Source organism: Pygocentrus nattereri, chromosome 16 (genome assembly GCF_015220715.1).
Source record: "Pygocentrus nattereri isolate fPygNat1 chromosome 16, fPygNat1.pri, whole genome shotgun sequence".
Classification (NCBI taxonomy): domain Eukaryota; kingdom Metazoa; phylum Chordata; class Actinopteri; order Characiformes; family Serrasalmidae; genus Pygocentrus; species Pygocentrus nattereri.
Genome location: NC_051226.1, coordinates 21,144,269 through 21,216,357, shown reverse-complemented (window position 1 = coordinate 21,216,357; position 72,089 = coordinate 21,144,269). Strand labels below are relative to the sequence as shown.

General features: G+C 38.7%; 1 protein-coding gene across 1 annotated transcript; it reads right to left on the bottom strand.

Moving 5' to 3' along the window:
• Positions 1-48,385: 48,385 nt before the first annotated feature.
• On the bottom strand, positions 48,386-54,879 carry nipal4 (NIPA like domain containing 4). Its single transcript, XM_017718375.2, has 6 exons — positions 54,665-54,879; positions 52,750-53,007; positions 51,967-52,023; positions 51,788-51,878; positions 50,767-50,927; positions 48,386-49,506 (listed from the first exon to the last, which is right to left on the bottom strand). Exons 1-6 carry the CDS (start codon positions 54,702-54,704, stop codon positions 48,896-48,898), a joined length of 1,218 nt encoding a protein of 405 aa, XP_017573864.1. The 5' UTR covers positions 54,705-54,879; the 3' UTR covers positions 48,386-48,895.
• Between the last annotated feature and the right edge of the window lie 17,210 nt (positions 54,880-72,089).

Genomic DNA, 72,089 nt, shown 5'->3' with positions numbered 1-72,089 from the left:
GCTTTACTGTATACTCTCTCGCTCTCGTACACACACACACACACACACACACACACACACACACACTCTCTTTACCATTCCAAATCCTACTTTCACATAGCAACACATTTCAGCTAATCACACACATTTAAAAACACAAATACATTTTAGCCAAGTGCTATTTTTGTGCCTAAAATGGCTGCCCAACAGAAACAAGGCATCTAGGCTCATCAAATCTCCTGCCTACCCATCACCGCCATGTTCAATCTTTATCCATTTGCCATTTTGTGGTGTTCTTAAAGTGCAACAGTTCAGCCATTATGCTAATGCTGGTATGCTCGCTGGAACCCGGAGCTAAATTGAGTTGCGGAGACTGGCAGATGGGAGACCAGGGCCGCTAATTAAATGCGAAACAGTGTGATGCAAAACTGTGCTTATTAAAATATTCCACTAAAAGCTGAGGCCTGAAACACCAGTGCAATTATCAGGTTTGCACTCCAATTCAATGGTGGTAAATTGATGTTATGCCATACACTCAACCCCATTTAAATTTGCTACAGTCTACAACAATGACAGCAGGAAAACAGCACGTTAGATTCTCATTGCGTTATCCATTCATGAACAAATTGCTCAACAACTGTGGATGCGTCACATTTCAGGTTAAGCACACCATGCAAGTAGCAGCTTTCGCATGCCTGGAGTCTGTGTTTGTGGCAAGTGAAGGCTTTAAGAAATCTATTACAGGATGAAAGGACATCTGTTTATTATTTATCAAAGTTTACAGTATGTCAGATAAATTCAAATAAGGTGCACAGTTTAATAAAAAAAAAAAATCTTTCACACAATATAAGCCCAAACTGCTATAGGCACAACATATACCAAGTTTTCCTATTGTGTACTGATCAGCTAAATTAGCCCATACATTTCTCTGTAAGGCAGTGTGCCAAATATTCATGTGCTGATAACCTGCCTACATGACAGTTGAGGTGAACGTTGAGAAACGGGCCTTTTTTACCTTGTGATCATGTCCTAGTGATGTTAAGCACAATTCATCAGAGCATATGATTAAAAAGAAAAAGAAATCTTATTTTCTAATAATCTTTGATTGAAAAGTAATTGACTTTTCCTTGCATTCTGTTTTTTTTTTTAAATGAGATGTTGTGCATAACAGGGAAAATGATATTAACCAATAAAGTCATGTTTCACCTACTCCTATCATTGAGCAAAAATGCTCAGAGACCCTCCCTGAAATTACCCCTGAGACCCTCACTCAGAAATATGCCATAGTACATCAAAGTTTACTAATTTGACTAATTTGACTCACAAAGTACGATTTGTTCATTTTCTAAGCCAAAATAAGCTACCCTTTTCAGAAAACACCCTTAAATATGTACATACATGCACATTTTAGAGCACAATTTCTATCAATTTGCTGAGTTCAACATTTTGGAAAATACAGAACATAAAATATAATATGTGCCATAACTTTTGCACAGGCCACAATTTATTTTTTTAATATGAAATTCTGCAAATAAACGGTAGTTGTATGTTAAAATGTGCAAAAATGTGTTCTCTGTAGAGGATGTGTTAACTTACTTTCAATCAACACAACATAGCATTTGACTGGGGCGCTCAAACTTTTACATATAACTGTATTTTGTCATTTTTTATATATTTATATAACTGATATAATATTAATATTTAGGGCAGCTAGTTATTGATGTTTTCAGTTCTTCCACATCCCAGTCAGTGTAATACTGATCAAGGCTGGATTTTTAAATTAGCTGTTAAGTCTTATCATTTTAGTCTTTAATGTGTGTAATGGAGAGTTAAGTTGCTCTGCTACAATTGATTTCAGGGTTTTTAATGCTAATGAGTGTTACCTGACCAAGCAGGCGCTCAACCTACATCAGCACTTTTGTTCTAAGCTTGATACAGTCTGCTTTTTCTGGGACAGTATCTGATGTCCAGGCCATCATTCGCGCTCAGTCTGAGGCTGCCCTTCTAATGTCTTTGTGTATTAGTTGCTATTTAAAGAAAAAAAGGCAACCTAAATGGTTTAAGGAGGTAAAATGGATTATGTGATTCACATGAGGCACAGTTATTTTAACTGTAAAGGATGAAAAGGATTGGGAAAATTGTCATTATTATTATTATTATTATTATTATTACTTACAAAATACAAGAAAAAATGTAGGATATGCCCTAAATAGCAAATTTGCCAACAGAATTTTTTTTGTCCACTTTTAATTCAGCACAATACATGTTGTGTACTACTGAGTGCATAAAAATGATCTCTGGAGTTTGAATATTGTTACACTGCCCCCTCGCCACCTTTTTGGCATTACACTACATTTGACATTCAAGAGTTGTTCATAATTATGCAAACCACTGGCATAACACTTATATGGCAAAATGACAGACAAAGAAACAGAAAGAATAAACACTTATTTTAATGTCTTTAGGGGTAAATTTTCCAAGGTCACTGACTTGCAATTGCATTGCATTGCACTTCCCAGAAATCTTAATTTCATACAAAAATTAAAAAAGCAACTGTGCTGAGCCCTAAAGTGGGTTATGAAAGGCCCATTACACACTTACCAAAAATGTATCAAATGTCGACTCTAGTGGTCTTTATTGTCATTCTTCAATATAACTTGTATACTTTGGAAGGAAATGTCGTTCTCCAGGCCACATAACAACATCACATTAATCAGGGCTATATATGCAGAGACAAGTGCAGAATATACAACAAATGCACCACACAATACATGTTCAGAACACTAAAGAATACATGATAATACATATTATACTGGACAACCAATGTATACAAATAGGCATTATATATATACACACATATATATATATATATATATATATATATATATATATATATATATATATATGTGTGTGTTATGTAGGCATAAAGGGCAAAAAACAGACATTGCTTTCCACTGTTTTCCACCAGACTGTACTTCATTCTCAAAGCATGCAGTAAACTTCCTTTCACCACACCTACGACAACACCCAACCGCTCTGCTACCACCAGCCCCTTGAGGCTTCACAGTAAGCGGCTTTCAGACTGTATTCATAATTAAGTCCCGCAGAGAGCTGTAGGACACTGTCTACATAAATGTGGGCTTCCAGATTTAGTGGCCACCCTGTCCGAGCCGCAGTGACACTGCAGGTTTTAGTCATTAGTGCAAACTGTGCAGTGAACTAACTGCTCCTGTCCTGTCGACATCAGCCCGGTCATCAGTGACCCAGACAGTGCCGCAGGGCTCCGACTCGCACAGCCAGCCGCCTTACACGCTCACACACACCTACTACAGCTTCATTAGCCCTGCCTTACACACGCACGCGCACATGCGCACACACACACACACACACTGACACTTGTTATCTTGATTGATTAACTGATCTAAGAATACATGGATGATGAGTTAATTCCATTTTATATAGGTATGCCATGAAGTGTATTTTCATGTGTGTCAAGCAGCCAACATGATATTTACTGCTGTTAGGAAGTCTGCAGATTATTCAACGTGCATAATTAAATCTTAAGATGTTAACAAAGTCATTCAGAGAGGTTTATTATTAAACGTGGTGTTCTAGAGAAACATAATGAGTCAGAGTTATTCACAGTGGTAGTGATGGGAGCCAGGTGTCTGAAGCCTTTTAATGTTTCTAAAAGGTACATCACAGAAATCATTAAGGCATGAAATGGTCACAAATACACTCCTTTTTTAATGATAGTTTTGAGAAGAAGTTTTGACCTAAATTCCATTCATGGTGGAGAGGTACATGTAGGGTGTTGTGAGGCAAAAGACTTCCTAAAAACTAATTTTATCAGATTTACCACTATTTTACTATCATTAACATCACATATTAAACTCAGAAGATACATGTAAGCTCACTGGTCATTACGGATAGTAAATTAAATGGCTGTGTTTGTGGTATAGGCTGCGTGACCTCTGGTTCCTGTCACCACCACTGTGAAGCAGTTGGTAAGCATTTCCTGTGAGTTTATTTCTCAATGACTGAATTATTAAAGTTTAAAACGTCAATTGTCACTATAGTGTAAGAAATGCAAAACATAAAAACTTTGTATTTGCAAAATTATAACTTTATTGGAGAATTTTAATGTATAGTAATTTAATTTTATGTCATATTTAGGTAATGTCAAAGCATTTTGCGTTCATCACTAAATGTCCACACAATGTAAAGACAGCTTGCTGGTGTAAGAATAAAGAAAAAGGCTTAAAAAAGTTTTTTTTATGACACTATGATCAAAAATGTTGGTGCTTTAACTTAATAAGTAAGCTAACCTGGCTGACTTGTAATTTTAATGCCAGGCTTACTATTAGCTGTTCACTGAACTCAGATTTTTACTGTGGTCAGGTTGATTACTGTTTAAAGTTAAAACAACTAATCTGTCGCACAGTGTAGTGACAGTATAGACTAAAGTTAATCTTTCATCTACCCATCTATGTTACATTGGCAAAAATCAATCATTTTCAATTAAATACTCCTTATAGATTTATCTATCACAGTGAGTGTGAGACAGCCTGTGTACATATGTGCGCATGCATATGCATGTGTGTGTATGTTTAGTATCTAAGTGCTGCCTCATCACTCACCCCTCTAATTTTTCTGAAATAAATGAACCATCAACGCAAATTCAACAAAGATAATTAAATTGCCAGAGGAACTCGGAGGCCAAGAAGAAATATGAAATAACACGATTCGGCTTGTTGTCGTGGGGCAAATTACTAAATGATGCTCTATACAAATGAACCATCTCGCTCATTTGTCAACTCACTCAAATGACGGCCCTCTCATGGCATCAGGCTCTAGAGAAAATGCATTTTCCCTCCAACCCATTAACAATTCAATAACTTATGCAAAGCACAGACACTTTGTTTATTCCTTTCTGCTTTTTGATAGGTTACATAAATCTCTGATATTGCAATATTGATAAACCATTTTTATCCATTCCTGCGTCTGTGCTGTGATGCGGTCCCATGAATTTTAAGCCAAAGAGAGGAAATGGAAAAGCTTCAAACACACTTTCTGTGTTTGTGGCCTTGTCATCCTTGGTCGATTTCTATGGGAATTATTTGGAGATGTAAATGCAGGGTTACCCATGAGTGCCTGTGATCACAGCAGCATGGAGAGCACTGCTGGATCCATTCACGCTCCTGTGTCTGGGCCCCGAGTTCAGCCGGGTTAATGCCTTTGGATTAGGAAGTTTGCTTAAGGGAAAAAGACTCTCGTTACTCTTTTTTTTTTCAGGATTCTGCATGGATCAACCAAACCATCTGAAGAGGTTTCCTGAATTTCAATTTCTGGTAAGTACCAAGACTAAAAATGTAAAATATGTTAAGTGGATCTTCTCACTTGTATGGCCTGATGGAGCATGAGCTTCACAATGGAGGTTAAGGAATTGTTCGAAAACTTCAGTACGGAAGTAAATCCCATTAAATCACAGAGCTTTTCATATGAAATTTATAAAGAGCTGACAATTAGCTGCAATATATGCCTCGAAATGTCTCTTCTTACATGTTGTTTAATCACTTCTCACTCATAGCTCAATGAAAATGGAATTCTGTTGAAGTGTGGATTTTAATCATTCAATGAACAGAACATTTGTGTTTGAAAGTAGAAGAATTATTGATTAAATTGTGATTTAAATTTGATGAAAAGTTACTGTCTTTACATTTTTACTATGTTTTTGTCACTAGATGACACTGAAGTACAACTGAGGTGATAACACTGTAATTACTTATGTATAATAATACATAAAATAGCAAACCAGCAGTAATTACTCAAAACTTCAGTTAAGGGAAATATGGAATATTGTTTTATAAAGGAAAACCTTTTTTTTTTTAATTTGCAGATAAACAATGTCAGAGTTGAACAGGGTACCTCAGAATGCTTTGATATGTAATATCACACTGTAGAGAAAGTTCAGATATAGATTTATTTCAAATTCTAAAAACTATTAACACACAAACTATTATTATACAATGCATCAGGCCTCATACAGTGTCTTCCTAATCATTTCATGCATTCGTTGTATGCTATGTAGCATTTAGAGGCCTTAGAAGTTTCTACAGAATGACATTTCACATCAAAACTTTCTGAGTAACATAATTTATATTTAATTGTTCAGAAATTTTGAAAGTCCTCAAAACATGTTCGAAGCATTTGGAAGGTAGTGGTGGTAGAAATGAATGACATTTGACCTATCCACAGGAGGAACTACATTCAAGTCATCCAATACTATGTTCATCTTCTCTTATTCAAATTCTGCATTTTCTATAGTGTTTGAGTGAGGCCTGGCTTCTCTCCCTGCTCTGAATTCAGCCCTACAGATATGGCCTCCATTATTCATAGGCCCATGCAGGTGAGGGCTGAGGTCTGCATAGCTGTACACTGAGCTTAACATGACAGTGGACCGTCCTGAGGGTCAAAGTTATGGCAGGACATCAGTAGTTAACTGACAGCGAATGGTAAGCTAGATCTGCGCAGTGCTTGATGTGAATAATTAACCAAATCAATATAAAATACATTGCTGAAAATGGAATACAGAATAGCTTCATACCAAGGCCTCAAGCCCCAAGAGAAAACAGATATGAGGGCCTGCTATATTTTCTTGGCCCACTATAATCATCCATTCTTGTAACAGGAGGACAGGGTGTCATTTAAAAAAGCAAAAAAAAAAACAAAAAAAACAAGCATTCAGCTAACTATTCTGGGACTGGTAACAAGCAGAGCTTTTAACAAGCTGCAGGAATGGCGGCATGTTAAAAATTACTGCTAAATGTGAGCATAGCCTCATTCCCCTCTGCCCGCTATCTGACAGCATTTCAGCACATACCATTTTGGGCCCTGATCTTTGTCTGACAGTGGTTTAAAAAAAAGCCTTGTGGCCTGCAGAAATAAGTGCTTCAGCATTTTTTTCTTCCTTGAAACTACAGCTAATTAGGTCAAGACCCGAGCCATCAGCCAACATGAGTGCAATGAAAATTGAATGTCCAAGCAAATGGACTGCTGTGTCTATTTACCATTTGAAATATTAATGGAAACATCAGCCTACCCTATCAAGTCAACACTGGATGAGCAGATTTGGGTAATTGTGGTGAGATTCTCACGTCGAGCAGAAGCTAATAGGTGGCATGCATGGAAATCTATGGGCAAAATTGGTGTGGTGTTCAAAAAAGCTATTTTGATATTATGCTGATGTATGACAAGCAAATAGGATAATGAATGTGCTAAAGCTGAAGGAAAATGGCTATTCTAAAACGGATAATTCCAGCCCTAGGATTCACTAGCCATGGTTGACATCGTACACATTTAATAAAATAGCATAAATGCACATGTTGACTGAATTCTGTATTAATATTTAAGAACATGATGTTGCTCAGCAATCAAAGGCTACAGTTAACAAACCACAATTGTTTATGTTGAACAGTGGTTTATTTTGATCATATTGTATTTTCTAGTGCTGTTGAATATTTTTTTGAATTATATTCTATTAGGATAACAAAAACTCTTGATTTTTTAATTGTATTTGATTTCTGCTTAATTTAATATTATTTTCATTTTTCAAAGATTTTATACATTAAACTTACTTGAAATACAACAGGGTACTATATAAACATAACTTGTAAACAATGATTTCCATAGAAAGTGAACATAAAATGCTATTCTGGGGAATTGCACCCAATCTGGCAACCCTGGACAGGTTGCTGCACAGCTTTAACATGATTAGTGTTACAGCAGAGCTGAGGAAACAATGTCTTTTTATTCAGCACCTTAAAAATAAAGACAACATTCTTTGTTAACTCTTGTAAATGAGCAATGACCATATTTGTATAAGATGAAGGTTTTTAAGCTGTGCAGATGCCACTTTCTAGTGAAGCACACACTGAACTCTTTACCCAGTGTAGTCTTAATAAACTTCCTACGGCTCCTGACAGTTTGCTAGTATTCATGCATGCAAACTAAATAGCAAACTTATTTGCAGTGAACTGGGCGATTAATCCTCATATTGTTGCTTCAAATTGAGCTCTAATACAGGAATTAAGGCCCGATTGTGCGTTTTGTCGCAACTACAGATCATTGTTTTTGCATGAAAGGATCATTAGCTGCTTTCCAAAAACTCGGCTGCAGGTGAGTGAGGTGACTGGTCACTTTATTAAATACATCTTAACTTGTATCTATAATCAATGACCATTTTATGGTTCACTTACCATAAAGCAGGATTTTTGTAGTTCCACAATTACAGACTCTAGTCCATCTGTTGCTCTGCATACTTTATTACCCCCTTTCACCCTGTTCTACAATGGTCCCCCACAAGATGACTACAGAGTAGGTATTGTTTGGGTGATGGATTATTTTCATTGCTGCAGTGACACTGATATGCTGGTGGTGTGTTAATGTGTGTTGCACTAGTACAAGTGGATGAGACACAGCAGTGCTGCTGAAGTTTTTAAACCTTGTAGATGTAAAGTCAGAGACAGTAGTTCATCTGCTGCTGCACAGTTTGTGTTGGTCAAACTGTAGTCCTTCATCAGTGATCACACGATGTTGTCCACCGATGCTGTTGGCTGGAGGTTTTTTGTTGGTGGACTGTTCTCAGTCCAGCAGTGACAGTGATGTGTTTAAAAATTGCAGCAGCACTGCTGTATGTGATCCACTCATACCAGCACAACGTACACTCACAGCGAGAATGATCCACCACCCAAATTATACCTGTCCTGTGGCGGTCCTGTGGGGATCCTGATCATCGAAGAACAGGGTAAAAAGCAGGTAACAAGTACGTTGAGAAATAGATGTACTACAGTCTGTAATTGTAGAAATACAAAGTGCTCCTACATGGTATGAGGAGCTGTTAAAATGGGCAATGAGCGTAGAAACAAGGAGGTAGACTTAATGAAGCAGCCAGTCGGTGTATATTCCTATATTTCAACTCACCAAGTGTTGAAATTGGTTTTTGATTGGCTTTACAAAAATAATTATCCAATTTAATCTACCATTCATTGTAGCGCTAATGCCACCGTTTTATAGAACTAATAAGCCACTTGAGGCTATGCACTGATTTCACCATAGTTCAGGATGTTTTATGTACAAAGCAAAACAAACACTAATGACTGCCAATAAGTCATTAACATTAGTCAGATAATATCATCATCATTTTAGTAGGGCTATACCGATTGTACTGTATCCTCTGCATTTCCACTCTGATTCAAAGACAGCAAGGCTTTCTTTCTTTTTCATAGGCATTGCATCAAGTCACGGAGGAAGTTCTGTAAAATGGTCCACACTTCAGTCATCTCACTCCTGAGGCTGTAAAGAGGACACATCACTTTTGGAGAGTCTCTTACCTAAGGGTTAGCGTCTAATCCTGGACATGATGAGTGGACCTGCTGGACCCCGAGGACTGCATAGACTGAAACCTGGAGAATAAGAGTCATTGTGTCAAATGCACGGCCATGTCAAACTCTGACCGGTGAAAGCTCCTCTATGGTGTGGGGTGCTGTGTCTTTGGTCATGGATTTTCTTAGCATCATGAAAAAAAGGGGCCTCGGTTGCTCTGTCAGACTGCGGCAGTCCGTGACAGCTACTCACACACCAGCGTCGAAAGGTCTTTCAATTAGTCGGCGCCAGTAAACGAGAGAAGGTGACATTTCCTGATTGGAGAGTGACCCGCGGACTACACCTACAGCTGTCTAGACAATCGTGGACATGCTTGCGTGCCCCCTAAAATTGCCCAGAAATTCGTGCCTTCAGTAAACACACCTATGGATTTTCCCTGGAACAGAGCCCAGAGAGTTACATATGGATTATAGTGGTTATCTGCAGTGAAGCCTATTCAGTCGAGAACGACAAAAACTTTTGACAAGCAGTCTGTGCAAGGTGCAACAGAGAGATAAAGGCTGCGAATAATAAGCAATTACTTCATTAGTTTAACTGTACAAGGTTATATTAGTCTCAGGTGAATAAAATTAACTGGGGAGAACACGTACAGACTGCTTTTAGCTAATATTCTCCTCCAATGTACAGCACTAACAATTCACACAATAACAAGCATGCACTTTTTTGTGTTTTCTTAATCCCTTTCATGTCTTTGAAGTGGAATTCATGGACTGAGATAACAAAGGAGTAGCGCCCTTTTGGATTGGTACCACAAACGCTGGCATTTGCAATGAATGAAAAAAAAAACATCAGGGGAAATAACCTCTGGATGAAGTGGATGAATAAATTCAAAATGTTAAAGTAATAGTGATGATAATTAAAGTGCAGACCACCAACTGTTAAGTGCAAACAAGCAATTAGCAGAGGCAAATATGTAAAAAATTAAGAGAGGCGATGCAGGTCCCGCTCCTGGGTGACCTTGAAAATTGCTTTGGGATGCTTCGGTGCTTCTTGGGTTTCTGCTAGCCAGGCTGCATCTCCAGGCATGCTCATGTCATGTTAGTGCCTGCTGGCTGGATAGGCACAGCCAGCGAGCCACATGGTTCTGTTAAATATTTAAACTGGTGAAGCCCACTAGAGAGGGATTGGGAGGGGGCTGGCTTGAAATTCAGCATCTGCCAGAACCATCTCTGAGCACACCTCGAGCTTACTTCTTGGCGTAGATGAAAAAGCGATGGGACGTTATTCGAGGAGCTGAAATTGAAACACAAAGCCAGGAGAAGAAGTAATGACGCGCCACTGGGAAGGTCAATGCTTGGCTGAGCCGAGAGATGGGGAAGGGCAAAGAGCGGAAGAAAAAAGCGGGTGGCCGAAGGAGGGGGGTCGGCAAGCTCTCACCTTCATCTCCGCAGGGGTGGGGATGAGTGTCCTCAGGAGGATATGGACAAAGCACGGGGGGAATGTTAAACATAAAAAGCCCCACAGAGAGCACACACTATTCAGTACGGCACGACACCATGCACTCTGTGTAATGCACCATGTCCAATCTCGTCCTGATGAGATGACACGGAGGCACGGCATTTACAGCCAACAAACCGCCTATTCCTATTAGGTTCGTCATACCTGAAATAGCTATTAATTCTGATTTAAAGGAGCCACACCTGACCACATTACTGTCCACTTATTTCAAAATGGCATTAACACACAGGCAGCTGGGAACACTAACGTTATTGTGAGCTTTTGTCCCTAAACTACTATAGCTGCATTTATATCCAAAAGATACTTAAAAAAAGTTTCCTCATATTCCTCTTACATGCAACACAAACAAACACAACGTGGTGGAAAGGTTTTCTTGTTCTACATTCTCATTACAAGCCTCACTGCTTTATTCAGATTTTTTGCTCAGATCTGATCTTTAACTTGATGGTTCACATTGGTGTAGGTATGCGACTCAAATCTGTCACTGATGTGAGCAAATTTTAAAAAGACCTGCATGCGCACATCCTAATCAACAATGTCACTTGAACAACCTTGTATGTCATGAACAACAATGAACTGTCCAGCAGAGCAAGGCTTCATCATGAAGAGAATTTGTTCTGAACAGCTCTCAGTTATTCATTATTAGGACAAATGCAAAAAAGGTCAGATGTGTTATTTTTGCACAGTTTATTGACACTAACCTCAGGTTAGATGAGGCTTTTTCAAGAAGTTACGGGGAAGTCAGGGAAGGGAAAGGAAATGTACATGTGTTGCAATATACACAGTTAATCAGAAACATGTCAAATATATATTTTTTTAATCAGTAAACTAAAATTGACAAGAGTTTTTAGATTCGAAGCACCTCATGGGCCTGGCTTGTAACTCACTCACTCACTCACTCACTCACTCACTCACTCACTCACTCACTCACATTTAGAAAAATTGTCCACAAGGGGGAGCTACTGCCACTCTAATTAACCAGAGTGAAAAAGCATCTGGTTTATGCTGAAATGGCTGAGTCATTTCAAAATTTTGGATATGTGAGAAGTGCATGCTTTCTAGTGCCTTAGAGTACTACATGCTGGTGCTTTGCATAAGTAATGTTTTGTGTCCTGGATAGCAGGAAATGACATTATTACTTAAAGGGTTATCATCACTAAAAGTGAGTCTGATGGAGACAAATTTTTATTTTAATCACTTGTGGTTGAGGCCAGGACTCTGTGCTTCCAGTCAAGTTCTTCCACACCAAACTCACTCATCCACGTCTTTATGGACCTTGCTTTGTGCACTGGTGTGCAGTCATGTTGGAACAGGAAGGAGCCATCCCCAAACTGTTCCCACAAAGTTGGGAGCATGAAATTGTCCAAAATCTCTTGGTTTGCTGAAGCATTAAGAGTTCCTTTCACTGGACCTAAGGGGCTGAGCCCAACACCTGAAAAACAACCCCACACCATAATCCCCCCTCCACCAAACTTTACACTTGGCACAATGCAGCCAGACAATTATTGTTCTCCTGGCAACCACCAAACCCAGACTCGTCGATCGGATTGCTAGATGGAGAAGCGTATTTTGTGCCTCAGTATCCGCTGACCCTGCACTGTCACTTTACGTGGCCTTCCACTTCGTGGCTGAGTTGCAGAGAAAAAGATTAATGTAATGTATGTAATATGAAACAGCAGCCTGAGGTTGTCAAATTATTTAGAAAGGCAAATTTCATGAAACTAAAGTGCTGTGCGCCTGAAATGGTTCAGTGAAAGGATGTTAAAAGCATTTGCTGCCAGTTGTCCATATGAGGCCTCCATTTCTGTGGACTGAGTTTTAAAGCACTTGTTGAAGTGGCAGAGGATGCGAGCTGAGCACTAGGACTTGATTTTCATTACGGGTGGAACCACACAGTTCTTCAGTGCAGTCCTCCACAGCTTCGTCAGCGCAGCTACACGGCATCATCAAAGCCTCACCGCTTTGATCAACTCTTCAAAAGCCTTTTCTGGCCTCTTATCAATGCCTGTTTGCCTGCGTTCTGACAGTGCAGGCTTTCTGCCACCACTGATAAAATCCGTTAATTCACTTTCATCACATTGTGCTTATTTTATGGGCCTCATTTTGGCATTTTGATTATTTTGTTTTTTGGTCATTCAATTTTAAAAAGTAACAAAAGCTTACAGTGTGGAAACAGTCTAAAGGCACAAAGGGCAGTAGTTACATACTTCTTAGGGCTGTTCAAAAGGATACTTCATGAATAAAGCATGAAAACAGTGTGCTTGATATTGTCTGATGAAATGCAGTCGCGAGGTTTCATTCTTTGCCAGCTGTTTAGCCTTGTGATGTGCATTGTAACTAGGCAAAGGGACACGTGGAACTCTCAGTAAGAGTGCTGATTTTAGATCAGATTTCTCAGCAGAATACAGTGATTCTAATGCCAAAAATGATACCAGTTCATTGCTCTGACCCCGAGGTCCATATAATATAAAATCTAATTATTCTTGCTCATTATTCTTGCAAAACATACCATCTAATCATCAGTCCATATGATGCTTGTATGAAAATGAAGTTGCAAAAACAGCTTTTTTTTGAAGTCACCGTTTTTATTGTGTCAAAAAACAACTAATTTACATATATCCAACTATTCAGCCTACATCAGTTTAGGCCCTCAGATTCATACTGAGGAAATAAAGAGGTGTTTCAGGCAGGACTGCTTTTCAAATGAGGCACAATACAGGATGGCCAACAATAACAGAGCTTAGTTACATGTATCTTTCAGTGACTAAAGTAGCTTGTTTAAATCTAAGGGTCAAAGGAGAAAAACGGTCAGGTAAAAATGAATCTGGACTGTATTTGGTACATACCACACATCAGGGTGACACATATTCAACCCTTTTAAAATAAAAATATTCAACCCTTGTACAGTTTCAGACAGTAATTTTATTGCAAAACAAAATGCTCATAAAGTCAAAATGTATTATTTGTCACTAAATCATTTTTAAAAAGTAAAAACTGTAAAATGCTGCTTTCAAAAGTATTAGACCTTTCAGACTAGTACTTGAAAGAACCACCTTTTGCAATTAGAGCTTTAGGTGCAATGGCAGCTTAAAAGTCTCTACCAGCTTTGCACACTGTTTTAAAGAGATTCCTCCTGGAAGATTTGCTCCAGGTTGTTCAGGTTGGTTGGATGACATGTTTTAAACAGTGACACAAATTCTCGGCTGGATTGAGATCTGACCGCTGTAGATCATTCACCTTTTTGTTCATCCACTCCTGTATTGTTTTGGTCTTTTGTTTAGGTCTTTTTGATTACAGTCCCAGCTGAGGACAAGCATCCTCACAACATGATGCTGCCTATATTTCTATATTTCACTCTATATTTTCTATATTCTGCCTATACACCTATATTTCACTGTTGAGATGGTGTTTCCTGAGGAATGGGTAGTGTTAGGTTTGCACCACACACAGCATTTTGAATCTTGGCCAAAAAGCACCATTTTCATCTCATCTGACCACAAATCCACATACTACATTTTAGCTGGGACACTCCGAGGCTTTCTGGCAAACTTCAGATGTGCTTTGATGTATTTTTTCTTCAGTAATGCCTCCTTTCTAGCCACTCTCCCTTACAAGCCGCGCTCTTGGTATTGTTGCCTAGTGTATCTTCACTCAAGTTTCAGCCACTTAACTCTGCAGCTTGTTCAAAGTGATTGTTGGCCTCTCTGAGGCTTCCCTCACAAGTCCAGTATTTACTGCTGAGTTTTGAGGGACGCGTTTGTCTAGGCAGTGCCTGGGAATATGATGCAGTTTTAATTTCCTCACAATTGATCCAACTGCACTTACTGGGATATCCAAGGATCTGGATATTATTTTGTAGCATTTCTTCATCAGCTTCATATTAGAGTGATTAGATGCTTTAACAGACTACTGATCTGATCTCACAATGAAAGTTGCTCAGTCAACTGTTGGTCAACTTGTGTGCGCAAATCAAACAAAAGGATAGGTGAAAGGATGTATGCAAAGGTTTGGGCACTTTGGTCAAATTCCATGTTTTGTTTTTGTTTTCATCTTTGAGAAAACACACTTCTGCACATTTTAATGTACAATTACTTTGTATTTGCTGAATTTAACATTTCAGGGAAAAAAATCATAAAATATGGTCTGTGCAAAATTTATGGCATGTATTTTTTTCAATATATTGAACTCAGTAAACCAAAAAAAACTGAATTGTTATTAAGCACTGTATTAATAACTGTACCGTTATTACAAGAACTTTAACTGTAAAGCACTGCTCTCAATACGGCCTCTAAACCAGTGACAAAGTGAATGCAGTGGGGCAATCAGAATCAGAGTAGATTTAGGCTAGTAGCCAGTACTGTTCCATTTAAACATGCATAGATTATCATCAATGTCAATCTTTCAGACTGGATCAGGACATCGCTGCTTTTACCCATTCTTCTTATCCATCCTTTAATTAGTTCTACTGTCCAACATTGTACAAAAAACCACAGACAAAAAGTCTACATGAATTCAGCAAATCTACAGTGTTCATGTGCCAGTCCGCTCATATGTCTTACTAGTGGTGAAATTCTATGAATGAGGTGGCAGCCCCCACACGCTAATAGAACTGAGGCTGAATACTTGACTACAAGGCGAGTTTACCTGTATAGGGACAATTTAGTACTGTCTGAAACTGACCTAACGTAATTTGGAAAGAGAGCAGACCGACGGGTGACACGGAAAGGCTCTTTAGTTTGCCAGGGGAGCTGCCTCTCAGTGTGCATGGCTGGACATGCTGAAAAGGCTCAGACTGACAGCAATCCATTAGGGAGCCTGGCCTTTCCTTTAGTGCCGGATACCTGGAAGAGCTCGGGAAAAGACTCAGCTGCCTCTGTTTCTCTTTTAATCTTTTTCTTCTGCTGCCTCGTTTTCCTCCTCTGTCCCTCTTGGGCCTGCAGGGCGACTATTCAAGGACACGCAGAGACGCCGGATGTCCACAGGGCTACGTTGCAAAAATGAAGGTGACTGCAGCAATGTGTTGAAGTCCCACATACTTTTACACACCACTGCCCCCACCCCCTATTACCCATCATTCTTGTAAAGAAATGCTCCAGCGTTTTACAACTGAATCTCTATTTGCAACTGTAGAAAAACCCACTGACATGACACTTCACATCACAGAAAACAACAGCTAAGTGCTTCAGCAACTGCCCACTGGTTTCTACCATAAGCATATTTTAAGTTCTTTTATAAGTACTGAGAAATGTGTTGACAGATTTGCCCATGGCAATCACCTGTATGATACAAATGTTCCAAATCAAGATAAAGTTGAAAACCATTAGAGTTTTACACATCCCTTTACACAGCATTACTTTTGCTTGTTCTCAAATCATATTTTTTGATATACAGTTTTGTGCAAAAGTAATTTATTTCATTTCTGGTTGAGTTAATAATTTGAGGAGATTAGACATAAAACAGTCCCCTTGCAGAAAGTTAAGAATTTAAAACTACAGTTGAAAAAAATCATTAAAAGATGTAGAAAGATGTAGACTCAACATCCACATAAGACCTATTAGAAAACCAAAACTGTCCCAGTCAGATAAACAGCACTTAAAGCTTTCATCTTTGAGAGACAGAAAATTAAGCTCCACTCTTGCTTCAGATCTAAAAGAATTGCAAGTGTTTTTGTCCATATTCAACTGTGAGAGGACACCTTGCTGGAAGTCTGGAAGGATGTAGCTGTCAAGAAAAGGAAAAAGAAGAAAATAACAAAACTGGACATTTGACATTTGGTTTTATGAACTCATGATTCTAAATTTGTAATTGGGATTATTTGGATCAGGAGAAGCAGAAAATGTAACCAACTTCTAAAATTGATTTTTGGGGCTGTGGAAAAATTTTCCTGCAAAGTCCTCTCCTCTCCTAAACTGTAATAAAACCACAAAATAAAAACTGTGGACACATTAAATATTGAAAAATAGCATTTAGTTATTCAGGCTTCAGTGTAAATTGCTGTTTATTGTTTTCTGCTTCTTTTTAATGGCTGTTTTGAGCAGAAAAGGGTGGTCGCTAACTTTTGCACAGTACTGTAAGTGAAAGTCCTCTCAGGCATTTAGTATAAATAAACAAAAAGAAAAAAATCTTCCTTCAAATGTTTCTCTGAAAATGGGTATGTAGTCCATGGCTTTATCATCTTTCATCTCCATTGAACCCAGAAACACTTTTAAAATGCTTAATCATGCTAGCTCTCTAGATCAGGAGTAATAGGATGGGGTGGCAGAGGGTGAGACAGGGACAGTGAAGAAAAAGTGTTTTTAAAATTTGGGATAACTTCACACACACATACACAAATGCACATGCATGCCTACACACACACACACACATGCCTCAGGTATAAACACCTTCCCATTCCTTTTTCCTTCGCATGGCAAATGTGGACAAATTAAAACTCCTCCTGGACAGCAGTCCTAGGCTAACTTGGGGAGCCGTGTCTGAAAAAGCAAGACGTGACGCACATGGTGCTGTCCACTGCCCACAGAGAAGCAGAGGTGCTCACATAGATCACTTTTAATGAGGCTGTCTGCTTGCGCACTGCTCCGCATTCTAGCCCAGCGACTTTAAACAGCCTTCTAAAGGCTTTGCTTAAAGGCATACAGTGCTATACTTCTTAATTAAATACACAGGCTTCTACAGAGCTCAACATTTTCCCCTGTATCGAGTGGCATGCTGCCTGCTTACTCACTGATCTAATCATAATTTGCTGTAATTACATGCAAGAGCCATATTTGATAGGCAAATGTACCACGGCCGTGAATCTGTGTGACTAATAGTTTTCACTTGAAGTGTCCGCGCCATTCTCGCATGGCCATAATGAATTTAGAAAGCATATAATGCAAGTGGTGGAGAAACAACTACAGCTGAAGAATGAGCAGCAAACGACCTCATCTGCATAAAATTAAAGTTGGAGCATTTTGGATTCGGTAATAAATTGCATGCTTTTAGACAGCTGTCGACAAGTTTACATAATGCTGCGTTTAAAATGCCTTGTGCAGTTAATGCAATGAGCAAATCATTTAGGGCCAGCAGCATAGCTGAGACAGATGTTGATTTTATATCACACATGGCACTTCCAATCAGTCTGTACGAGTGCAGTAAACAGTGGTTTAGTGATGTCTGTGGAAATACAACCCCATTTCCAAAAAAGTTGGGAAGCTGTGAAAAATGTAAATAAAAGCAAAATGCAAAAATGTGCAAATCATTTAAACCTTATATTTCATTGATGCTTCAAAGACAGCATATCAAATGTTGAAATTGTATAGTTTTTTGAAAAATATATGCCCATTTTGAATTATATGCCAGCAACATGTTCCAAAAAAGTTGAGATGGGAGCAACAAAAGGCTGGTAAAATTGTGTAATGCCTAAAAAGCACCTGGTGGTTCATTGGCAACAGGCCAGTAACATGATTGGGTATAAAAAGAGCATCCCCGAGAGGCTGAGTCTTTCAGAAGTAAAGATGGAGAGGGGTGAACGACTGCACAATCAAAATTAAGAATAATGTTTCTCAACATAAAATAGCAAAGAACTTTTGCTTTTCATCATGTACAGTACATAAAATCATTAGAAGATTCCGAGAATCTGGAGAAATCTATGTACGCAAGGCACAAGGCCAAAAACCAGTAATTGTTGGCCATGATCTTTGGGCCCACAGGTGGCACTGCATTAAAATCAGACATGATCACTGCATGGGCTCAGAAATACATCTGAAAAACACTGTCTGGGAAAATAGCTTGTTGCTGCATCCACAAATGCTGTTAAAACTCTAAAATGCAAAGAAAAAAGCAATATAAACAGGATCCAGGAATGCCCGAGCTCATTTAAAATGGACTACGGAAGTGGACAAGTGTCCTGTTGTCCGACAAATTAACATTTTAATTTATTTTTGGAAATCACGGACATTGTGTCTTCCAGGATAAAAACCACTCAGCTTGTTATCAGTGCACAATTCAAAAGTTAGTATTCATGATGGTGTATGTTGTACATTAGTGCACATGGCATAGGTGACTGGCACATATGTGAAGGCACCATTAATGCTGAATGATATATATATCACTGCTCAAAAAAAATAAAAGGAACACTTAAACAACACAATATAACTCCAAGTAAATCAAACTTCTGTGAAATCAAACTGTCCACTTAGGAAGCAACACTGATTGACAATCAATTTCACAGCTGTTGTGCAAATGGAATAGACAACAGGTGGAAATTATTGGCAATTAGCAAGACACACTCAATAAAGGAGTGGTTCTGCAGGTGGGGACCACAGACCACTTCTCAGTACTGATGCTTTCTGGCTGATGTTTTGGTCACTTTTGAATGTTGGTGGTGCTTTCACACTCGTGGTAGCAGGAGACGGACTCTACAACCCACACAAGTGGCTCAGATAGTGCAACTCATCCAGGATGGCACATCAATGCGAGCTGTGGCAAGAAGGTTTGCTGTGTCTGTCAGCGTAGTGTCCAGAGGCTGGAGGCGCTACCAGGAGACAGTCCAGCACACCAGGAGATGTGGAGGAGGCAGTAGGAGGGCAGCAGGACCGCTACATCTGCCTTTGTGCAAGGAGGAACAGGAGGAGCACTGCCAGAGCCCTGCAAAATGACCTCCAGCAGGTCACATATGTGCATGTGTCTGCACAAACGGTTAGAAACCGACTCCATGAGGATGGTATGAGGGCCCGACGTCCACAGATGGGGGTTGTGCTCACAGCCCAACACCGTGCAGGACGCTTGGCATTTGCCAGAGAACACCAGGATTGGCAAATTCGCCCCTGGCGCCCTGTGCTCTTCACAGATGAAAGCAGGTTCACACTGAGCCCATGTGACAGACGTGACAGAGTCTGGAGACGCTGTGGAGAGCGATCTGCTGCCTGCAACATCCTTCAGCATGACCGGTTTGGCAGTGGGTCAGTAATGGTGTGGGGTGGCATTTCTTTGGAGGGCCGTGCAGCCCTCCATGTGCTCGCCAGAGGTAGCCTGACTGCCATTAGGTACCGAGATGAGATCCTCTGACCCCTTGTGAGACCATATGCTGGTGCGGTTGGCCCTGGGTTCCTCCTAATGCAGGACCATGCTAGACCTCATGTGGCTGGAGTGTGTCAGCAGTTCCTGCAAGATGAAGGCATTGAAGCTATGGACTGGCCCGCCCGTTCCCCAGACCTGAATCCGATTGAGCACATCTGGGACATCATGTCTCGCTCCATCCACCAACGCCATGTTGCACCACAGACTGTCCAGGAGTTGGTGGATGCTTTAGTCAAGTATGGGAGGAGATCCTTAAGGAGACCATCATCCACCTCATCAGGAGCATGCCCAGGCATTGTAGGGAGGTCATACAGGCACGTGGAGGCCATACACAATACTGAGCCTCATTTTGACTTGTTTTAAGGACATCACATCAAAGTTGGATCAGCTTGTAGTGTTTTTCCACTTTAATTTTGTGTGCGACTCCAAATCCAGGCCTCCATTGGTTAATAAATTTGATTTCCATTGATGATTTTTGTGTGATTTTGTTGTCAGCACATTCAACTTTGTACAGAACAAAGTATTCAATGAGAATATTTCATTCATTCAGATCTAGGATGTGTTATTTGAGTGTTCCCTTTATGTATATATATATATATATATATATATATAAGTTTCATATATATATATATATATATATATATATATATATATATATATATATATATATATATATATATATATGTATGTATGTATGTATATATATATATATATATATATATATATATATATATATATATATATATATATATATATATCCAAATTGGTAACTTTACAGGAGAAGGAAAAAACTTACATTACTTTCAATGTAAGTCAATGGAACCAGACATTTTTCCAAGTCATTTTTGGCCATTTATTTTGGTCCATCCTTCTTGAAATTTACAGACAATGTAAAGGCCAACATGCATTTTCAAATGATGTCAAAAATTGAAAATAGACAAAAATGGAGATATGAGGTTTTGTTCTGACAACAGTGATATATATATATATATATGATTTGGCAACATATGCTGCCATCCAGAGGACTTTTTCAGGGAAAGCCTTGGTTGTTTCAGCAAGACAATGTAAAACCATATTCTGCACGTGCTACAAGAGCATTGCTCCAAATTAAAAGAGTCTGGGTGCTAAACTGGCCTGCCTGCAGTCCAGACCTGTCACCCACTGAAAACATAAAAGGACATATAAGATAAAGGAGACCCAGAACTGTGGAGCAGCTGAAATCCTGTGCTAAACAAAAATGGCAAAACATTTCACTTTCAAAACTACTGCAGTGTCTCCTCAGTTTCCAAATGCTTATGGAGTGTTGTTAAAAGAAAAGGTGATGAAACACAGCAGTAAACCAATTTCTTTTCCCAACTTTTTTGGAACGTGTTGTTGCCAACACATTCAAAATGGGCATATATTTAAAAAAAAAACAATAAAACCTCTCAGTTTCAACATTTAATTTCATTTGTATTTACATTTTGTACAGCGTCCCAACTTGTAATATTTAGTATTATATTTAGTGTATCCAAAAGTTTGTAGACATCTGCTTACCCAGTGGAAAGGCTTTACACTAGATGCTGTGAGGTTTTCACTGCATTCAGCCACAAGAGCATTAGAGAGGTCACAAACTTGTGTTGGACAATTCGTTCTGGATCAACTCATCCTAAAGACATTAGATGATGCTCCATCACTCCAGAGAAGTTTCAGATTTTCAAAGAAATTTGCAGGGATACTTCTCCACATCTTCAAAGTTCAGTCTTAGCAGTTGATTGCATTTTCTGCTTCTCACAATCCAACAACTCCCAATTACAACTAGCTTGCAAAAGTAGGTTTCGCATATTATGCACATTAGCTAAAAGTCTAAGTAGGCAGAACTAACTTGGTCCAAATGGCAAAGTTGTTTGTTTTGATCCAAGAAATCAGGAAAAAATTAATTGTCTCTCTAAAAAATTAGCTTTAGGAATTATAAGAAGAAGAAGAAAAAAAACTCTTAACAAAAACAGTAGTCACATCAGTCCATAAAACTCACTCCACAGCACAAGTATTGTCCAGTATTGGTTTTCTAATGAAAATGTTCTTCTTTCTCAGTAAAGCTTCATGGCAGCTATACTTCCTGTTAGACACAGAGTGTTTTCTCCTTTCTCAAAGATGAAAGTGTTAAGTACTGTTTATCTGATGGTGGTCTACCACTGTTGTTAGGAGTCCCATTTTCTTTTTATCTTCTTTTTATCTTTTCATCATTTTTAGAATTTCAGTTTTGGAAACACTTTTATATTTTCACTTTGACTTTCCCCTTCATTGCCCAAGTGGATCATTTCATATGAAATCTTATCAGAAACATCTCCTGAATATGAATAACTTACTGCCGGTTTTCACTGGAAGTTAAATAAGTGAAGGATGACTATTGCACAGCACTGTAGAGTAAGTGCATTCATTTATGTATTAAGAGTGAAGGTTAACAATTCTCCAAAAGAATAAAGGGATAAGATAATACAATAAGACTTTAATGAACTAATTTGTTGAATTGCAATGTGGCTGTTGGTATTTTTACAGATAGGAAAAAGACTGATACATCACAACGTATAAGAAAGCACGCTTCTTTATGTGCCTTCTGACCGGACAAGCATAACATCTTTTCTCTCAGCAGTCATGGTCAATCAAACTCAAGCACAAAATCAGATACAAACATTTCTTGCTATTTTATGTGTGGATAAACAGTAAATCATTCTTATCAGAGGCAGGTATACACTGAATACCTGAATATATGTACCCCTACAGCAGTGGTAGTAAGCATTGTACACAGTGCATGCAGTGAAGGCTCCATGTATTACAGTCTTCATGCAACATTTAATCACAGAGACTCTTATGAGTCAGTTTTTAACCAGAGATCTAAACATTGTAGTATTCATTGCTTTAACAGTGACATGCCTAAGCCTCTCCTCATAAATGATGACACACTATTATCTCTCACTGGTGGCTGACCTTTCTAATGTCACCTCTTTATCCACTCCATAAAAGATTCTAATTGGCAGCAAGTCCAAATAGGCCTAATGGAAAGGAGATGAGTTCTTCTAGTTCCTAAGGACCATGTGTAATGTTTTGAAAGAAATAATGAAGGGAGCTTTTTCCCTACTTGTTTATTCTGACTGAGAGGCCTTTCACCTAGATACAGAATATGATCTGACAACAAGCACAAATAATGAGGTGTAATAATATCCTACCTAGATTTTATGTAAAGGTTTCTGACAAAGCAGAATTTCTAGTCAGATGCATGTATTAAGCCTGAAGTCAGGGCCTTTCAACAGCAATGCACCTTACTGCTCTTCTTTAACAAGAAAGTCTTTACTTTTGGGGAACTTTGAAATTTGTCTGCTAAATAGCGCATGCTGTTCAGTGACCTCCCTACTTACATTTTTGTTAACTTCCCATCACCAATTACTGGGTTGATTGTTACTGAGGCTGAGTCCCGCTGCAACTGCAACCTCTCCATTTTATCAAAGCCTTCATTAAGAAGCGCTGGCTAATTCACCCCTGACTTCACTTAACGCAACTCTTTCATTTATTTCCAATCAGCTCCTGATCTCAGACCCGTCTGGCATTTATTTAAAACTCAGCCAACGCCTCACAATGAGCACAGCTTCCATTACAGCCTGACCTCTCTGGATCACAAGAGCCATTAATTACATCCATGGACACGTGGGCTGTCCTTTATACCAACGTATTGACTGCTCAGCCTCTCCGGATGGTAAACATCCGCAAATCTATGAGATTGAGGTCACCTTTTCTTTAGAGTTCCAATCTTTGCTGTTGTCATGTCCAGTTGTCTCTCAAACACCTGCATTTCTGGACTTTAATCTATCACAGAGAACTGACCATGAGAGCTTTGACTGAACCCATTTCTATACAAGCAAGCATGCATATATGTACCCAGGTGGATGGGAAATTTATCTTATATTGACTGAAGCTCAAGCAAGTCTCCAAAGTTGGGGAAAGAGTTCTGTTGTCTGCGTTTGTGTCCCTGACCTCCTATCTCTGTACTGCCCTCATCAGCTGCAGTACACAACCGCTGACTGCATCTGCCAAGTCGGCAAGCAATCTCAGCCCAGACAAGGGCGGGAAGAGGAAAAGCTGACCTTTGACCCAGGACAGAATTCAATTTTGGTAAAGGACCTTCATGCCATCTACTTGCTGCGCTGTCTCGGCACTGCCGGATATAAAAACAGACCGAGGAACCAGGAGTCACTGACCATTTTCCAGGCAGGATATTGTTAAGATGAAGGATACATGTTTCAACTGGTTGAAGTGTCAGAGTGGCAAATAATCATACCACAGCAGTACCTTTACTGCAGCGCTGGCCCGAACATGAGAAGGATATTACACAGTGCACCTAAAGGTTGCTTCGATGATTCAACAATGGTAATGCCTCAGAATCTCTGTAATTGCTAGGAGGAAAACGCACAGTAGTAATTTACCTGTGAAAGTTAATCATTACAGAGCACTTAAAAAATAATAATTGAAGCTTGCAAAGCTATTTAGTGTCACTGAAGCTGATCACTCAATAAAAAGGACTCGGAGCCATAGAAAACAAGTTTGCTTACAGGAAATTTAGAGCTTATATAAGAAATAAAGATTCCTAAATGGTTCATGGCTTAGACATTTGGTTCTAGGAAAAGCCTTAAAGGGTTTTATTTTTTTTAAATAAGAGTTATTATATAGTCTTAGTATGAATAAACGGTAACACTTTATTTGAAGGCTACCTACATAAGGACTTCATGACACATTCATAAGCACTGAGTAATGTGTTTATGAAGCACTACTTGGACATTTATTAAGTGCTTATGTAGGTTCTCGCAACCTGACATAAGATGTTTTATGAAATAAATGACATTGTACTGACATAATAATAAACATTGAACATATTTACAGCACTAAACATATTTAAAACACTATACATAACTATTTATGTCAGCATTCTTAAGACGACGTTGTACTGATATCAGGTTAAATATGCCTGGAAACCACCCCCTCTTCCCTCAATGGCATAGATAAGATGATTGATGCAATTATGTATAGGGTTTAAATGTGTTTAGTGCTGTAAATATGTTCAACGTTTATTCATATTATGTCAGTACAATGTAATTTATTTCATAAAGCATCTTATGTCAGGTTGCGAGAACCGACATAAGCACTTAATAAATGTTCAAGTAGTGCTTCATAAACACATTATTCAGTGCTTATGAATGTGTCATAAAGCCCTTATGTAGGTAGCCTTCAAATAAAGTGTTACCGAATAAACATTATTTCAAAACATGCCATTCACTGTCGGGTTCGTACAGTCTATGTGAACACAGTTGTTGTGATGTCACAAAAAACAATGCATTTACATATGAAATATAGCATATTTATATATTCATGCCATACTGCTTTTTGAATGATTCACAGCCAATCAGAGCAGAGTTAATTTGCATATATCAGTCTTATTGACACAGTAACAAAATTTATCAAATTTATAGGATACATAAGAAAGGTTGGACTGCAAATGTTTTTTGCTAGTTAAAAGTTATAAGTGAACCTCAGGAAAAAAAGAAAAGAAACACAGGATATGAGCCCTTTAAATTTGTATAGTACTGTTTCATTATGTAAAAGCTCTTTAAACTTTATAGGGTTCTTTAAACTCGCAGATCTTTTTAATACCATTAATTGAAAGAGTCTTTAGGAAACCTAAAATGGAAATTCTATGGCAGTGGTTCTCAGTCCTGGTTTTTGAATAGAACTGCCCGGCATACTTGAGAGCTTTCGCTTCTTCCAACAGACCTGATGCAACTAATGAAGTCCTCAGCCATTTAAAATTAACCATCCTTTGCTCCTCAAATATGATGTGGGACGTGAGGCTCCTGAGCCAGTGCAACATGCCTCCTCACGTTCATCTGCTCCAAGCCTCCCCCACGGGGTGATCGAGCTGAGATCTAGCACTCAGTGACAGCACACTTAATCAGCACGCTGAAATGGAGGATCACCAGAGACAGGGCTCCGTGTCACGCGACTCCCACAACCACCGAAGAGCCACGCAGGATCGCAGCATCCACTGCCTTTAAATCATCCTCTCAAACCCCCGGCACATGTTTTTGTCACAGACTGCTAGGCAGTAAAAGTGATATTAAGAATATTGATTGTTGTGTATGGCGCACTATTAATAATAGTGAACATGAGGCGGGAGCGATATGTGGGCCTATACATCTGTCCCTGCAGGATGGCGAGATGCATGATGGGAAAGGTGTTCTCCACCCTGAATGATGGATTGCGGGGTGCCAGTCATGCTTTGAGACTGGTAAAGGCCGCAAAGACGAGAATTAATGTTAGCAATTTTTCGTCTAGGAGCCATTAAACAGATAACAAAATGGATTTTCAGCGATGGGTACATACAGTAAAACTCAAACTTGCCGCATCAATGAATGACATTTTCAGACAAAGCAAAATGGGAACGTTTTCACAGAATGACATCTGAAAAACATGGATTAGTCAGCGACTTTGTAGAGAAGAAAGTGTCCATTAAAAGTAGAACATGAAAAATTAATTGAAAGTTTCAGATGCTCAGTATCTAATTCTAAAGATTGGAACACTGATATAACACTTAAAGCAACAGACAGCATCGCTTGCTGATATCAACCCCTGTGGGCTTTCTGGCTGATATTAATTGCACTGATATAAATCTGAAAAGTTGATGTCATATTCTGAAATGTGGTATTAAAGGAGAATTCCAAATACTATATACTTAAATTGTTATAATTTAAACAAAGCCATTCAGAGTGATTTAATATGAATTGCACTGCTCTTTTCAAGTCAGACTTGTGCAGAGTGGTGGTGACAAGAAATGGTTATGAATATGCTGCCTGAGCCATTGTTTTATTTTGCAATAAGATTCTGGCCTAAGACTTTTTTAAACACACCCATATGGGAATTGTTGGGTGATATCTGACATTCTTAATGTATATATCTACCGACACCAATACAAAACATTTATAAGATGTAGAAACTGGGAATATATCTATTTGTATTAGCAATACAGAGAAATTTAACATGTATTTCAAAAGGGTTACAAATGCAGTAAAGTAAATGAACACATTTTAGTACTGTAGCCCAGCATCACCTACATTTTCTGTTCATCCAGCATACAGTAAATATATATGCAAATATCCGTTTCAAATACATAGTTTCCAATATATTTTTCAGGCAAATATCCGCCGATAAAAGTATGATTAGAATATTATCATCCATCTCTATTTAGCACTATTTTACCATCATTAACATTTATAGTTGTGTGCAACAGTTTGAACATCCCTGGTCAAATGATACCGTATTTTAACATTTCTACATCAACATAACATAAGTTAACACATCTTCTATAGAGAACACACTTAAATCTGGTATTTGTCTGCAAATTTCAGTGTACAGTTTGTTTTTACTTTGCTATTATTGGAACAAAACCTCATATCTCCAAAATGACAGCTTTACAGGAGAAGAAAAACACATACCTTATTTTTAATGTAAGTCAATGTGACCACGCTTTCCCCCCCCAAAAATTTTTGGCTGATTCTTTTGGTCCATTCATCATGAAATTCACACACAATGTAAACGACAATGGGTTCTTTCAAATTATGTCAATGCCAATCTACTGAATTCAACATATTGGGAAAAATGAAACATTACATATTAAATATGCTGTTATCTTTGCACAAGTCACATTTTATGCTTCTTCAATTTAATGATTTTTTTCCAATATATTCAATTCATCAAATAAAAGGTAATGGTGCATTAAAATGTGCAGAAGTGTGTTCGTTGTTTGGGACATGATAACTTATGTTCACAGAATATGACCAAAACATGTCATTTGACCAGAGGTGCCCAAACCTTTGCATATAGATGCATGTAGGTTCACATGTAGGTTCACTGTTCATTTTGGGTAGTAAATAAAATGGATAGATTTCTGTTGTAGTCATTACAACACCTGGTTCCTATCACTGCCACTGTAAAAAACAGAGAAACACCTCAAATCTAATCACTCTGAATGACTTTGTTTAAATTTCAGTGACTGAATCATGTAGAAATGTTGAACAATCTGTGGAACTCCCCTTTAAGCAAGTTAGTAATGATGTGACAGAATACTAACTTGGCTTACAACACAAAACTCTGCTGCTTTATCCTGTAATATTTACACATCAAACTGTCTGGTCACACCACAGCCCCTCTCCCAGCTCAGCGCCATAGACAGCGGTCATTAATAAATTCAGGCATGTTAAAAATGGAGCTCCCTCCATTATGCTGCAAAGGGGTAACTTGGCTGTCCATAAATGTGAAAGCTCCCCAGCCCCAGACATAGCCGAGACGGAGCTAGAGGGAGAAAGCGGCGTTGAAACATTAATATTTTCGTCTATGTTTTATTTAACTACCTCACAGCAGCACTAGGGGGATGGAAAACATTTACCCATTGGAAATGATATTACAGCCCTGGCATGGGCTGCGTGATGTCTTGTTTATTTTGCCCAGAGTGGTTCCAGGGAGCCATTATGGCAGGCGGCATGTGGACTCTCCATTGGGTCCAGAGAGCAGAAAGAATACCACTCCAGCATTACGTCGCTCCTAACACAGCTCCCTTTCATCTTAAAGCAACAGCCAGCCACTACGTGCCATCAAGGCACCTGAGGCCATTGACTTGATGTGCGGTTGCATACAGACTACCATGGAGTATTACACCAGAAGCCTGTGGATATGAGCTGAGGCAAGCTCTAAGCTCTGTAATAGACTTCTCGGAGAAGTAGCTTGCGCATTGTGTGTACTTGAACACGTTCACTTGTTTACCAGCTATGCTTGTATGCCTACTGCAGGCTGTGGCAGCTTATTCAGTGATTAGTGAGCTGCCACAATGACCGTTTCCACAAATATCCTCACTCGAGACACGGAGGAAGACCTCTGCTGATTTGGAAGAACTTCAGCTGTTCTCGTTCGTCCGCCAATCTCCCAATTGGCTCAAAACAGATTAAAACATCAAAGGCGGCAATCAAACCCTCCGACGCTAAAACAGAACAGGTATAACCCAACTGCTGCCAATGAAGTGTAACCAATAACCGTTCTATTTGCAGCGTGCAGCTGAGCCTGAAATTAATACAAATCCCCTTTATTTCGAATACAGGCGCCAGGAACTTCCAGCAGCGCTTGCAGGTGATCTGACTGTATGCTAATTAAACGATGGCGCTGAGTAGCTGGGCTTTTGATTGATGTCTGACCTCTTGGGATCACTGAAAAGCACTCGCTCGGCATTCTATCAGCCTCCCAGGAGATTGCGATGAATGGCGAGCCAAACAAATGAAAATGTTTATCGTCCCCTTATCAAATTAACCACTCTATTGCACCCTTAATTGTTTATTAAAGGTCTTAAGATGAAATCACATAATGAACCTGTTACCCGTTTTAAGCTTTTTTCCAATTAGGAAGCGCATTGACTCATGTCGTCTGAACAGTGTCATTCCTATGAAACTGAAGCTTTGAGAAAGTTCCTTTTTCGAGTAAAGACCTGCTCCTGTTCCTCTCCTTTCTTTTCCTCTGTAAAGATAACCACAGTACCCCCTAGTGTTTGCTACAGGATGAGCCAGTTACTAAGGGCAGGACCAGAGAGGGCATCGGGCCATGGGACTGATACAGAACCGAAACATAGACTGAAGACTGAACTTATTCCTGATGCACTCTCCAACTATATCCATGTTGCAATAAAGACACATTAGGTCCTCAGCTACTCATCTGAGGTTTGGATTTTTCTAGATTAAGCATGCGCGACAAACACCCTCTGAGCAGGATCTGCTAATTCTTTGAGCGCACCAACATTAAGAATATGTCTAGACTCAGAACCTGATCCTATAACACATTTGGAATGCAGATGTGGCGCTGGGCCAATTAGCCGAGGAAAAGCTAAGAGAGCAGGGCATTCGAATGAAAGCTGCACAAGCACACATAAAGCAACCTTCCCACGAGGCCCCTGATAATAAAACGACTCTACCATCTGCAGTCTAATTAAAAAGGTAATCTTGGAGCCCAGTCCATGCTAAATAAGAGCTGAAATAACTCATCAAGATGCTTATGTCTTTAACAACCCTGCTGCTCATTAGGGCCTTGCTTCATCACCGGGCAAGCTCCACTGTCGAGTGGCATCTTTCATTAAAATGGAACCCACCAAAAACAGCACATTTACTAAACTCACCTGCGACCAAATTATGATCAAAACATTAACAGTTTCTTAGATGTTGAAACATAAACAGAATGTACATATTCTATATTTTTCTCATATGTTATGTTTATTCTTGAGGGCCAGGCAAGTTGTGGCTGTATATACCAAAATAGTCATAATTTATTTGTACATGACTATTTCCAACTTTATCTATTAAGGCCACTGCACACCTGTGCCGCCCCACTCAGTGCCGCTTAGCATCACGTAGCATGTACCATACATAGCACTGCTATGCTATTGAATATGTTGCAGTGAGAGAGCTCTGATAAATGTCTAGTTCGTAAGAATGTGATTGTTTTTTATTTAAAAAAAGAAAAAAATAGGAAAATTATGAGGAACATTTCCATGATATGTGCCACTTCAAATATATTTTTTTAAAAATCAACCCGACTTGTTCTCTGCTCTACACAAATGAATCATTTCTGTCTTTGTGCTTTGCATGCCTTAACATGCAAACAAAATGCTGCTCCACTGAAGCTACATCAACTGCATCTCCTTAACATGTCCTTTCCAGCCAATTCGCTGCTGTCCTTTTGTTACCAACTGTTTTCCCTTCCTATTCGTTCAGCATGTAATTACAGGTCCATGCTTCAAATGGTGTCCATAAAATGGAGCCCTTCCATCTTGGCCAGCTAAAGCCCAACGGGGCAGACCTTCATGCTGAGCTGGCTTTAATGACTTTTTAATGGGTCTTTTATGCTTTTGGTTTTAACGATGTACTTACAACAGCTCTAATCATTTTATTGGAAATGATGAATGATTGAGAAAAAGCTAACATTAATTTAATTTACCGCTCAGTCTTCCAGTGTTAAAAGCCCAAGAAAGCATTATGGAGGGAGGAGAGAGGAAGAGGGGAGCGAAAGACAGTGTGCGTGCTGCATTGGAGAGCGGCAGGGGTAATTTATGATAGCAGCATTGTTGTTTTCCCTTATCTCTAATTAGGGCCTTTTGTTGAGCCTACTGATTTCAGTGTCAAAGCAACAAGGCCCGGTTAACAAGACAGGCAGTCGGCGCAAACACGCTGCCTTCACGGCTACCACATCATTCATCATTCACAAAAGAAGCTCTTCGGAGACCAGCACATGGCTGATTCACAACACTTTCCGAATGTCCAAGCACTTACAGGCCAAGATGCTCAATTAGTGTCTCTTTATTTATGGGAGAACTTTCTTCAATGCACACAATAACCTATAGCTATTAGCCTGACAACAAGGATTAGGCCACATTGTGCAGAGAATTATGTAAAAGTGAAATAGAAATGCATTACAAATGCTGCTCTGACTTTGAGGGAAATGAAAAAATGCCAAAGAGTTCTTCAAACAAAAATGAACTTAATTCACTTGGCTCTACTGAAAGCTCATTTTATAGCAAAATAATACATTGCATTAATATTTAGCTGAAACTAATAGCCTCAAGATCAAGACAATGTAACACTGATGAGCACTGGAACTAGTCCTTCTACTCTGTGTCTGAGTGCTCCTGTTTCTGAAAGACATCTGCTCTCAGGGCCAAAATAACCTGCTACTGTGAAATGTCTTCTTAGATGTCTGAACGATGACCCTTTATCATTCAAGCACACCAGAGTTAAGTGCTACAGAGCAGGGCTTTTCAATCCAGTCCTCTGGGATCCCCAGCTAGCCTCCGTATTTGCTGTGCTCCATTTCCTGGCACATCTGACCCTGATAATCAGCATTGTACGGCCCTCGATTACATTTACATTTACAGCATTTAGCAGACGCTCTTATCCAGGGCGACTTACAAGAAGTGCTTTGTCTATCTACAGAAAGTATCTTTGCTAGTTACCAATAGGTTAGAGAGAAAGACAGTCCTGAGCTCAGATACTGCTAGAAACAAAACGTCACTGTTGACACGCAGAGAAAAGGAACAGAGTTGCACACAGAACTCAATACTGCAATACAATACACTACAATACAGAGTGCAATACAATAAAATGCAATGTATAAATGCAGCACAAAATACTGCAATCAATATTTAATTCAATGCTCATTTAAGCACTGTGTAAAGAGTCTGCGTTTGAAGACAGCCAGAGACTCTGCTGTACGGACAGCCAGTGGGAGTTTGTTCCACCACTTGGGTGCCAGTACAGAGAACATTCTCGACACATGTCTTCCACATGCTTTGAAGGATGGCAGGTCAAGCCGAGCTGTACTCGAAGCTCGAAGGGCTCGTGGTACAGTTTGAGATTTCATCATTGCCATTAAGTAGTTAGGGGCTGATCTATTTTTGCCTTTGTAGGCAAGCATTAGGGTTTTGAATCTGATGCGTGCAGCTACAGGAAGCCAGTGAAGGGAGCGCAGCAGTGGGGTGACGTGGCTGAACTTGGGCAGATTGAAGACGAGCCGTGCTGCTGCATTCTGGATGAGTTGCAGAGGCTTGATGGCCTACATGGGAAGACCAGCCAAGAGCAAGTTGCTGTAGTCAAGCCTTGAGATGACAAGACACTGCACTAGCACCTGGGTAACCTCTCGGGTGAGGAAGGGTCAGATCCGATGAGATGGATGTTGTACAGGAGATATCAGCATGACCGAGCTAGGCTCGCGATGTGAGTCGAGAACGATATCTGGTCATCCAGAATTACCTGACGCAGGTAATCACGTCAGATTACCTGAAAAAGTGTCAATGTATGATCACATGCTCTTCTCAAGTACTACTCATGATGCAAAGATATATCAGCTATTAATGGTGCAGTAGTTATTATATTTGCTGTCTTCCTATTGCAAATCAGTTGGAAATGTAGAATATGAATCCGCAATAAGAGGAAGTGCTGTGACATATTGGCACTAGTGTGCATAGATCAGCACAGTGCGGTCAGTATATCAAGTTATAGCACAACCAACAGTTTATTATTGTGATTGTATCACAGCTTTATATTATCAAATTCTGGCTTTCCAGCACATCTAAATATGCATCTGTAAGCACGACAAACCACTTTTGTTGAAGTGCAGGCTGGTAATTAACAGTTTAATCATTCAACATTAAATCAAAACTGATTTCTTCAAATCCAGTACATTTTCTAAACTTGTTGTACTTATTTTACTTATTTCTAATTTCTAAATTATTACTTAGTTGCAGCTGTTATTTCTGCAACTGCTTGTTGTTGCTAGGTTACAGATGGATAAGGTGGAATGATACAGTCAGAGATTCAGTCAGAGTGCCACTATTCAGAGATACTGGCACTCATAGAATGCTTCTCACTCAATCACACTGTGAGGTCAGAACCAAGTGTGGTATAATGAGAAATAGTTGTTATAGTAAGTAATGTTATCAATGTTAGTATATCACATGTAAGGGCTACTTAATTATGGCAAAAATCATAATCACAATTATTTTGGTCAATAAAAGCATGTCTTTTTAACAGTGGATTCCCTTTAAATATAATAAAACTAAAAACCAAAAAAAACTGTGAAAAAAGGATAAATGTATAAAATAAACACACACACACACACACACACACACACATATATATATATATATATATATATATATATATATATAGAGAGAGAGAGAGAGAGAGAAATAAATGACATAAAAATAATAAACAAACAAATAAATAAGATCAAGTGCACCTCCACTGAAAATCTGAAAATCACTTAACCCATCTAAAAATAATAAATACAAATAAGTTAGATCAAAATAATTAAGATGAGCTTGAGCTTTTCAGGAGGGACAAAAGCACACCTCTGTAAAAGAAAGTGGTGTATTGCATTTATAACAGAGCATCATTGTGTAATGGAATGCGGCACATTAATTGTTTTATCTCGATTCGTGTGTTTTCATAATCTTTGGAAGCCAAAATCATAACTGAAAATAAAATTCAATTAATTGTCCAGCCCTACCACATGACTAGGAAAAATTCTTTGGAAAGCTGTATACTAGGATGGACCTCTTGTTTCTGTTCACATGGGCCTCCTGCCAATCAGTTAAAGACACACCCCCAATGGTCTTTTACTCCAGCCAATCATTATCCGCAAAAAGGTAAACATGGCAGAATCCAGTGCTAAGTACCCAGCACCACTAGATACTTTTGCTTTGCAGCAAATCTCCCAAAAAACTACCAAATGAACATAATGACCCAAAATTGACCAAAAACATTTCACCATATGTTTTTATTTTAATGATGCCATGAAACAAGCCCTTTTGGAATCAAGTTTGTAATCTTTCTCTGTGGTAAAGCTGTGCATTTTGGATGAACTTCCTTCATTAACTGTCTGTAATGACTAATAACCAGACAGCCATGAACTATCCTTGTAAGCTAGATAACTCTAGTGAATATACTGTAGTTAGCCAACTCTGCAGTAAACCATGAAGCAGAGCGAGTCAACACTTGTAAAATTGTTGTTCCAGCTTTGAAAAATGACCATATCTTGTAAATGAAGTAAAATGAGTAAAATGATAGGAAACTGACATTTGATATGATCTGCAGATAAGCATACTAGAGTCACTCAACAAGAAACATCAGCAGCATAACCTCAGCATGGTCATTTGCTATTGAGTTAGTTATATAATGCTAACATCATGTGTGAAAAGGGCAGCATGTCAGGGGTGGGAAAGTGGATTTTGGCCCCATCTGTGTTTCACAGATTCTGCTGAGTGTGTTTCATAGGTGTGCAGAAAAGACTAAAACCAGCAACACTTGATGACCTGAGAATTCCATTGTGTTTCGGCACATAGGCCTTTGTCAGGGTTGAAGTACGTTAGCTACAAATAAAGTGTGGAATTCTCAGGTCATCAACTGTTGCTGCTTACTACAGTTTTTGCTTTTGCCAAGTGGCTTATTGTGGACAGTAAAGTTGCGCTAGACCACTCTTTCCAAAGTACTATTTTTCATATAGATAGACAAAACGTGGGACATATGATCAAGGGGTAAATACATCCTTCCAATGCTGATGTACTTCACTTTGTAACTGAGTTGCAATTTTACCTATTGCTCCTATAAAATTAATCACATCAACATAGTGGACATGATATATCTGAGATGGAGTACACAGTCTTTTTCTCTGCAGACATTTACCTAGTCTCCATACCAGACACCTTGACCCTGTTTACACCTGGTTACACAATGTGACTAGTTATCTGGACTGTATCCTAATCATTTTAGCCACATACATTTACACTTGGTAGTAAAATGTGTCTCTGATTAGTCAGACAGAAATGCGTTCAGCCTCTGTCTGCTGTCTGTTTTACGCAGTACTGTCTGTCCATATTGCTATTAAGCATTTAATTTCACTGATCCCCCACCACATTCATCCTCTATGATTATCTTCCTCACAGACACAGATCATGTGCCCAGTGTCATACTGCATGGGGAGGAGATACAGTTTACTGGGAGTGGTTTTGGTTCAAATTTGTCGTGGGCAGAGAGATGTGTTTACAGTGCTATAACATGGCTCAAATGTGTCCCAGAGCACCTCCTGAAGTGCTTTAAATGATAAGCTTTGTGTGCATTTTGGTGCATATACACTTGCATTTTTATGTGGCTTGACCTTATCCAGATCCTGGTACTCAACACGCATGAAGTGACCAGGTGTGAACAAGTTCATTGAGCTCTGCACAGAAAATTTTATTTTGGAACTGCATAGTGGGATCTGACGGGGTGGAACTGCTTGTCTGTCAGCAGAAAGTTTAGATAATCTTGCAGAGACTCCCATCATCAAACAAGTCCTCATTGTGAGTGGCACTGGCTTTAGCTAAGGTAAATACCTTGTTTCCTTCCCAAGTTTCATGGATACAAAAGTTATTAAAGAGAATGAATTTGAAGTTGTCCTTTCAGAGGTATTTCCCAGAATCATTCCTTTTATTCATTCCATTGAACAAACAGCATAAATTCCGTTTGAATTCCAGCCTTGTTTTTGACTTGTTTTCCTGCCTTTTGTGACAGTGAATAACACACATCCCTCAAGAAGAAAGGGCTGATTTTATATTATTTGATAGTATATTATTATATAGCCTGGAATTCAAGACCTTTTTGGGTAATTCCCACAACACCACGAAAATAAGTTTCAGTGGAGATTCCCTAGTGATTGATTGTATTATTTAGACAGTAAATATAATATGTATTGTTATTATATGGCAGATAATTACTTTAAATATATATTACCTGTATCAGACAGATGCTTAGGTTTAACCAATATTTTAAACTGATATATGACGCTGTATTAACCAGGTGACACTGGGCTGCTGTGCTAAAATCTCTGCATTTATTCACTTTACTGCATTCAATTTAATCTCCTCAAACAAATGTTGTGTCCAATCCATGTTATATCTAATCCAGGTGGACGTAGTCCCAATTTTTGTGTATTTTATGTATAGGCAACAGCAGATATGTACATTGTCAATATATGTAAATTGGCATAAATACTGGTGCATGGCTGAAACAAATGCTGCACATAATCTTTTTAAATATTTAATCAGTAATCATGATTGTGATTAGTGAAATACAGGCTAAAAAGATGCAGTATAGTGTACTCTTTGGGGTATTGACAGGGCTGTATGCAGTGTCTACAGGTGATCACCCCAACACCCCCACCCCCATATCAAAGTGGTAAATAATAATTCAAGGGGGGAAAAGATAAGTGAGAAGACCTATTCATTAAAGCCCTATGACACACCTGATGCATTTTGCACTTCAGAGCTTGAGGAGAAGTCCATTACGTTCCTCCTCCTAGATATTGCACACTGGATAGGAGAGAAATTCATTATTCTGCAAGATGACTACATTAACTCCATAGTAACCACCCGCACAATCTTCCTCTCCAATAATGGTGGGATAGCTCCTTCACTTTCTCATCCCTCTTATCTAAGAGCCCTTCACTTTTCCCCTCCCTTTAGCTTCTCCCTGCTTTCCCCTACTCTATTTTCCCACTCCATCACTCCCTCTCTCTCTCCCCCTCTCTGATGTGGAGTTTTAATAACTGGACAAAGGGTCTCGTGATTGAAACAAACACTTGACATTTATTCCAAATGCCATGGTTGTTAATTAGGAGACCGGGAGCACTCCTTAAAAATCTAATCATTAGATGATGATATGCATAGACCACTGCGCTGACTGCTTGCCACATATAGAGATGGGCAAGAGACAAACATCTGAGACTTAGCCAGTCTCACAGCTCACATCACACCAAAGGGTTATCTTTACCCAAGATGCAAAAATGCCAGAGCCTACCAGTCAGAAGTGTCTGACATCTTTTGAAAAATTAATCATACTCGGACAGTCAAAAAGATTAATCAGTCGGGCCTGACCAAAGGCTTATCTGTAACGAAGGTGGGCAAAGACATCACTCATCAGCAGCCTGTTTAAAGTAGCTGGCCTGGTTAATCCTTCAAACGATGAGTCCTATTGCAAATGAATGCAATTTTCAAGAGAGCGTTTTGTTTTTGTTTGAGAAATCAAAAACAAAAACATCTTTCTGCACTGAAGTTCATCAATGAATATTTCATGACTTAACCTTTGCAGTTCAAAGCACTGCTGGTTGGACTTTAACAAAACACAATTAAAGCACAATGTGTTATTTTAAAGCAAAGATGTGTGTCGATCGTGAGGGATGAAAGAGGAGACTTCAATGGAGAATTGATCTCTAATTGATTATGTATGGTGCTGCATTCTGGGAAAATAAATAAATAAATAAATAAAAACATTGATGGCTGATGAGGTCTGCAATCCGCACCCCATGCAGGCTTTCCCTCGCTCATGACAACATAACAATGCTAAATCAACTTTCTAATTCATAAACTCTTTAAAACCACCAACTGTCTCTTGCTGGTTTCCAGTAAGGCTGTTCAGCCAGACAAATGCAGTTAGCATATGGTCTTACTACTTTTAAGCGCAATACAACTGATAGTGTAACAGCAGGCTCCCATAGGTAGTATTTGTGTGTAGAGGATGACACCTACTGGTGAGAATCATAATTGCAGTTATAATCATAAGATTCACTATCCTGTGTTCTGTGTTTACTTCATATAAACACTTCCAGCTAGCAGATGAAAATCTCATTGCAAAACACAGAGATCTTGAATACACTATGCTGAGAAGAGGGCTTTATTTCCCAACTAAAGGAAATATTTTTCAAAAAAATATATGCACTATATATATATATATATAGTGTGTGTGTACACAAATTTCCACTTAAGTTTGGTAAATAAATCTAAATTTTGTTTCTTTAGTTTATTACTATAGCTGTGAAGAAAACACTGCTAACACACACAAAAAAGTCAGTCATTCAAATCTTTATCATAAATACATACACACCAACAGGCCAGCTGTAGCCATCTGGGGGCCCTAAGCATGATTTTACTGGGGCCCCTTTTTGTTACTAGCTGATGTTATGTAAAATTAGAGGCTTACTGACAATGCCAAATTTACCACATTTATAACTGGCTAATTTGCATAATGGTGATTATTGGATTTCTTTTTCCTTCTTCGGTGGTGACCCCTTATGCTTGGCTGTTTGTCATAAACGTCATACTTTCATGTGCACGTGCACAAAGATTAATCATAGCCTGAGTATCTAAAGTGCAAGAAAATGTTACTGCTGTTGTAAAATGAGGTATCCATGTCTGCTGAACCAGAAAACAGATCTATTTCATTAGACAGACCGCAGATCCACTACTTCTTGTTGTCCATCTAACACCACAAAAAATAAAACAACTTTGATCTTTTAGCTTTTGCTCCTCATCATCTCTTTTTCTTTATTTGGGACAATTGCTTTCTCTTCTCCCTCACTTGAGCAACATAGACAACTTAATGGAATATATCCCTTTATTAAGTTGTCTGTGGGCCCCTGGCAGCTACAGGACTCTCAAAAGCTGCTTATGTCACTTTTTAGATGCACAAAACTTCTCTCAACCCACTCAAACCACATCCAGGTCTGCATTAAGATTGCTTAGAGCACAGTATGACTTACTGTGAGATATAAAAAAATTAAAAACACCACCGTGTGGCTAAACAGTACATGACAGCCATTTTAGACAAGAGAATTACCATGTCTTGGCTGATCTGGGGTAAGTTAAAAAAATTGTTAAAATTGGATTTTTCACTAAACTATTCCTTTAAACTTTGCAAAGGAAATGAAAAAGAAATCTAAAATGCAAAATGAGAAAAAATAGCTAAAATATATTCTCTCTAAAAACAGGTGTGTTAGATTTAATAAAAAGGAAGCAAAGCAAGGTGAACTTTAGAGAAGTTGAACCTGTGAATCATGTTTACTTTGTAAATACAACAGCTTTGACTTTTGGACTACATGTTCCTTTGTTTGCAGTGCACAAACACTGAGACCCAACAATCTTTTTACAACAAGCTATAAAATGTTCTGTTGCTCTTCACTCTACCTAATAATGTTGAGGCACAACCTACAAAAAGATATTTTAAAATAGCAAATACATGATACTGAACACTCTCTCTCTCTCTCTCTCTCTCCTTGCAACACTACATGCTTTCTGTTTTTAATTGCACATTTCTAAATTCTGACTGAGTGATCTATAATCTGTAATCTGTAAGATCCAGGATTGAAATACACAAACCAGCCACTTTACTGAGTACACCCTCCTTATATCTACACATTTTGTCCATTTTATTAGGTCAACGTACTATATAGGTGCACTTTGTAGTTCTACAATTACAGACTGTAGTTCATCTGTTTCTCTGCATACTTTATTAGCCCATTTTACCCTATTCTACTATGGTCAGGACCCCACAGGACCACCACAGCAGGTATTATTTCGGTGGTGGATCATTCTCAACACTGCAGTAACACAGATGTCATGGTGGTGTGTTAGTATGTGTTGCGCTGGTCTGAGTGGATCAGACACAGCAGTGCTGCTGGAGTTTTTAAAAACCTCAGTGTCACTGCTGGACTGAGAGTAGTCCACCAACCAAAATGTAGGCAGCATCCTGTGACCACTGATGAAGGACTAGAGGATGAATAACACAAACTATGCAACAGATGAACTGCTGTCTCTGACCTTACATCTAACAGGTGGACCAACAAGGTATGTCTGTCTAATAGAGTGGACAGTGAGTGGAATGATCCACCACCCAAATAATACCTGCTGTGTTGTAGTCCTATGAGGGTCCTGGCTGCACGCCTAAATCATCAAACACTTCGAAAGACATTTTTTGGCTTGCCTGTAAACAAACATGCTGTGACTGGCTGATAGGGCTCCCGTGATTCAGTCTGCTAGGACTAGTTACTGTGATCAGAGATGTTGATGAATGATGAAACCAGTCACTGGTTGGAATACGAATGGAAACGTTTGTGACACTCAACATGGCGATCATTTATGGAAAAAATGGAAAAAGGGCCAGTCTTCTTGCAGGTTATGCCACAAATGCATAGAAGGGTTGATTATATTGCGGCACTACTGGGGAAAGCCCCATTTATTGTGTGCAGTAGCCAGAACAACTCAAAAAGTCACATTTTTGTATGTTATTTGAGCCAGATACTACAAAGTTTTTATGAGGTTATTGTCAGATTTGATCAGTGATGTCAAATCTGTTTCTGAAAACAATAAGTTGGACCTACAGTTTTGAGTATTTTGGTCTGCCCCATTCAGAGAGTTAGAACCCTGGTCTTGTAAGGTCAGAAATAACTGCCTGCAGCGTGGCCAAAGGTGGCCACCCAACGTGAACACACTAAAAGGTGTTGTCATAGCAAAAATAGCCAACTTTTTCCAAATTCAAACTAAATCTCAAACACCAGAATTTGCAGGAAAAAGGCAAAGACTCTTGAGATTAAGGCTTCAGAACAGACAAATGTTAATCTGAGGCCCAGGCTGCAGCTGCAGCTGCAACCCATAAAACCCATAACTTTTATACTTTTCCCTCGGCAAGGATGAGTCATCACCTGACTTCTCCTTGCCCCCAGCCCCCGGCCCCCAAATATTTCATATCTCAGATTTTGACACCATTTCCAAATCACCTGGTTCTATTGAACTGCCATTATTTCCAAACTTTTCATTAGGATTATTGTTTCTTTAATATTCTTCAAGTCACTATTTATAAATAGTGACACCACATATTTTAAAATTCATTACTTCCAACTGAAAAGTAAACATATTTAAAAAAAAAACATCAGAGACCAAGATACAAACAGGCATGGCCTTTGAACTGTATTTACTTTATTATTACCTTAATTCTTCAAAGATATTCTTAATAATATAAGGTTACCACTGAGTCTCTCTATGTATTTGCCTTTGAAGAGGCCCACTTGGCACATGACAGTACAATTTGTAACATTCTCTGGGTCACACAGAGAGAACTGCATAGAAATGAGAGAGTCTGAATCTGGAGAACAATCTTTCATATTATCAAGAAAATCTCCCACAGTATGATCCAGTTTCTTGCATTACCACTAATGTATACACGTTACACAAAGCATTCATCTCTCCACTGATCCTTCACTCATGGCGCTGTCAGCTTGCATCTCTATTTGCATCATATTTATCATTCTTGTAGTTAAAGTTATGGTTTTTTCAGCTGTCATTGCTGTTCTTTTGGGTGGCACGGTGGCCGTTGGTGGGTAGCACTGTCACTTCACAGCGAGGAGGGGCCTGGGTTCAGTTCCCCAGCCAAGCGACTGGGGTCCTCTCTGCGTGGAGTTTGTATGTTCTCCCCAGTATCTCTGTGGGTTTTCCTCTTGTTTCCTCCACAGTCCAAAGACATGCAGTTAGCCCAATTGGACATGCTACATTGTGTGTGTGTGTGTTGTCCCCCCCCCCCCCCCCCCCCCCCCCCCCCCCATATCTATTTAAGTCTTTTACTTTATCTATGGTTTTTAATGTGTTCAACTGTGTATAGTAGGCCTTTGACATGTTTACCATGGTTACTATGTAGGTAGTCATTACAATTTTAACTTACGTCTTATGTGGGCCACATCTTATCTCTTTTTTGTGTAATAATCTTCACTGTCTGAATTCCAAATGAATCTGAGCTTTGTGTAATATAATGGGGCATCTACAGAGACCAGAACATTAATCTAACTGTAAATCAAAATAACAACAGGCCTAAAGATGGATAAACCAGTGGCATAAGCACCATTTAAACAGCTGTTAGCATTAGTTGGCTAGTTAATGCAGCTGGCTATTTCACTTATTTATTTCACTTGGCAGACACTCTACCCAGAGTGCCTCAAAATCTGATCATTTTATACAGGTAGGTAGTGTTAGGAGTCTTGCCCAAGGACTCTTATTGGTATAGTGTTGGGTGCTTACCCAGGGATTAAAAACCCAGTCTAGAGTATATAAGGCCACAGGTGTTACCACTACACTACACCAAGCTCTACCTGAAAGCTTCGAGAACTCACGTTGTCATGGCTCAGGAAGCTGACAAAACAAAACACTACAGACCTCGAGTCAGTTGTGCCCAGAGCAGGAATGGGATTTTTCTCCTTTTCAGTGTCTGATAAATCATTTGCACCTTTATTGTCATGTTCAATGATCCAGTGAAATCAATAATTAAAAAGTTATTGTCTCCATGTGATCACATGATGTGTTATTGGAGTTGTGACTGGCGGTTTTCATGGAACTTGTTCACCAAGTTGAGATGTTTGCAACTGTTGCAGGACAGCTGACATTATGCAGTTAAGTGCAATTTAGCTTCATGTAGGTTCGTGCAAGAAAAACTGCATTAAAATTTCACTATGTAAAACCACTTGGAGGGGCAACATGGAAAATGTAGCATCACAATACTTTTTTTCCATAATTTTTCACAAAACTGAATATTGTCTTGGGCAAAAGTTTGAGCACCCTGGTCAAATTTTATTATGTTTATTTTCTAAGTGAAAACAATGAACACATTCCTGTACAGGGAACACACTTCTGCACATTTTAATGCACAATTACTGTTTATTTGCTGAATGTATTATATTGGGGGGAAAACCAAATGTGGCCTGTAAAACGGTTTATAGCGTGTTATATTGTATGTTTTCATTTTTCTAATGTATTAAACTCAGCAAATAAATAGGAACTGTGCATTAAAAATTTGACTTTTAAGTGTGCTCTATTCAAAGGGTGTGTTAACTTATTTTTACTTTAGAAAATCCACAAAACACAATTTGACCAGAAGTTTTCAAACCTTTGCACACAACTGAATATATTTCGAGTTTTTTTGTGTGTGATAGTGCAGGGAAATCACAGACAGAATGTTTGATAGACCACTCCGTTTGTAAGAAATCTGTGATCTTGGTGGGATGTTTTTTACATTTGAATTCAATACAAAGTCTCTCATCTAAAAGCCCACTTTAGCTCATTAAAGACTAAGGCTGGAATGCTCACACACAAATTTCTATTAATTCCCCCTTTTTCATTTTAAGAGATTTTCAATATTATGTTAGTGCCATGGTAACAATGGTGCATATTCACTTTCCCACATCAGGTTTAATACTTCTTATTGCAGCTGTTATTTAAACACATGGACAAATTAAGTTTGTAAGACATTCAAGTAACACATTTCTTCAATGTATGTTGCAGTATTACAGTGATATTCCACAGTACAGCCTCACTAAATATTACTGGAAACATCTCCTCCAAGAGTTTTCTGCTATTCTTTTTTAATTTATGAATTTGGTGCTGATTTCTGGTATGGCGAGTTATTTATTTTCGCTCAGGTGCAGAAGTTATGTGTGTGCTAGCTGCAATCATTGCTGTGTGTTCAAGTGCAACTTTTCTCAGAGGATGTGAGGCCACAGTGACCTGCCAGAGGACGATCATCATTCGGCCTGGGTTAGCTCAAATTCTTATCTGCTTGGTGTGCCATGCTCAGTCAGCTGCACTGGTCACTAGTGTGTTCACTTCACGTATTAGGCCCATAATTCTGTTTACTACTTTCAAAGTCCTTCATGGTCTGGCCTCTACTTATCTCCCAGAGCGCCTTCATTCCTTTAGCTCCATTCGTGCCCTCAGGTCTTCTGAGGAACTGCTTGAAGTCCTGCACACCACACTCTCCTCAGTGTGTGGCAGGTCATTCTAGGCTACAGCTCTCCAAACTCTGCAATCTGGTTTAGACTCTCAGTGACTGAACACCTTTTCTAACTGTAATATAATAAGACTTTTCTTTCCTCATCATTACTATTTTCCTCTACTATATGTTAGTAATTAGTATTAGTAATCTACATCAAATTATTTTTAGAGTGAAACTACCAATTTTTCAAAATTTTTACATCTGATTTGATGTGAAACAGGTAGTTTCTAACCTAACCAACTCATGAGGACAACACAAATATAGCCATTTTACTTACCATACAAATCTACGAGTGAACCTTCATGTTTTTTTTTTTTATATAATGTTGATTGTGGAGTACAAAAAAATAATGGGAAATCATAAAAATCTCATTTTTTTGCCTCACAATCCTCTGCCATGAATGGACATTTTTTAGGTCAAAACATTCTCAGAACTATCGTAAAACAATGACATCTCAGACATCAGGCAGCATATTTGTGATCATTCCATATAATAACTTTCTGTGAGGGAGCTTTTAAATTTGGATGTCTGGTTCCTATCACCACCACAGTGAACAATTCTGATTCATTTCTCTAGAACACAGCATTTCACATCAAACCACACTGAAAAATGTTGTACACATCTTAACCGCTTAATTCTACAGAAAAAATTGGTGGAATTCCACTTAAACTGAGTAATCTGGATTTTAAGAAAGGACCAATCAATAAAAATTAACTTAAATGAATAACAACAAAACAGTAAATGCAGCCAGGGCTGTGTCTTGATATAAGTGGTATTAGCAGGGCCCCGGAATCACCAGAGGGACCTGTGAGTATGTAGTCAAGGGTTTCATGAAATTATATTTTGGTTGAACTATCAGTGTTATAGTAGCAAATATAAGCAAATAAACAGTAATTGTGCTTTAAAATGCGTAGAAGTGTTTTCACTGGGAAAAATGTGTTTTAAAGGGGAATTCCACAATTTTTTTACATTTCTTAATAATTGCTTGACTTGTAAACAGAGTTATTATGAGTGGTCATTTTATGTACTGTCCCAAACCACCAATGAATCTACATGTCTTTTGAATTTTTAAATACAATGCTGATGATGGTAAAATAAGTCAATCTGAAAAACTACGATTTGACCACAGGTGCATATGACTGTATTTTTTGGAGTCAGAAGTTTGCTTCTTCTTGAACAGGAGCAGGAAGGTTTGTAAAAAGAATTAGTTCATAATTGTCATGAATGCAGGATAACAGCTCTGTTAAACTAGCATCCCTGTTTGTATTTTACAGCCTGGACTGGAATATCTTTATAGCTCCACCTCACTCTTCTAAAAGATGTACTAAATGAATTGCTTCATAGATCAGATCTAGTGGCCATGACAAATTATGCACCTACCGCTATTACTTTGCTGTAGATACTTAGTGGAGGCTGTGTTTGTTGCACTGAGCAGAGAGAATTATATCTGTCTTTCAAAAATGAAATGCAACAAAATCTGGAACACAGGCCATGTCATGCCAGTCTGACAGTCATTGTCCTGTTGACCTTTCTGAACCTTATTCCACTGGTCTGCCTGCCTCTACATACAGCCAGTATGGAACTGCTCTCATAGAAGACACCTTCAAGGATATCCAGAAACTTTTTTCAGTTGAAACACGAGCATGTCTAAAAGTAGGCTCGTCTCGTCTAAATCACTCCATCAGGAACCAATTAGAATGATCTGAATGTGTTCAGATTCCAGAAGACCTCAGAGAGCGCTTCTGAGGCACATCAAAGAAAACCTGCTACCGCGCTGAGTGATGCAGGATGGGTTGCCAGGCTGTGAAGTCATTGCTGATGTCTATGTCTGTACATGCTGCAAGTTTTCCCAAAGAATCCTCAAAGATTATTACATGATGGTAAAACACACTGGAGAAGCATTCAAACATTCTTGAGGCCCTTCCACAGCAAACAAACAAACAAGAGCAAATGCCAGCATCATAACTGTATCAGCAGGCTTTAGAAAGCCCAGAAAATAAAGCTTCCAATCAAAATAAACCAATGTGAACTGAGTACATTCTTAATATTTCTCCAATCACAAGCATGCTTTTCACACCAACCCAGTTTGTGTTTAATCAGTGATTGATTGGTGTGGATGGGCTTTTAAATCAATGTGCAACTAGACCTATAACTCAAATTGTGTGGCTCTACATGTAGCTATGCCACTACTGCTATTGATACTGATATCATGACTTGTAGCTTGTAGATATGACATGCAATCCCTTGGAATATAAAGTCACAGTATATTGCTTTCCACTGTGCAGTACTTTAAATGGAGTGGCCTCACTGAAATGCAATCACAACAGTGAAAACACTGAATACATATTTTGGATATATTCAAATGTGAAACACACATTTTGGACATATTCAAATGTACTTGTCTGCCTCACTGAAGTGCAACCAAAACAGTGAAATGCAATGCACACACTGTTTTAACAGTGACATGTAGAAAATGTGCCAAAGTGTAAAGTAAGGTTCTTTGCATTGTTTTAACATTAAAGTACTGCACAGAGGAAAGTAAACGCTGTGCCTTCATTACATTTCAAAATGGACTGTATTCAATTCTGACATGAATCCAACATTTCCTCATGTATTATTTTTCAGTACAGAGGTCGGGTGAAGTGAAAACAATGTAATACAGATTTTGCTGTTTATTTTGTCATGTGTTCTGCATGTCACTCCGGAAGAGTATCATGCATGCATGCATTGCTTTTCAAGATTTTTTTCAGTCTAGTAGTTGCCTGTCAATTTGGCACCAATTCCTCTCCACATTAATTAGCCTCAGTTGTTCTGAAGTATAACTGGTTAATCAGGTTGCTATGTGTAATCAGTCAAGGTGTCATGCTCAATCTTTGATATCCAAACTGCTGTACAAACATGATACAAATATTGTGTGTCTACAAATTATCACTGTTTAATAACAAATGTGTTTTGCATTTATGATGTACTGACATTTTCTTGCATCATGGACACTCCTCAGCATCAGCAATCTCAGCAGCTGTTGCCTCATGTCTTCAGCAACTTTACAGTACACATCTTTTACAACATATTTATCTCCAAAATGTCATCAACCACTTTAAACTCTCTTTACATGTTTCAAAAGCACAGAGTAAAGTCAACTGGAACATTGATAAAACAACAATGTATTTTTTTTTCATATATGTCAATATAAGCATGTTCCAGTTTTCTATATTTGTCTCAATTAAATAACATTAACATTTTAAATGATGAGCATCTGCAAAATGTTGGCTTTCAGTATTGACCTAAAGGATATAAATGAAAACAGGGGTGGCCTACATGACTACAGTTATGATTTACATGATAAATTTGATCACATCGTTACAATGGGGATCGGCAATATAATCATTATATGGAGTGCACAACATGCATTCCTGAGCATATCATGTTTAGTACTTATGTTAATACTAACATTAGTACTAAAGATAACTAACAAACTATCTGGCAAAGACAGCAAAATTAGTCCTGTTTGATTTTGTGCAATACAGTATTTGAAATGTTGAACGACAATAAATACACTCATAGTTTTTGATAGCAGTTTTTAAATGACACTACTAACACAGTTTGTGTTTCAAATTTCTTGAAGTACTGGGATATTTTTTTTCCTCTATATCTCCCACCCCTCGGCCACAATGTTTTTTTCTGATTATAATCATTGACAGCACAGAACACTGACCGACTGCACGTTTCATTAAAGGAAGCATACTTAGTCTTGTTCAAATGGAATTAGTGCAGTTTAGTATATGGACCGTTAAATAAAAATATCTGTATAAAATATTTCTATTCATAACGTTTCAGTTTTTAAAAATGTGGCACTATTGGTTCCTTTTTTGTCTATTCCAACTTAACAAATCTCAAAAAAAAAAAAAAAAAATACTGTGATTCATATCATGCATTGAGACAATGAGTGCGACTGCATGCACTCATAAGATGATCACCATGGATTTCAGCAGATATCTGATTATTCAAGCGGTCATGTAAATAACGATTTCTTATCTGATAAAGAGCTGGATTTTATCTCAGTAATCAAGATTCTCAGTGCATGCATACACTGATTTCTTTTGTTTGTCCTTAGTCTGTGCATGTGCCGAAAAAAAACAAAAACGTTAGATGAAATGAAGCATTTAAATAATGTTTATCTCTGAATGTTTACATTCATATTTTCCATTTTTATTTCATTTATGTCAAGTCTTTCTCTATAAGTTTATTGGCTGGTTGTAAAGCCGAAACCTGATTACTGCCTGACTCATGTAGACCATGTGTTTCCCATAGACCATGAGTCTGACAACATGCATGTAAACGCATTGAACTAATTACTGATAAAATGTGATTTTCTGCAGTTATTTGATTAAGTGCATGTAAACACACCCACTGTCTTGAAATATCTTGACATTATTGCACACAGCGACAAAAAAAAAAAAAAAGTTTTGAGTAAAAGCAAAATAGTAAAAACACTTTAATTAAGGCTTAAAAACTCATGCCTTTAAATCATGTAAATTTAAAATGGACTGCACTATAAAATGCAAATATTAAGCTCAGAAGCTTTGTCTAATCACAGCTGATCCTCAGAAGCAACAAAAGCTTCGTCATGTACAGTCTTTACACCCCTAACAAAAGCACAACATGAAGTATTTAAATAATCCAATCTGCACTACCGATGTACAGTGTACATGATGTGCCGCTCAGCTGATAATGAAGACTCTTGGGCCTTCCTCCCTCATTGGTGGAAGGCTGTCTACATTTTCGATGAGGATATGCTTGTCCTCCCGCTTGGCTAGGCTGTGCTGCCCCTGAGGCTGGCACAAGTTATTCCTAAGGTCCTCCAGAGACACATGAAGGTCCTTGAAAAGATGTAACATGCTTACTCCCAGCACAATGACAAAGAAGCCCCCAACAGTGCCCACAACATCCACGCCTGACATAGATCCCCACTCTTTGAACAGAATGATGGAGGTAGTCAGGACCACAGTGGTGAAGAAGACATAGTAGATAGGATAAACCAGCAAGGTGTTGAAGGTATCCAGTGACTTGTTCAGGTAGTTGATTTGGATGACAATGGAGCACACTAAGGCCAGCAGAAGGACCCAGGTGAGGGGGTGGCGGAAAACGGAAGGATCGGAGAAGGCACTACGGATGGCGATGCCCAGGCCCTTCACAGAAGACACAGTGAAAGCTCCAAGCAATGAGCAGATACTTATGTAGACTAATATGTTGGTTTGGCCAATGCGAGGAGAGAAGTAGAAGATAAGAACCAAACACGCCGCAAGAAGGATGCTGGCAAACACAAGGAAACCTTGAGGAGTAGAACAGAGAAAAATCAGGATTTATTTTTAATTAGTTTGAAGGACTAGTTTCTTTATGTGATGTTAAAAAAAAAACTGATTGCAGCCTCGTTCTTAACCTTGAACTAAAATTCATTTCTGATGGGGATGCACTTTAAAAGAACAGACTTTAAGTTTTTCTTGACTGGTTATAAAGCTAAAAGAAGGCATACGGCTACTAAAGATGTAATACTTTCAGCATTTCAGTTCCATCTGATCTCTCACATACCATCTTCTGAGCCAAAAAAAAAAAGAACATTTTCAAACAGTAACTTAGTCACAGCTTAGGTTTGGAGTCAGATTTTGCACATATTTCAGCTTTTGTTAAATGTTGATGTTACAGGTTACATGTTTTATATGGATCAGCTCAGCTGCACTTTTTTAAGATCACGTTTGCACAAGGACACGCTGCTTTATAGTTTTCTGTTTTGAAATAAAATATTCATTCTTTTGAGCTGAGGCAATCTGTGTAGCTTACAATTATAGCTCTGTGGAATTATGCACCATGTAGTGCAAACAAAGCTCAATTTACTATGAGTACTATTAAAAAGTGACAAAAATCACCCCCCTTGTAAAACTGCTATCCTCCTTTTGATCCTTTTTGGATTAATGTCATTATGAGATATCTCTTAATGTGTCTATTACACCTGTTTTAAATCCATCTATGTTTGAAATTTATACATCAAGTGGCCTTGGATGTATAAATTTCAAACATACATGGATTTAAAACATGTGTAATAGTTTGTTTGGCCAGACACACAGACATACACATTCACACACACAGACACACAGACATACACACACACAGACACACACACAGACACACACACACATCTAGGTCCTATTCAGTATCTCCAATTCACCTGACTGCATGTCTTTGGATTGTGGGAGGAAACAGGAGCACCCATGCAGAGGAAAGCCAGACAAGGGGAGACTCAATATAAAATACCAACCTTTTATAAACTTTATAAAACTTCTAAAAAATTCTATCACACAAACAGGTGCTTTTGTAGAGCACTGAAACAGAATCAGCACTCAGCATCAGCCGACACCCACAAGACTAACATTAACCTAATTAGCAGGCAATCATGGAATTGGATTCCATGGGGCGTTAATAAAAGCCAAACATTGCAATGTAAAACAAATACTATCTTAATACCTGAAGAGACAAAAAAAATGAAGTTGCTGATTATTCTGATAATCTAAACAGAAAGAATTCTACACAAGCTCACCTGGGTCAAGCAATTTATCTGCCATTTCTCTCAGAGTTGTCACTGCTTCCTCCTCTGGTGCATGTATGACCATTATGGTGCTTCCCAGAAGACTGAGCATACAGCCTAACTTCCCCAACAGGTTCATTGTCTCCCCAAAGAGGTGGGAGGACAGCACTGCACTGGGGAGGAAAACACAAAAATACCAGTATATGTATTGCGCAATCTAGAAAGCAATATTTTCCACTATCTGACTGGCATGATGGCCTCATTATAACAGAAAATTCTGACAATCCTACATGTTTATTCTGACACACAGACAAGTTCTGCCAAACTGTTTCAATACAGCCTGAGTGTCTGCTTGTCACAGCGTTTAACGAAATAATTAACATGCAACACAGATATCGACATATTGCGATTGTGATATCTTGCAATACACTAAACACATGTCAATGTGACACAGTTAAAGAGCAGCTAAAGAGCAGCAGTTAAAGAGCAGCTCACTTTATTTTGGCCAGAACCACATAAATCCCTTGACTTATCCATGCATTCATAGAACATCTGAGGATGTGCACAGCACAAAATAAAATGTGCTGTGATTTTCTAGAGGGCTCATTTGCATGTTGCTTCCACAATATCAGTATTCTGCAATATCAAAGAACAATATATTGTGTAGCTGCAGGGTAGGACAGTGTTAAAATTTCCATGCCTAACATGGTCTCAGTACTACTACTGCTACTTTTCATACACACAGAAGTTCAAAGTGCTTTACAAATAGCAAAATTAAGAAATGAATTTAGAACGCACATGAATGCAAACAATAAGTAGAATTTAAAAACATAAGAAAAATAAAATGAATACGACAAAAAAAAAAAGACAACATCAAAATGTAAATAATGTTAATGATAGTAGTATTTCAAATAAAAGAGTAAAAAGATACATTTTTTATTTCTTTTTAAAATCATTTATACATTATTTGGAATGCCTTCACGCATGAAAACCTGCAATTAATCCTAAGTCTGAAAATGTTAGGCATCATTACCTGAAGAGAACACTAAGGGCTCCCAGAGGGGTGACCACAGTGGCTGGAGCAAACATGTATGCTGCGAAGTTTGCTCCCTCCCCTCCTCCCACTGGGCAAAAGAAACAGACACACAAACCTTATAATACAACTCTCTTATAAGGTTATAACACAGCAGGGTATATTTCCAACAAACTTACTGGTCAAAAGTCCACCCCACCACAGCCAGTCCTTCAGGTACCCATGGCCTCCTTCTCCTAAATAATATACAGAAAAATAGTTTCATAAACTGCAGCTTCTGCAATTTAAGTACATTTAATTATAACAGATGGCACTGATCTGACACCCAGCATCTGTATCGGGTTTACATCAACAGAAAACGCTGGATCAGATATCAGATGGAAAAAAGAAGAAATCTGATCCGATTCATAACAAATCTATCCTGAAATAGCACAGTCATATTGAATGATGTGATGTTGTTAGCTGCGTTTTGTTTCCTATATCAGAGAAGTTTGAATGTAATAGCCTACTTTTAGATGCTCAGCTTAAGTGAAATAGTTCAGTTAAAACAGCTAATTTTAAAGTTTGTTCTATAGTTTTTATATAAGAAATACTAGAACAGTATTTATACCAATTACACCAAATCTCATTGTTTAAATATCAAGTATAGGGAAGGGAAAAGTAGTTTCCTTGTTACTTACTTTTTATTAACATTTCACTTAATTATTAAAGCATGAAACTATTTATGATGACTCTACAGTCAATCAGATGACAGCCATATTAACTGATCTACTTGTTCAAGCTATGCTATTTAGCTAATGTCTGCAACCAAGACAGTTTATACACAAATAAGCTGCTTTCTCCTTAGCATGCAGTATTTGCTTATGAGGCTGCTGCCATCATTTTTTTAGGAAAATCCTTATACCTGAGCTGAACTGCAGCTTGCTCAACTGATGTCAGTCATTAAGTACACATGCACTAACCTGCCCTAGTGTGACCAGTTGTTGCCAAACGTAGCAGTGCTTTCTTTTTCAGGATCACACTTCCTCCAATCAGAAAAGCTGAGAGCACGGCTAAGGTCAGACCTATCCAGAAATTGGACTTGCTCCATTTGTCTGTAGCAAGAGCTGGCCCAGCTAGAGTGGAATTATTTTCAGGGTTGAAAGTCCAGTTGATGGCTTTTCCTGAGTCCATCATGCATGTAGCACTGGATGTTGGGCAAAGCAATCTGATCACTGTCCCTAAGGCAGATGGAGAAATGCAAGTCATTTTGTGAGACATGTAAAGCAATTAATCTGTCAAAATGATCAAATGCAATCTGGTTAAATACACTGTTAATGGTGTATTAATGCTTTTCTACAGCCCTATTTAGGGAAGATGCTAGACCCTGTTCCTTCTTGTGAAAGGCAATATACTAATGGGTGGCTCTATTTAAAAAATGATGTAGTCTGAGCTTCCTCAACAGTGCTGTGCCCACAGGCTTGATTCTTTAAAAACAAAAATGCCAGCTTGAGTCCTGGAGATGAGATCACCCTGCAGAGTTCATCTCAAAAAAAAAAACTAGCTCTAATATTTAGGTGCTCCTGAGAGCCCTGATTGTCTGGATTAGTTGTGCTGGATTAGAGCTGGAACTGAACTGTGCAGGGCGGTAGATCTCCAGAAGCATGGTCAAAAACATGAATAACTGGTTTTAGGGATCTGAGGGTACTTTGAAAGCTTAATGTGTGTTTTCTTTTTCATGGATTCAGCTGTACTAACAATCTGAACTGTTTCAGAAATCGCAATCAGTAAAGCTACCATACGGAAATCTCGATTCTAATATAGTAATATTGCCTTCTTAAACCTAACAGGCCTTTTCTATGAGACACTTATATTTGTGACAAATGTAAATTATGTATAAATTCAGACATTTAAAAAAAAAAAAAAAAAAGATAGATAAACATCTTAACCACCATGTAAATAGGATAATCAGTAGAAAACAATGAGCTGAACAGAATTTGTATTTCTGGGTAAGTGAACTGGATGGTTAGGTCAAACGAAGTAAACGTTTATATTAGGAACGCACTGATATGGGAATCGTGGGCCAATGCCGATTCATAGATGTTAATAAAAAGTAGAAAATGGACTAAATCCAGCTGGACCACCATCACAGAGCAACATTTTTTTCTGTAGGTTTACAAATGCAGTAAAACAGATAGAACGCAGACTTTTTTGGCACTGAAGTCCAGTGTCGCCTAAACGTCCTGTTTTTTTTTTTTTTAAAGAGTACAATAAAGTCCATCATCAAATATGGGTTTGAACTATCTGTCTAATCTAACCATCTGTTCTGAAGCAATGAACCGCAGATACAGATGTTTCTGATATCATCAAGCCTCTCATTTATGCGCCCGGCATAGCTGTGACTTCACAAACTAGTCAAGGGGAAATAAACTGTTTCTGTTCTAAAGCATTATGGAGCACAACCACCGGACAAAGGCCTGGCAGAGTTTAGCTGAGATGAAGGTAAGCTGTGTGAGCTGTGGATCGTTTGGAAAAGGTGTTTGACATGCTGGCCATGTGGACACACTGGTCACACTGGTCATGGAGTGTTTGCTGTGTCAACAAGGATCCTATTAACCGTCGTTTTCCAGTCTCACTAAGAGCTTATGTACTTATAAAGTTAAAGAGAGTTGTACGTTGGGACATTAGTTTGAGAAGAGCTTATATTATCATTATATTATGTTAAATACCAAAATATAAAAACAATACCTTTATAAATGACCGACTAACTCACACCTACACACACTTGTGAACACACCCCACACCACTCAGGGACACTCACGGTGTAAATAATGTATAAAAAGTCCCCAAAGTCTACAGTATTACTAAAAAAGCGGCCTGAGTGATCGATAAACTTACCATTTTGACAGTAATCAGGCGTAAGACGAATGACCTGCATTGTCTCTACTTCCTCAGACGCTGTACAAAAGCGAGGCGTTTATTACACACGCAGAAAAACACTTAATCCATCCGTTGAGATTTCCATGTAGTCGTTCGTGAGAGGAAACGGTGGATTATCTGTGAATCTTATGTTGTCTACACCTCTGATCGGACACCACGTCCACACCCGTGAGTATCCTCGAACGTCTCGGAGCGTGAAGCGGAAAACAGCTCAGGTGAGCCCAGCGGCCACGCCCAGCGAGGTTAGCACACAAGGCTATGCTAAGGCAACTCGTTCTCGCATGAAACCTAAACGACGCCTGGGAAGTGATTTCCACCCATTGTTTCTGCATAATTCAGTTGATGAGCTGTAAATAAAGTCAGTCAGTGTTTTGAAGTGAAATGGCGCACCGTAGAGAAAATAATATCTTCATTTACAGCAGTAGGAACCTGTCTGCAGTGAGAGCAAATATCGCCGTTTTATTTAGACCCAAAATGTACAGTGAACCTACATAGATTTGATATGTAATGCTAATGTTAGGGGTAAAATGGTGATTATGCGTGAAAAAATAGTCCACTCTATTTTCTTTATCCATTTCCCTTACAATGCCCTGCATGGGAACCTCTAAGGTGACATAGTGATATTTAAAAAAAAAACTTTTAGGCCATAAACTATTATACTGAAGCCCAAATTTAAGCCACAATTTAAAACACTAAGGCCTTTACTTACTATGTTTAGGCCAGAAATGACTACATTAAGACTAAAATTTATTGTATTGCCTATACAAATGAGCATACTGAGGCCACAATATAGTGTATATATGTACTATATTGCATTGAGGCCACAAATGAGTGCATTGAGTTAAGTTTCTCATAACTCGTGGCATCAATTTATTAAATTGTGGCCTCAGTGTTGTAAAGTGTGGCCTAAATATATTAATTTGTGTCCCTCTATATATTTATTTGTGTCCACGCTTTATTAAAAAATAGTCACCTTAGGGGCTCCGTATGCCTGAATAGATTTTAAAGAATACAGACAGTATTCATTTTAAAGTCAGACTCATTTAACACCTGTAGAGCCTTGGATTTAGTTATTACTCAGTTTTGAACACCTTGTCATAAATCCAACTAGACAGTCTTGATATACTGTTATACTGAGGAAGCTGTACTGATCACAGGAGTCTCAATTTTAACAGATTTTCGTCACGTCCAGCTGAAAAGCGTTGTGTGCTATGCTAATGAAAGTAGCTAAGCTGTAGCCAGCCTCAAGCATTACACTAATACAGAATGTTATGTCGTGCTTGTGAGACTAGGCTAAGTAGGCTATGAGGTTATTGGCCATTTAAGTAGCCTGAACTGTTTAACAATTTATACTTAATGGAAAAGGAATGCAACACGACTGGGTGCGGCTCAAAAACTATGCATAAATCATCAGCATGTCCTCAGCTAACTGCACATAGCTCAGCTCTGTTAGATGTAAACCTGTCGCAATGGAAAGTTTGTGATTTTAACATTCACTTTGGAAAAAACTGCAGTTTGCAATCCAAAGAAAGTAGGTGCATTTATGACCAAAACATCCAATGTGCTCAAAGATCCTGTACCCTCTACTCGCTACTGTTTTGGCGATCTGGAAGGTGTAGTTCATATGTAGGTCATATTTTTTTATCATGCTTTCCTTCTTTCTAACTCAGCATTTATTATTTAGATTTTTATCAAACTGAGTGTAGACCGTTTAGAATATCCCTTAAAATTCTGTGAGACACATGACTGGCTAAAAATTGTGATTTGTGTTAAATTAATCAATTAGCTAGGTATTTAAACATATAAATATACATATCTGCATGAGGAACATGAGCAGCAGTAAAGAAAGTACAGGAGAAGAAAAGGTGGGGCAGAAGCAAGTATATCTGAGATAAAAGGGTAGGAACCTTCAGCAATCAAGATTGGTCAAGACAAGCTTTTGATCTAACATGTTTTTAAGCCTCAGTGATAGCTGGGAGCAGTGCAAAGGAAAGAAGAAGAACAAATGTCTTTTGCAAGGAATAGAACATGTAATGTCTTTGGACAATAAAATACCTATTTTTTGTTCCTTTTTTTCCCTTAGGACAAGAAAGGTGAGTGTCAGTTGATAGACAAAGTGAAATTTTGTTTAGGAGTTGAGGAAACATGGACAGGATTCATTAACAGAAATGTGTTCACACTGTGAACACCCAGTTTGCACCAAAAAGACATGCTCCTGAAACATCTATGAAACATTATTAGGTATGATGGCTACAGACTGCACTTCTGGAGGACATTCAACCAATCGTGACTCCACAAGTGTGGAGTGTTACTCTGGATGCAAACAACATATGGTCTCAAATAGTCTTGGATGAAAAAAGCACAAATTGCTTTGGCTTCAGTCAAGTTTGTGTTATGGGACAAACAGGTTTTCCAGCCTTCTGAGAAGAACCGTGGGTTTCTGCAGCATCAACAAAGACAGGTGTCAGGTGTCAGCTGTGCTGGGGTTTCAGAGAAGCCATATAGGCTAATTACACCAGCTGCTTATCACTGTGGAGTTGTGTGCAGAGAGGGAGGAACCCAGGCAGCACATACAGAGCCATGGAGACTGGTAACCTAGCACACGTGAGCTCACTCAGCTGGAAAATGAGCATCATCAATCCTGAAGGTCCAGGGTCCCCTGACATTGTACTCCAGACCACTGATTCCAAATATATGCTTCTAATACTTGCTCTAAAGGCACATGTTAATTTTTTATTCAGTCTGAGAGTATATTTGTTGAGTAACACTCAGTGGTGGACAGTAACTAAGTAAATGTAATTAGTTACTGTACTTAAGTAGTCTTTTTGTGTATCTGTACTTTAATTAAGTATTTCCAATTTGTGCGACTTTTACTCTCACTCCACTACATTTCAAAGTGAAAGATCTTACTTTTTACTCCACTACATTATGTGAAATCTGTCATTCCTTTTGGTTTATGTATATATAAAAACATAACATGTCAAAACAAAAGAAGTGTGAAGCAAAGACACCAATCAGGGCACAGCAGAACCAAAAGATTGGTTTACCAAGAATGACACTGGAGTATTTTCACCTAAAATGAGTTAATAAAGCAAGATTCTTGTTATAAAAATGATAACAGGACATTAGCGTCATAATTAATCTTTTAGTACTTTTACTTCTGATACTTAAGTACATTTGAAGACAAATACTTTTGTACTTTTACTCAAGTTGAGGTCTAGAGTAAGGACTTCTACTTTTACTGGAGTAATATTTTAGCTTGGGTATCTCTACTTTAACTCAAGTACATGGTTTGTGTACTTCGTCCATCTCTGGTAACACTTCATTTGGATGGTCCCCTGTAGATGCTTTATAATTGCATAGTCTGTTTTAAAGTAACATTCTACTAAATATCCATTAAATGCAATGGAACTTCATGTTCCGTGTGAAAAAGTTTTTTAAGTCCATCCGTAACTCTAAACCTAACCCTAAATTTAAGGCAAAACCTACATCTACTCCTAACCCTAACCCTAATGTTGTTGATCATCAACTGAACATCACTAGAAAGTTTGTTAATGATTATGTAGAGAATCTATAGGGGACCATCCAAATAAAATGTGACCAGTAATTGAAGTATGGTTTATATTACAGTAGCAAGTCGAGAAATAAGGGGAACTTGTTCAACTTCCCAATGCCAGTAGGAAGTACCCAAAAGCTACTACCTGCAGTTATTTTTAGTTAGATAATAAATATACAAAGTTACATTTGAATAGCTCTCTTATTCAGGCATGTGCACAAGTTTGAATACCACTGACAACATTTGCATAAATTAATAAAGTTACCAGCCTCTACAAGGGACAAACATAAATATGTAATTTATGTTATTATCTGCACAACTATTAATTTATTTGCTTCTATTTAGTTTATCATGTAAAAAAATCGGGCGGCACGGTGACTGTCTGTGTCTGTCTGTCTGCCCTGTGATGGACTGGTGACTTGTTCAGGGTGTATCCTGCCTTCCACCCGAAGACTGCTGGGATAGGCTCCAGCACCCCCCTGCGACCCTGACGGAGAAGCGGCTTAGAAAATGGATGGATGGATGGATGGATGGATGTAAAAAAATCTTAAAACAAAATAGAAAATGCATCACAACTTTTGCAGAGGTTAAATTTTATGTTTTATTTTTTCCACCATGTTTACTTCTCCAAAAAAAAAAAACAGTGATTGTGCATTAAAATGGGCAGAAGTGTTCTCTATTGAGGAAATGTTATAATAATTTATTTTCCATTTTAATTTAATTTAGGATTACTTATAAATGATCGCGTATCATGTAATTTGACCGGGGCATCTGAAGGTTTGCATACAACTGTAATAATAGGAGCACGGACTGATCTCCATATCTCTCTCTATATATACACTGTACACAATATAACTCCAAGTAAATCAAACTTCTGTGAAATCAAACTGTCCATTTAAGAAGCAACACTGATTGACAATCAATTTCACAGCTGTTGTGCAAATGGAATAGACAACAGGTGGAAATCATTGACAATTAGCAAGACACACTCAATAAAGGAGTGGTTCTGCAGGTGGGGACCACAGACCACTTCTCAGTACCTTTCTGCTTTCTGGCTGATGTTTTGGTCAGTTTTGAATGTTTGTGGTGCTTTCACACTCGTGGTAGCATGAGACGGACTCTACAACCCACACAAGTGGCTCAGGTAGTGCAGCTCATCCAGGATTGCACATCAATACAAGCTGTGGCAAGAAGGTTTGCTGTGTCTGTCAGCGTAGTGTCCAGAGGCTGGAGGCGCTACCAGGAGACAGGCCAGCACACCAGGAGATGTGGAGGAGCCAGTAGGAGGGCAACAACCAAGCAGCAGGACCGCTACCTCCGCCTTTGTGCAAGGAGGAGCACTGCCAGAGCCCTGCAAAATGACCTCCAGCAGGCCACAAATGTGCATGTGTCTGCACAAACGGTTTGCAAAATGACCTCCAGCAGGCCACAAATGTGCATGTGTCTGCACAAACGGTTAGAAACATCCATGAGGATGGTATGAGGGCCCGATGTCCACAGATGGGGGTTGTACTCACAGCCCAACACCGTTAGGGCGCATGGCATTTGCCAGAGATCACCAGGATTGGCAAAATCGCCACCGACACTGAGCACATGTGACAAACGTGACAGAGTCTGGAGACGCTGTGGAGAGCAATCTGCTGCCTGCAACATCCTTCAGCATGACTGGTTTGGCAGTGGGTCAGTAATGGTGTGGGTGGCATTTCTTCGCAGGGCCGCACAGCCCTCCTTGTGCTCGCCAGAGGTAGCCTGACTGCCATTAGGTACCGAGATGAGATCCTCAGACCCCTTGTGAGACCATATGCTGGTGGCCCGGGGTTTCCTCTTAATGCAGGACAACGCTAGACCTCATGTGGCTGGAGTGTGTCAGCAGTTCCTGCAAGATGAAGGCATTGAAGCTATGGACTGGCCCGCCCGTTCCCCAGACCTGAATCCGATTGAGCACATCTGGGACATCATGTCTCGCTCCATCCACCAACGCCACGTTGAGCCACAGACTGTCCAGGAGTTGGCGGATGCTTTAGTCCAGGTCTGGGAGGAGATCCCTCAGTAGACCATCCGCCACCTCATCAGGAGCATGCCCAGGTGTTGTAGGGAGGTCATACAGGCACTTGGAGGCCACACACAATACTGAGCCTCATTTTGACTTGTTTTAAGGACATCACATCAAAGTTGAATCAGTCTGTAGTGTTTTTCCACTTTAATTTTATGTGTGACTCCAAATCCAGGCCTCCATTGGTTAATAAATCTGATTTCCATTGATGATTTTTGTGTGATTTTGATCACATGCCACTTCCATGTCTCTCTCTGTGTGTGGATTTCATGACTGAAGGAAGAATGCTGCGTACATTTACTAGGTCAGTTTCTTGCTGCATTTTTTGCTAGACAAAATATCCTTGTTCATCTTCATGTACACGCTGTTACATGTTTGGACTGCATGAACTAACAACACAACTTTCAAACAAGAAAGCAGATGAAGAAAGAATCTATGTAAAACTGTATGTTACTTTCATTTCTGCTATGATGATGTGGTCAACGAAGGTGGCCCTTCGATGCTGTCAGGATGCATCTGGACACTTTAATGTTCACACTGTGATATTATACATATCTAACCACCTCCCCACTCACACCTGTACTTTACACTGTCCACGTTTGCTTTCTAATATAAACTATAAATATATAGTTCGTCTAGCTATGTGCAGTGTTGTGCTGGTCCTATACTAAATCTGTTTATGGGTGTATGCTTCTAATGATTTGATTGTGATTTCATTTGATTGTGCTTGTTTAGGAAATGATTCAGAGCACTGTGAAATCTCACTTGTCATCATGATTTGATCTGATTTTAGTAGTAGAACACATTTTACATTTTGTAAGTAATTTAGAGACTTACAAAATATACAAAAAGACAAGGACAAACTGATGCAAAGTAGCCAGAGGACCTGCACAAATCCATGCACTAAATGATAAAACCCATACATAGCTTGATCCAGTTAAATAAGTTAATGTGAATGTAGGTCCTGAGGATCAATCGTTTTTTTAAATAAGGGAAAAATAAACACAAACATGGGTGACTCTTCAGGGTGTCACCACAGCCTGGCCATAGACCAGTGCAGGAGTAAAAAGTCCTGGCTGCCCAGAGAGGCTGTGAAATTTTCAGACCATCATGAGACATTTACACAGACAAGGTTCCGTTTCACGTAGTGGGTCTTCATGTGTGAAGGGATGTCAGAAAGATAGTCAGATATCTTCTGTGACATTTGAAATGTGGCAAAAGGAAAAGAGAAGTACAGTTGGGTGTCATCAGCATAGCAGTGATAGAAGACGTGAGCTAATCATTGTTCCTAGCGATTTAGTGTACGAGTAGAAAAGAAATTACCAAAGAACCGACCCCTTGGGGACTCCATAAGTGAGACTTTGAGCCATAAGTGACCATTCCAGGCCATAACACAGATGGTTCTTCAAGGGTTCTTTAGTGAAGGCAATGGTTCTATTTAGTTTATTATTGTGCATGCTTGAATGATTCTTTGTATGGTGAAATGGTTCTTCAGCTTAATGGACAATGTGTTGTAAATGTTTGTATGTAGAACCTTTTTGAAAATTGGTCTATATTACACCAATAAGGGTTCTTCTATTCATTAAAGCTTTGCATTGTAACAGTAACAGAACCTTGTTGGTGCTATATAGAACCGTTTTCAAAATTGGTCTATATAGAACCCTATACAACACATTCTCCATCAATCTGAAGAACCATTTATCCATACAGATAACCATGTAAGCAAGAAATGATTCTATATAGAACTTATAATTCTGAATAAAATGATGGCCTTTATTTAACAACCCTTGAATAAGCATTTGGTAGGATCGATCCTGGGGATAGAATCAGAACCATGCATGAGCAGTGCTGCCAATGCCCAAGTCTGAAAGTCTGCTGATATAATATGATGAGTATCTGTCAAAGGCAGCTGACAAGTAAAAGAGGATGAGAACTGAGGACAAAGAGTTCCTGGCTTTGTGGAGAGCCTGAGTCTGTTACTTCTGTTTCTGACAGTAGAGTGGTTTCTGTTGAGTGTCCTGGCTTGTATCCAGGCTGGTTGGTGACAAGAAGGGATGGGAAATGGGAAGATGGAAAGACAGCATGTTCCTTGGTTTTGGACAAAAATTCAAGGAGTGAATGGAGACAATATACCAGTTTTTTTCTTTGATTTTCATGTTTCAAAATCTTCTTTAATGAATATTTTACTTCTTTAATGAATATTAATTGATTACAAAGCAAAAACTAGATGCTCTAAATCAGGTAAGCTTTGATTACACTTGTGATTTGCTTTGTTGAATGTTTCTAAAAATAATTTTGTACAATATCTATTAAAAAAATCTAAAAGAACTTTTTATTGTGCGACATTGGCGCCAAATACTTTTGTACCTTAACTCAAGTAAAAAAATATTGAATACTATGTATGTATGGGATTGAACAGTTTTTTTGTTTGTTAACAAGGAGGATGACAGAGATGGCAAAACTCAATTATGACTAAATGTGGCAGTGTCACATCTGTAGCTGGTTCCCCTCCACACCAACCGACGTCTCACTCCCGTACTGAATCCTGCTGACACCTGTCTCTTATCAGAAGCCCATTAGTGGGCTACTTAAGTTGTACCCTGAACTAAGCTCGGTGCAAAGTCTTGTTAAGGTTTTCCTAGCAATTCTGAGCAGTATATTCCTTGTACATACTCTCTGGTTTTGAATGCTTGTTCCTGGATTGTGTTATTGTTGTCTGGATTGGGGTTTTGGATTTCTGCCTTATCTCATGTGAAGCTCTTATGGTTTTGACCCTGCCTGTGATTATGATTCTTTTAATTCTTCAATAAACCTGCACTTGATTTCAATTACTCACTGGGGGGTCCATCGTTACAGGCATCAGAGCAATAGCTTGCGCATTTATACATTGAATCTAGTTTATGTAATAAAGCAAGTTTCATAAGGTATTTCTTTATTGAATGTCTAGAAGCATGATTTCACTTCTACAAAGTGCTCCTGAAGGATGATGTCCTCTGTTCAAGACTACAGAATGTACCCACTAAAGCCTAGACATTTTTGAAAGGGTTAATGTAAGATTTCACACAAACTGCCCCTACATTTTTTGCATTTTGTGTAAGCCTAGTTCTTGTATTTTTTTTAACGTTTGTTCATTATGTTGGTTTTTATCCTTGTGTTATTTTTAAGTTCTTTAAACAATCTTGCTTTACACTAGAAAATATATCTGCTTGTGAGGTTTTAGTGGGTTTTTTTTAGTGGGTTTCGATTCAACATTTAAGATACTCGAACATTTGTGCTCTGCTGTGTAGCAGTTTGAGAGTAAAAAAATTGACAGATAAAATCACATCAAGGAAATTGAATTGCAAACAATATATTTTAATCTGTGGTCTATAAAATATCCAGTAATAAAAACTGAAATAATTAGGTATGAAATACAATTCAGAAGATATGTTACTTAATTTTAAAAGTATTTCTGCGAAGGGGAAGAGGGTAAAATGTATTTATAAACTAAAGAAATTGTGTAAGATTTACTAGATAAGAAATTCAGATATTACTTCCTAAAATTGGTTAAACTACTCAAAAATACATGAGGTAAAATCTACCCCAAAAAACTGGCTGCAAATTGCTCATTGCCTCATTTTTTGGGGGATAAATTGTTTTTTTTTTATTTAAGTGCAGTTCCCTAAGTACTCACTAGATAGCACCACATACCACTACAAAAAAGGCAGCACTCTCAAATCCACTAAGCTTGTGCTCAAAACAATATAAAGACAAATGTAAAAAGTCAAAATTGAGATCATCTTTGTCTCTGACCATCTACTGTTTTACAAAATAAGAAAACGTCTCTCTGAAACTGTACCCTTTCAGCAAGTTGAGCAGTTGAGATGGATTTTTCAGTTCTGGTGGGGGCTTCACCGTCAGGGTGCATCTCACCTGCTGCTATTTCTCATCTGCTGCCTATCTGCCACATTTTTGTGATTAAAAAGTTGATTGGCCCAGAGGTATTTAGGCCTGATACGGTTGAAAGCTCTCCTACACTTGTGTGACAGTTCTGCACAATCAATTTTCTCACTGATGGTTTGTTGGTACAAGCTTGTCACTTGAGTTTGTTATTCTCTCTCTTCTCACAAATATGTCTTTGACAGCACTGAGTAGGCCTGGCCTCAAACTCTGCTTCTCGCACTGGAGAGAGCAAAACGTTCCATTAGCTGACAGAGTTCGAAATGCGTTGCTCTCATACGTCTGCTATTTTGGAGATGCCTTTTGTTCGGTGCTTTCGCTGTACTAATTACAGTGATCATTCAGAGCCAAGTCCCGCTCATGCTCATCACCTCCCACACACTAGCACTGCTAAACAATCCACACAGCCACATGGCCAGCCACCACCAGTGGCATTATAACTCAGTCCTTTTTCACTTGATATGATGATCAAGAAGCCATAAACATCAACACAAACAGATATTATGAACCCAGGTTTTCTTCTGCAGGGGGGTTGTGCCACTTGAATGACACACAGATGATGATTATGTGAATTATCACTGGTTTTCACCTCCTTATAAAATGAATTGTAGTAATGCAACAAGAAACTGATGTACTGTACTTTGAAATACTTCTATAATCAGTTTTAACTGTGTACTGTTCCTATAGTGCTGTACAGTAATCTCAAATACTTGTCTAGTACTCTGTGGTAAGCTATAGTAACTGTCCAGTTTCACTATTCATATTAGTGTCCTGCATAAAATTATAAAAAAAACCTCTTATAATAGTCATAGAAGGGTTTCCTTTTCAGGAGCTTCAGATGGAACAGTGGCAAAGGAGGGGGACTGTAGTGGCAACTGCTTTCACAGAAATCTGATAGGCCACCATATGTGCCCCTCACAGAAGCAGGTGGTGGATTGGCTATTTGTATTAGTTTGTCAGTCCTGGAGAAGGGGACCATCAGTCACCTCTATTCACAGAAATGGTTGGATTCAATTGTCAGTTCCTCATTTTAATTCTGTGCACATGCTTATCCTTAAACTGTACAGCATTTACCTGTACCAGAAGCAGCATGACATGGTCTGCAAAGTGGAAAGATCCCACACAGCTGTATTTTTGTGACTGAAAATGATATAGGAGGTTCGTTAATGTTTTAGGTGGTATGATGCCCGCAGCAAGTGACAAAAACTGACTCATGCAGCTGGAATATAAGACTACATTCGCTGCAACCAGTCTAAATCCTCTGACTTATTGTGCGACCTTAACCCTCTGTGGTTCACGAACGAGCCCACATGTCAAATTTGATGTTTCTAAATCTTTGCGAATACAGTGCAGAAACGTGGCTCAAACTTTTCCTGAATCTGTGGAGTCGGCCTTTTAATTGCATGTTTCAGCGAGATTGTATGTGACTCACATCCAGAGTTATGAGGCTATGAAAAGGGGTTGAGATACACATCATCTGCCACTCATCATCTGTAATTGGTGGATTTGTGTCTACATTCTGTGTTTAACTGAACCATGGACACTCAAAGAACTTACCATCACACCAGAAACCACTAAGGACTTATCATTACATCAAAAACCAGGGACTTGGGAAAGTATTTAAAGTTTGGGGGTTCTGAAATTTTAAGCAGCATAGATGTGACGTGACCTAAGACATCATGCAAAATGATCTGCCTTTTGTATTTTTTTTTCCATTTTTATTTCTAATTTACACCAAACAGAACATATCATACAGTTGCTGTAACGGGGTGAGAGCCGACAATATACACATATAACTCACACATGAGGCCACTGACTCGTCCTCTCTGTGTTGTTTTGTTTTGCACTAACTTTATGCAAATTAGCTGAGTGGTGACCAATCAGATGCTTGATATGTGGCCTGATAATCAGTAGTGTCCTGTCCACAGTTATATCATACAGCAGGAAATATGGTTGGTAAAAGCTTAGCTGTTGTGATAGATGATTTTTAAGTTTAAAAGCAGAATTAGGCTTCTTTGGGACTCAGAACTGGCCTATAACTCTGCATAGACTTTCTGTCTTTGCACTAAAGCAGCCAACAGTTTTCATCTCACTGTAATGAAGGTACAGTGAAATAGCTTTTACACATTGTTTTATGTGAAATGTGATTCATAAATGGTATTTATTATAAGTACTATAAATATTTGTTTGCTTAAACCTGCTTACAGTCTGATTTGGGCCTGGGGTCCTCCCTTGAAATTTTGTCTGGATATTCCATTGGAAATGTAAGGGCCTTGAATGGAGCCTCTCTGTGTTTCCTATAGTGTACTGCAGTCAAATGGCAGAATATCATATTAACATTATAGAGTATTATAAAGGGCCTCTGTTTTAAGTAAACCAACACTGTCAGTAACTTTGTTGACTAATTATTGCAGCTCTGCTTTGCAGTCTAACTTCACTGCAGTTGTCAAGTTGTTTTCCCTACTGCAACACAACTGATTCAGCCCCATTAAGTAATTATCAAAGTCCTTTATGTGCTGGGACAGATGTGTTAGAGAGGGGAAAACACACAAGTGCACAAGGGCTCTTCAAGGACATGGACTTAGAACCAGTGACCTGCAGACATGTCGAACAATCAGGTAAACAAAGGCCTAAAAGTGTAGCTGCTTCTCTGAGGCATGAATGGACTACAGTACAGCTCAGGCGAGAACCGGAGGAAGACGTTCAGAGAAGTATGTGCTTCAGGAGCCCCACTGCAGCATTCCAAAGTTGAAGGCAGAGGCAGTGTGATGGCTGGGGTTGGCATGGCAACCATTTAGGGAGAAGTGGGATAAAAAAATAGAGTGAACCAGAGAAAACTGAAAACTAGTGCGTGTTTTTGGAACAGAGAAGTTGCCAGTGAAGTGGTAAAGAGTGAGAGCAGCTAAACAGAAGCTTCAGAGTGTAGATCACCTGCTGCTGTTGCTGCAGATGGCCTGCAGCTGAGGGATTACACAAAGCCACTGGCACAAAGTGCCAGCATACAGCACAAGTGCAAAGGAGTATAAGTAGAGAAACAGCTTCACTGTAGTGTGGTGAGTGGAGGGTGACAGAGCAGGTGGCTAGACTATGTACAGGGGAAAACAAAATGGGCTCTGCACTCTGCACTGCTTACACAGAAAAAAGAGGTTTCTTGATTTTCATGTATACATAATTTCCTCATCAATAAAATAACCACAATTTTGTACTTATTTTCCATAAAATAGGGAAACTATACATATATTTGGAGCATCTACAACCCAAATTCCAAAAAAGTTGTGTAAAATGTATAAAATGTAACAAATGTCAATAAAAAAAGAATGCAATGATTTGCAAATTCCATAGACCCATATTTATTCACAATAGAATACAGAACACATATCAGATTTTGAAAGTGAGACATTTTTGCATTTCATGAAAAACATTAACTCATTTATAACTTGATGGCAGCAACACATTGCAAAACAGTTGGGACAGGGCCATGTCTACCATTGTGGAACATTCTCTCTTCTTTTAACAACAGTTTGTAAACGTCTAGGAAGTGAGGAGACCAATTACTGCAGTTTTGGGAGAGGAATGTTGTCCTATTCTTGTCTGACGTAGGATTCTAGCTGCTCATCAGTCCTGGGTCTTCTTTGCGGATTTTTCATTTCATGAAGCACCAAAAGTTTTCTGTTGGTGAAAGGTGTGGACTGCAGGCAGGCCAGTTCAGCTATCTATCCGTAGGTGTCACTGGTGTTACCAATCCTAATTTGTGTTACACATAAGAAAAGTTACACGAGTGACATTTTAATGTGTCTTTAAAAATGTGCTTTACAAAATGGCTGCTACAGAGCATAAAACCACATGTTGTCAGTCATGGAATATCCAGTTAAATATATAATTGAATGCATTTGTATTCTATTTTTTCACAATCACCTAAGAATAAAGTACGTCATACCAGTGACGTCAACTAAAAGCTTCATATGAAATCATGAGCTAAATGCGACCATTTCTGGTAAGATTTCTGAAAAGACAGTGTTTTTACCATCTGCTTTTTTCCATAGGTAAAGTGACATCATCAGTGTGATTTTTATTTCAAAACAAGAGATTTTTTTGTTACACAGTAACATCAGTGACTATGTTAACATACAAATATTTTTGTCAATGCGATTGAATACAATCGGATTACAGATTCAGACTGAGGTGTTTATTCTCACTCTATTCAACAATCTGATGAAAATCTTCGTTTACATTCTCACTACAAGTAATCCGGTGCAGAATGACGCGCATGCGTGGAGCAGCGCTGAGAATAAACGTTACCATGACAGCGAATATCACGTGATATCCAGTCGGCGTGAGATGAATTTCCAGTTGGCGCGTTTGTGTTTTAATGGCTTTAAACTGATGTACTTATAAAGGAAGCGGAGAGAGGAAGACGTCGTGCTCTGAGACACATAAGCTGGCCGTCCGTCCCGCCGCCGTCTTTTAAAGCTCAGAGTATAAACCTCGTCTCCTCTGCAGACCAGCTCCTGCTCCGCCATGTTGAACGGTATAAACCTTCCGCTATGACGCGCCGCGCATGCGCAGAACGTCCTTACACGGTGTAATCGGATTCCGGCGTTTACACGGATATTATTCTTCTGTTTAACGGGTTATTTAGAGGTTCACCCACCTCGTTCAATCGGATAGAAACTGTATTCCGAATGGCCTCAATCGGACTGTTCCGATTGGGGTGTTTACATGGACGTATTCTATTCCGATTTGGCCGTTAGTCGGATTATTAACGGATTATTAGGCTGCATGTAAACGTGGCTAGTGACACGACTTCTGCGGACCACAACTTTCATTATATATTTTATAGTATTTATTTGGCATTTGTTTTCTTCATGTCATTTAATTAATATATTTCATAGTCGTTTATAGATTATTGCAGTTAAATGTCTTTTTACTTCAACATATGGCATTCACCCTTTACACATGACTGAGGACGAGCACTTCTGTGGTGTTTGGAATACTATATAATTGATTTAGAAAACAATATTGATAAATTGCTGGCTCAAGAAGGTATAATTGTTAAAATAATGTATTGTTTTATTTTAAGCATGTTTGGTTAGTTTAGTGGGCAACTGCCTTCTACGCTGTAGACTGGGGTTCATTCCCCACCTGGGTAAGCACCCCACACTACACCAATAAGAGTCCTTGGGCAAGACTCCTAACACCACCTTTGCCTACCTGTGTAAAATGATCAAACTCTAAGTCGCTCTGGATAAGAGCGTCTGCCAAAAGCTGTAAATGTAAATAAATTGTAACCCTAACATGTTACATTATTCAAGTAAGACATCTGTAAACGCTTGGAACACAAAAACAGACGTGTGCGTAGAATGACCCATACACATAAAGAAGCTTTTAAAACGTTTTCAGCCATATTTTTTGCGAGTTGGAAAGCAAAGTTCAAACATTAACTGAGAGAGGCCCTGCAGATCTTTTACGGAGTCTCAGACAGCCAGCCAAGAGACGGTGGTGAACATGGTGGCAGCAGAGTGTTTAACAGCAGTGCTCGGCTCTTAGTCCGCCGCACACTCTTCACTCACCGCTGTGCAATAAAGTTTTAAAACGGCTGCCTAGGTGAGATGACTTTGAAAGCAACGTCAAATGAATCTCACATTATCTTCCATAAAGAGTGACGCAAACCCACAGTGAATATTAATCAGTGAGTCGTCTGCTGTGAATATGTCTGTGCGACGGCGAGGGGCTGGTTGACGGGCATATGGAAGGAACATGCTGCTTTTAAGGGTTTTTATCAGCCCAGCATGAGGAGAACATTTGCCGCGTTCAATATCTCCTCAGGGTCCGTTTTAAATGCTTCCTCTTGCCTGCTGATGCTTTAAGAAAAAAAACATCCTGATGTCGCTAATCCGAGGAGGCCTCAGACACTCAGGCATGGCTGCTGCCCCTTTTCATCCGGGACACGAGAGATGGACTCGCCCAGTTACCCTCACTGATTCCCTCAGTACAGATAAGTCCGCCTTGTCTGTTTTTTTCCACTGTTCTCTTCTTTTTTTCTTTTTCTTGCCCTCCCTCTTCATTCCTGTCACTTTCCCCGGCCGTAAATGATTCAGAAAGCCTGTGTGGTGTGAAACACGGCCCATTGTGTGTGTAATAGGGTGAAAATCAGTTGAATGAGGTTCACACAGCACTCGAAAGTGCTTCAGCGTGTTTATTTTCACAGCTCCTTTTACAGTAACTATGGAGACTGCGGGTCAGCTGACTGCAGGAAACTCAATAAGCCGTGCAATGTGACAGACTGATTGCCTTTAGCCTCCCTCATGGTCCCCTGTCTATGAATCTATAGCTTGGCATGGCATCTACCATTAACTTCTTCCAGAAGTTTCAGTTAGAAGCTGAACAACAAGAGAACTGGGAAGATAGGACTGATCTTAATGGGGAATTCTACCATTTTTAAAAAAAATAAACGTCTACATAATTACAACTGCAAGATGTGAATCGTTCAACGTGGTTTGATGTGAAAGTAGAGGAATTGTCAGAACTGTTGGTGGGGATGGGAACCAAACGACTGAAGAGTTTAAAGCCTCTAAAAGCTGCCTCTCAGACTTATCATATGAAATGGTTTAAAGCCTGAAGTGTTGTCCCAAAATGTATTTATGTAAGACGCTGTAAGGGAAAATAATTCAAAAAGAGCTTTTTTCAAATTTACTGCCATTTTACTGTTACTTACTCAGTATTCACCAATTGGAAGGATTACCTTAAAAATGTATTCCATTACAGATTACCAATTTACTCTTAAAAATGTAATTGTAACTAAATCCAGATGATTAAATATTAAACTAACGTGATCCAATTACATTCTGGGATTTTGGAACATTTGGATTATTTGCCTTTTTGAAGTCATATAATTATTTCAACAAAGAATTTAAGCTAAAAGGGAATTCCATCAATTTTTCAACATTTCTACATAATACAGTGGTTGAGATATAAAAAGTCATGAGTAATTCGAAGTGAAATAATTAATTTGTGTAGAAAATTAACACCCAGGTTTTCCTTATTGTGGTGGTGATAGGAACCAGAGGTCCCAGTGTCTACAGTGCAAATATAGCCATTTCATTTACTATCCAAAACCACCAGTGAACCTACAGGTGTCTTCTGAGTATAAATAGGCCTATGTAATGTTGATGGTGGTACAGTCGTGGTCACTTTGAGTGAAAAAAAAGTTTTCTTTTAAGTTTTGCCTTAGAACATCCATTATGTACCCCTCCACCATGACTGGATTCAAATAGATTCATAGAAATACATTTTTGAACGGAATTTGTCACATAACTATTATAAAACAATGTCTCCGTTATCATGCAAAACTTTTTGTGAGGGAGCTGTGAACAACTCTGACTCTGTACATTTCTCTGGAATGAAGTATTCCAAACCAAACCCCTCTGAATGACCTAATTTTTAGATATTTATTTATATATATAGGTGATATTTTTTTTATATGTTTTGCAGCTTTGCTACCATAAATGGAGTGCCTGAACTGGGGAAGGATTTATTTAAAAAAGGAAGGTTTTCCCTAATATGGTTCCTTTAACTTACTTTGACCCCTATTTTCACAAAGCGTCTTAGCGTGGGAATGCTGATTAAGGATCAGATTCATGTCTTATTAAACTTTAACTTTACTGACTGGAACAGGTCCTAGATCTATTAATCTGAGAAGCTTCAGGAATGCGGGCCATTATTAGCATAACCACTTCACTAAGTAGTGAAATTAACAATAATATGGTTTGCCTGTTATTGACATCTTCTCTTTTTAGTTGTGATTCCATTAACAAATCATGTTTGATTTACATTTA

Excerpts from the sequence above, each read along its gene's own strand:
- nipal4 (XM_017718375.2), bottom strand. The coding sequence starts at position 54,704 with ATGCAGGTCATTCGTCTTACGCCTGATTACTGTCAAAATG. Across the intron at positions 52,024-52,749 it reads AACTGGTCACACTAGGGCAG|GAGAAGGAGGCCATGGGTAC; the intron begins GTTAGTGCATGT and ends TATATTATTTAG. Across the intron at positions 51,879-51,966 it reads GTGGGGTGGACTTTTGACCA|TGGGAGGAGGGGAGGGAGCA; the intron begins GTAAGTTTGTTG and ends TCTTTTGCCCAG.